Source organism: Durio zibethinus, chromosome 25 (genome assembly GCF_047325235.1).
Source record: "Durio zibethinus cultivar Kanyao isolate XHJ-2024 chromosome 25, ASM4732523v1, whole genome shotgun sequence".
NCBI classification, from domain to species: Eukaryota; Viridiplantae; Streptophyta; class Magnoliopsida; order Malvales; family Malvaceae; genus Durio; species Durio zibethinus.
Genome location: NC_143186.1, coordinates 2,712,971 through 2,785,059, shown reverse-complemented (window position 1 = coordinate 2,785,059; position 72,089 = coordinate 2,712,971).

Genomic DNA, 72,089 nt, shown 5'->3' with positions numbered 1-72,089 from the left:
ATATTAATTTAGCTAATATAAATTAATTTAAATATATAAATTATTAATTATTAAATATTTAATTTATTAATATTAATAAATACATAATTAATTTAACTAATAAATTAGATATTATTATACTATATTTATAAATGAAGATTAAATATTATTAAATATTATTATTATTATATATTATTATTATTGATAATTAATTTTAATATCAAATAATGAATTATTATTAATAATAATTATATATTACTAATATAATAAGATTATATGTTTATAATTATAATTAATATCATAAATTAAAAAAATTTAAAATTGATAATAAATAAAATTGCTTATAAGCGTTTATTATATCTATTTCTAAATTTTTAACACTAAATAATATTGATATTATTTTATTATTTGTAATTAAAAATTTATTTCATAATTTTTGTTATTTTATTTTTGTATATAAATATCTGAATTGTATATAATTAATTAATTAATTTAAAATTAATAAATATATTTATTCATTACAAATAAAAATATTTGTTAATTTATATTAATTATAAATTTAATATTAATAATTTTATTAATTATAATATATTAATATTAATATAAATATATTATAATATTTCTATAATGTTATATTAATACTAACAATTTTTTAATATTAAATTAAATTATTTGATATAATATTTGGCTATTTTATTTCAAATTAATAAATTTTTTTATAGACAATTTTTCAATTTTAATAATTAATATATACATATTAATACTAATTTATTAACATTCAAAAAATTAATAAGAAAGAGATTTAAAAAAATAAATATGTTTATTGAACAAATTCAAATAGTTATTACAATTGGAACAATTATCTATTTAAAATTATTATAACCTTTTGATTTGTCATAAGATAATTGTTTCAGTTGATACAAGCTTAAATGGAATAAATTTAATACGAAATTAAGAATTATAATATTATTCTACAGGCATAATTAGTTAATATATTAATTTATAAAATTAATTATTCTACAGTATATTACTATTATATTTTGCTATTATAAGTATATAATCATATAATATTAATTATTATTTAAATTATTAATATAAATTTTAATTATATATATATTTATTATAAATTATAAATAATTAATTTAATACGCATGTAATCTTATATGCTTGTTATAATATATTAAATTATAAATTAAATTTTTAAGTACTTAAATCAATTATTTATTAACAATTATTATATTAAAAATAAGTATAATTTAATAATTAGATTTAATCATTATTATCTATTAATTAATTATAGTATTTTACTTAATATTAAATAAGTAAGTGATTTAAAAAGTGAATCTGTTTACCAAATCAGTTCAAATAGTTATGGCCATTTCAACAATTATCTATTTCAAATTATTATTACCTTTTGTTTGGTCATATAACAATTGATTTTTTATTATACAAGCTTATTCGAAACCAAATAATACTAATTTATTAATCTTTCAAAAATTAATAAGTAAGAGATTTAAAAAATAAATCTGTTTACCAAACTAGTTTATTTAATTGTTGATATATAAGTTTATTAATATAATTAATTATATTAAATGATACAATTGATATAAATAATTATTAATTATGATAAATAATTAAATATTAAATTATTAATATATTATTTGAATACATATAATTTATATTATTAATTAATTTGTATACAATTATAAATATTATTGCAATATAATATTATTATAAATTAACTATAAATATAATAACTATTATGTAATTATACATAGCACTTAAATGTTATAATAGTATAATTTATTATACTATTATAATATTTAACTTTCAAATAATATGCATGATTATTAAAAGAATAATATTATATTATTTAATTAATATAATATATATTAATATACATAACAATTAATAATTTAACTTATTATAAATTATATTAATACAATTATTATATATTTTATTATTGCTTATTTTAATTAGGATTTTTATGAATTCTATTATAAAATATAATATATTTTAATATTTATATAGTATCGATATATTATTATTAATAAAATAAATAATATAATTATATATATAAATAAATAATTATAATATATTTCGATAAATAACAATATATTATATTTAAGTATAACAGTTTATCTTATAAAAATTAAGATAATTTTTTTATCTAATTTAAAGTTATATAAATTATATAATAAACTAATTACATTACTAATTAATTTAACAAATATTATAATAAAATTAATCAATTATTAATTAACTATATAATTAATATATATTATTATAATATAATCATAAATAAGAAATTTCTATTTTATAATATTTATAAAATTATAATAATAAATTAGATTAAATAATAAAAATGAAAATAAAAGATTTGGAATAAAAAACAGAAAAATAAAAATTTTTAAAACAACGAAAAAATAAAAAACAAGTAAAAATGAAAGCATATAAAAAAAAAAGCAAACAAAAGGAAAATTGGGAAGGGAAAAAGTTATTAAAAAATTACAAAGTAGAAAAAATAGCAAAAAAAATAAGAAAATAAAAATAAAAATTTTTTTAAAATAAACATAAAAATAATTGAAAAATAAATTAAGAGAAAAAATTAAATAAAATACGAAAAAAGGAAAAAATAAATATAAACAAAAACAAAAAGTAACAAAGTAAGAAAATAAAAAATTAACGAATCAAAAAAATATAAAAAGACAAAATGAATAAAAATTTCAAATATAAAAAGGAAAAAACTTTTAGTTTTGAATGCACAAAGAAAAAAAATAAGAAATAGAGGAAAAAGATATAAAATATGAAAGATGAAAAATAAAATAAAAGTTAATAAAAATATAAAATAGAAAGAAGAAATAAAAAAAAGTGTGAACAAAAAAATTTAAGAAAAAGTAAGAAAAAAAATAAAAAATGAAAATACAAAATATATAAAATAAAAATTGAGAAAAAAATTAAAAAGAAGAAAAAAATCAAAAATGAAGAGACAAAAATATGAAAGAAAACAGAAAGAAAAAAATTTATAGAAAATTTTAAAACAAAGAAAAAAGTGAACAAAAAAATGAAAAATTATAAAAATGCAATAGAAAATAACCAAGAACGATAAAAGAAAAAAAGATAGAAAAATAAAAAATTCCAAAACTTTATAAAAATTTATAAAACTATAAATAAAGAAATAAAATAAAAAAAGAAAAAAATTAGAGCAAAAGAAAAACGATAAATAAAGCACAAAAAAAGAAAAAAGTAAGAAAATAAAAAAGGACAAAAATTGAATAAAAAATTCAAAAATGAAATGGAATGACAAAATGAAAAAAAATTAGTTTAAAAAATACAAAAAATTGAAAAACATATAAGACCTAACAATATAAAAAGTCAGACAACAAATTAAAAAAGAGAAAAGTTAATGCAAAACAAAAAAAGTGTGAGAATTTAAAAACGCTAATAAGAAATGAAAGGAAATTTGTGAAAAAAAAAAAAAAGAAAAGCAAGAAAAGACAAAAGATTTGGAATAAAAAACAGAAAAATAAAAATTTTTAAAACAACGAAAAAATAAAAACAAGTAAAAATGAAAGCATATGAAAAAAAAAAAGCAAAAAGAAGGAAAATTGTGAAGGGAAAAAGTTATTAAAAAATTACAAAGTAGAAAAAATAGCAAAAAAATAAGAAAATAAAAATAAAAAATTTTGATTTTATAAAAATTTTTTAAAATAAAAATAAAAATAAATGAAAAATAAATTAAGAGAAAAAATTAAATAAAATACCAAAACAGGAAAAAATAAACATAAACAAAAACAAAAAGTAAAAGGTAAGAAAATAAAAAATTAGCGAATCAAAAAAATATAAAAAGACAAAATGAATAAAAATTTCAAATATAAAATGGAAAAAACTTTTAGTTTAGAATGTACAAAGAAAAAAAATAACAAATAGAGGAAAAAGATATAAAATATGAAAGATGAAAAATAAAATAAAAGTTAATAAAAAATATAAAATTATAAAGAAGAAATAAAAAAAAGTGTGAACAAAAAGATTTAAGAAAAAGCAGGAAAAAAATAAAAAATGAAAATACAAAATATATAAAATAAAATTTGAGAAAAAAATGAAAAAGAAAAAAAAATAAAAAATGAAGAGGCAAAAATATGAAAGAAAACAAAAAGAAAAAAATTATAGAAAATTTTAAAACAAAGAAAAAAGTGAACAAAAAAAAATGAAAGCACATAAAAAAAGGAAGAAAATTTTGAAAGGAGAAAAAGTTAATGAAAAATTATAAAAATGCAATAGAAAATAACCAAGAATGATAAAGGAAAAAAAGATAGAAAAATAAAAAATTCCAAAACTTTATAAAAATTTATGAAACTATAAATAAAGAAAGAAAATAAAAAAAGAAAAAAGATAAATAAAGCACAAAAAAAGAAAAAAGCAAGAAAATAAAAAAGGTCAAAAATTGAATAAAAAATTCAAAAATGAAATGGAATGACAAAATGAAAAAAAAATTAGTTTAAAAAATACAAAAAATTGAAAAACATATAAGACCTAACAATATAAAAAGTCAGCCAAAAAATTAAAAAAGAGAAACGTTAATGCAAAATAAAAAAAAAATTATGAGAATTTAAAAACGCAAATAACAAATGAAAGGAAATTTGTGAAAAAAAAAAAAGGAAGAAAAGAATAAAAATAAAAAGACAAAAGATTTGGAAAAAAAAATAGAAAAATAAAAATTTTTAAAACAACGAAATAATAAAAACAAGTAAAAATGAAAGCATATGAAAAAAAAAAAAAAGCAAAAAGAAAGAAAATTGTGAAGGGAAAAAGTTATTAAAAAATTACAAAGTAGAAAAAATAGCAAAAAAAATAAGAAAATAAAAATAAAAAATTTTGAACTTTATAAAAAATTTTTAAAATAAAAATAAAAATAAATTAAGAGAAAAAATTAAATAAAATACCAGAAAAGGAAAAAATGAAAATAAACAAAAACAAAAAGTAACAAAGTAAGAAAATAAAAAATTAGCGAATCAAAAAAATATAAAAAGGCAAAATGAATAAAAATTTCAAATATAAAATGGAAAAAACTTTTAGTTTAGAATGTACAAAGAAAAAAAAATAAGAAATAGAGGAAAAAGATATAAAATATGAAAGATGATAAATAAAACAAAAGTTAATAAAAATATAAAATATAAAGAAGAAATAAAAAAAAAGTGTGAACAAAAAAATTTAAGAAAAAGCAAGAAAAAAATAAAAAATGAAAATACAAAATATATAAAATAAAATTTGAGAAAAAAAATGAAAAAGAAGAAAAAAATAAAAAATGAAGAGGCAAAAATATGAAAGAAAACAAAAAGAAAAAAATTTATAGAAAATTTTAAAACAAAGAAAAAAGTGAACAAAAAAAATGAAAGCACATAAAAAAAAAGGAGAAAAAGTTAATGAAAAATTATAAAAATGCAATAGAAAATAACCAAGAATGATAAAAGAAAAAAAGATAGAAAAATAAAAAATTCCAAAACTTTATAAAAATTTATGAAACTATAAATAAAGAAAGAAAATAAAAAAAGAAAAAAATTAGAGCAAAAGAAAAAAGATAAATAAAGCACAAAAAAAGAAAAAGGTAAGAAAATAAAAAAGGACAAAAATTGAATAAAAAATTCAAAAATGAAATGGAATGACAAAATGAAAAAAAATTAGTTTAAAAAATAAAAAAAAATTGAAAAACATATAAGACCTAACAATATAAAAAGTCAAACAAAAAATTAAAAAAGAGAAAAGTGAATGCAAAATAAAAAAAGTATAAGAATTTAAAAACGCAAACAACAAACGAAAGGAAATTTGTGAAAAAAAAAAGAAAAGCAAGAAAAGAATAAAAATGAAAAGACAAAAGATTTGGAATAAAAAAAAGAAAAATAAAAATTTTTAAAACAACGAAAAACTAAAAAACAAGTAAAAATGAAAGCATATGAAAAAAAAAAAAGCGAAAAGAAGGAAAATTGTGAAGGGAAAAAGTTATTAAAAAATTACAAAGTAGAAAAAATAGCAAAAAAAATAAGAAAATAAAAATAAAAAATTTTGAACTTTATAAAAAATTTTTAAAATAAAAATAAAAATAAATGAAAAATAAATTATGAGAAAAAATTAAATAAAATACCAAAAAAGGAAAAAATAAAAATAAACGAAAACAAAAAGTAACAAAGTAAGAAAATAAAAAATTAGCGAATCAAAAAAATATAAAAAGACAAAATGAATAAAATTTTCAAATATAAAATGGAAAAAACTTTTAGTTTAGAATGCACAAAGAAAAAAAATAAGAAATAGAGGAAAAAGATATAAAATATGGAAGATGAAAAATAAAATAAAAGTTAATAAAAATATAAAATATAAAGAAGAAATAAAAAAAAGTGTGAACAAAACAATTTAAGAAAAAGCAAGAAAAAAATAAAAAACGAAAATACAAAATATATAAAATAAAATTTGAGAAAAAAAAATAAAAAATGAAGAGGCAAAAATATGAAAGAAAACAAAAAGAAAAAAATTTATAGAAAATTTTAAAACAAAGAAAAAAGTGAACAAAAAAAATGAAAGCACATAAAAAAAAAGAAAATTTTGAAAGGAGAAAAAGTTAATGAAAAATTATAAAATGCAATAGAAAATAACCAAGAATGATAAAAGAAAAAAAGATAGAAAAATAAAAAATTCCAAAACTTTATAAAAATTTATGAAACTATAAATAAAGAAAGAAAATAAAAAAAGAAAAAAGGACAAAAATTGAATAAAAAATTCAAAAATGAAATGGAACGACAAAATGAAAAAAAAAATAGTTTAAAAAATACAAAAAATTGAAAAACATGTAAGACCTAACAATATAAAAAGTCAGCCAAAATATTAAAAAAGAGAAAAGTGAATGCAAAATAAAAAAAGTATGAGAATTTAAAAACGCAAATAAGAAACGAAAGGAAATTTGTGAAAAAAAAAAAAGAAAAGGAAGAAAAGAATAAAAATGAAAAGACAAAAGATTTGGAATAAAAAACAGAAAAATAAAAATTTTTAAAACAACGAAAAAATAAAAAAGCAAAAGGAAGGAAAATTGTGAAGGAAAAAAGTTATTAAAAAATTACAAAGTAGAAAAAATAGCAAAAAAAATAAGAAAATAAAAATAAAAAATTTTAAACTTTATAAACTTTTTTAAAATAAAAATAAAAATAAATGAAAAATAAATTAAGAGAAAAAATTAAATAAAATACCAAAAAAGGAAAAACTAAAAATAAAAAAAAAACAAAAAGTAACAAAGTAAGAAAATAAAAAATTAGCGAATCAAAAAAATATAAAAAGAAAAATGAATAAAAATTTCAAATATAAAATGGAAAAAACTTTTAGTTTAGAATGTACAAAGAAAAAAAAATAACAAATAGAGGAAAAAGATATAAAATAAAATTAAAGTTAATAAAAAATATAAAATATAAAGAAGAAATAAAAAAAAGTGTGAACAAAAAAATTTAAGAAAAAGCAAGAAAAAAATAAAAAATGAAAATACAAAATATATAAAATAAAATTTGAGAAAAAAAATGAAAAAGAAGAAAAAAATAAAAAATGAAGAGGCAAAAATATGAAAGAAAACAAAAAGAAAAAAATTTATAGAAAATTTTAAAACAAAGAAAAAAGTGAACAAAAAAAAATGAAAAATTTGAAAGGAGAAAAAGTTAATGAAAAATTATAAAAATGCAATAGAAAATAACCAAGAATGATAAAGAAAAAAAGATAGAAAAATAAAAAATTCCAAAACTTTATAAAAATTTATGAAACTATAAATAAAGAAAGAAAATAAAAAATAAAATAAGAAAAAAATTAGAGCAAAAGAAAAAAGATAAATAAAGCACAAAAAAAGAAAAAAGTAAGAAAACAAAAAAGGACAAAAATTGAATAAAAAATTCAGAAATGAAATGGAATGACAAAATGAAAAAAAATTAGTTTAAAAAATACAAAAAATTGAAAAACATATAAGACCTAACAATATAAAAAGTCAGCCAAAAAATTAAAAAAAAAAGTTAATGCAAAATAAAAAAAAAAGTATGAGAATTTAAAAACGCTAATAAGAAATGAAAGGAAATTTGTGAAAAAAAAAAAAGAAAAGCAAGAAAAGAATAAAAATGAAAAGACAAAAGATTTGGAATAAAAAACAGAAAAATAAAAATTTTTAAAACAACGAAAAAATAAAAACAAGTAAAAATGAAAGCATATGAAAAAAAAAAGCAAAAAGAAGGAAAATTGTGAAGGGAAAAAGTTATTAAAAAATTACAAAGTAGAAAAAATAGCAAAAAAAATAAGAAAATAAAAATAAAAAATTTTGAACTTTATAAAAATTTTTTAAAATAAAAATAAAAATAAATTAAGAGAAAAAATTAAATAAAATACCAAAAAAGGAAAAAATAAAAATAAACAAAAGCAAAAAGTAACAAAGTAAGAAAATAAAAAATTAACGAATCAAAAAAATATAAAAAGACAAAATGAATAAAAATTTCAAATATAAAATGGAAAAAACTTTTAGTTTAGAATGTACAAAGAAAAAAAAATAAGAAATAGAGGAAAAAGATATAAAATATGAAAGATGAAAAATAAAATTAAAGTTAATAAAAAATATAAAATATAAAGAAGAAATAAAAAAAGTGTGAACAAAAAAATTTAAGAAAAAGCAAGAAAAAAATAAAAAATAAAAAAACAAAATATATAAAATAAAATTTGAGAAAAAAAATGAAAATGAAGAAAAAAAATAAAAAATGAAGAGGCAAAAATATGAAAGAAAACAAAAAGAAAAAAATTTATAGAAAATTTTAAAACAAAGAAAAAAGTGAACAAAAAAAAATGAAAATTTTGAAAGGAGAAAAAGTTAATGAAAAATTATAAAAATGCAATAGAAAATAACCAAGAATGATAAAAGAAAAAAAGATAGAAAAATAAAAAATTCCAAAACTTTATAAAAATTTATGAAACTATAAATAAAGAAAGAAAATAAAAAATAAAATAAGAAAAAAATTAGAGCAAAAGAAAAAAGTAAGAAAATAAAAAAGGACAAAAATTGAATAAAAAATTCAAAAATGAAATGGAATGACAAAATGAAAAAAAATTAGTTTAAAAAATACAAAAAATTGAAAAACATATAAAACCTAACAATATAAAAAGTCAGCCAAAAAATTAAAAAAGAGAAAAGTTAATGCAGAATAAAAAAAAAAGTATGAGAATTTAAAAACGCAAATAAGAAATGAAAGGAAATTTGTGAAAAAAAAAAAAGCAAGAAAAGAATAAAAATGAAAAGACAAAAGATTTGGAATAAAAAACCGAAAAATAAAAATTTTTAAAACAACGAAAAAATAAAAACAAGTAAAAATGAAAGCATATGAAAAAAAAAAGCAAAAAGAAGGAAAATTGTGAAGGGAAAAAGTTATTAAAAAATTACAAAGTAGAAAAAATAGCAAAAAAAAAGAAAATAAAAATAAAAAATTTTGAACTTTATAAAAAATTTTTAAAATAAAAATAAATGAAAAATAAATTAAGATAAAAAATTAAATAAAATACCAAAACAGGAAAAAATAAAAATAAACAAAAACAAAAAGTAACAAAGTAAGAAAATAAAAAATTAGCGAATCAAAAAAATATAAAAAGACAAAATGAATAAAAATTTCAAATATAAAATGGAAAAAACTTTTAGTTTAGAATGTACAAAGAAAAAAAATAACAAATAGAGGAAAAAGATATAAAATATGAAAGATGAAAAATAAAATTAAAGTTAATAAAAAATATAAAATTATAAAGAAGAAATTAAAAAAAGTGTGAACAAAAAGATTTAAGAAAAAGCAAGAAAAAAATAAAAAACGAAAATACAAAATATATAAAATAAAATTTGAGAAAAAAAATGAAAAAGAAAAAAAATAAAAAATAAAGAGGCAAAAATATGAAAGAAAACAAAAAGAAAAAAATTTATAGAAAATTTTAAAACAAAGAAAAAGTGAACAAAAAAAATGAAAGCACATAAAAAAAAGAAGAAAAATTTGAAAAGAGAAAAAGTTAATGAAAAATTATAAAAATGCAATAGAAAATAACCAAGAATGATAAAAGAAAAAAAGATAGAAAAAAAAATTCCAAAACTTTATAAAAATTTATGAAACTATAAATAAAGAAAGAAAATAAAAAAAGAAAAAAGATAAATAAAGCACAAAAAAAGAAAAAATATTTTTTAAATGGTAATTTATTATTACCCATTACTACAAATATAATAATATTAATTATTATAAATTATTTAATAAATAATTATACACTTAAATATATATAATAATATAAATATAACTATTAATCGATTATACATATTATTAAATATAATAATAAAATTATAGTAATTATACAAACCAGAATAAGGTTTAAGAGTTCAAATACAATTTTATTAATTAATAAATTGATTAATTTATTATAAGCTTGTAATTTACTATTCAAAATACACTAATTTATTAACACTAATTGAAATAATCTATTTTATATTTATTGATAATAAATATAATTTGTTATCATGGTTATTATTATTATTATTAATAACTAATATTATTAAATATTAATGTACTAATTGATAGTATATTATAAGCTATGAATTAAACAAATTTAATCTATATCATATAATTAATTATTATAATGTATTATAATTGATTAATTGTATTAGTTTAATAACATATTATACTAATTTTATTTGTTATAAGCAATAGAAAGGATCTTGTATTCTTTATTAAACCAACATTTAAATATTAATTAATAAGTAAATGTATTCAAATATTATTATACTAATTAATAATAATATTAATATTAAAAATAATTAAATGGTAGAGATCAATCATTAATTAATTTTAAAATATTGAAATAACATAATATTAATAAAATTTAATTAAATAATATAATATTATAATTTTAAATAATATATATTATTCAATAGATCAAGTTAAAATATTAATTTTAATAAATAAATAGTCAAAATAATTGACTATAAAAATCGTTAATGAATTAATATTCAAATATTTTAAAATATTTAACTAATATTATATATTGTATTAACTTATATAATAATTAATATTATTAGAAACAATTGTAAATATTTTAATTATTGTTATTAATTAATATTAGTTAATTTATTAATTAACATTTATTAATTAGTAAATGTAATTAATTAATTATATACTATTTGATAATAATTTTAATTAATATTTTATTATTAAAATATTTAAATAATTAATATTTATACTATAATATAAAATATTAATTATGTTAAATATTTATAATTAATAATTAATTGTTAATTAGGATATATATGTATTAGAATATATTAATGATTATTATTAAATGTATAAACCAGTTAAATTTAATTATTATTAAAAATTATTTTAATATTTAAATTATTAAATAAGTTCATAGAGATTATTAAACTAATATAATAAGTTAAATTATCAACTAATTGATAATTATATAAGATTATATAATATTTGAATTATGTTTTAAATAAATGTTTTTGTTCATAAAATTGATAGATAATATCAATTTAGTATGATTATAATATACTAATAAATCTTCATAATTTAATAATCATTTTTATCATTAATAATGATATTATTATTTATAAGTAATAAATTATAATATTAAATAATTCAAATTAATTATTTATAAGTTTGTATAAGTATTTGTTATTATTAAAATTAAATATATATAAATTTAATAATATTTATATATTGTTTGATTTAATTTTAAATCAATAATTATTTAATAATAATTAATTCAATATTCAATAATATATTAAGTTATATCAATAATATTAAATCAGAATAGAATAACATAATATATTAATTTAAATTAATTATTAGTACAATATTAATTTTTTATAATTCAATAAATTTATATAATTATGTAATATTAAATTTATTGCTTATATAATAATTTCTTTAAATATTAAATTATATTTATTTCAAATTAAAAATAATATTTATTTGATAATTCAAAAATTAAATTTGTTGATAAATAATTAAGACAAAAATTTAATGTTAAATAGTTTGAATTATAAATTACATATAATTTATTTTTGTTATTTGATAACATTATCAGATATTAATAAGTTCATACAAGTTAATATTGTAATGGATAATAGTATTAATTATAATTATTCTAAATATAAATTTTATTAATATAAATTTGGTTTAATAATTATTCTAATAGTATAAATAATTAGTTATAATTATATAACTATAAGTTTTATTATAATTGTATTAATTATAATAATATTATATAATAGATAAATTAATACTATTATAATATTTTAAATAACTTATAAATAGTTTTAAATAATTTATAAATTATTATAGATATTAATATTAGAAATTATTTATTTTGATTAATTATAATTAAGTATATTATTATATACTATAATTGTTTACTAATATTATAATTAAGTTACAATTATATTTATTATAATTATTAATAGTTATTTAATTATATTAAGTCTATAATTATAAATATAACTTGATTAATAATATAATCATATTTTATAATAAGTATTATAATTATATTTTAGATATTAAATATAAATATATTTAAAATATATCTAATTATAAAATATTTAACAAATATTTTAATAATAATTATCAAATATATTTTTACTAGTTATATTTAATATTATAATATATATTAATTTTAAATATTAAGTCTCATTTATTTATATAATTAAAATTTTTACTTATTAATTTAAAATTAAAATAATTGTTATAATTAAATAATAATATAATTTAATTATAATAAATAAACAATTAAAATATAATATTAATATTTAAATTTTAAATATTAAAACTAATATATATTGTTTTAATATATTAATTTGTTTAAATTAAAAATAAATATTAAAATTTATTTTAAGTAATAAATATTGGAAAAGCTTAATAATTAATACAAACAAATCAAATTATTTATCTAATTATTAAATAAATTAACAATTAAAATATAGATATTAATTGTAATTATTTAAATTACTACTTTATTATGTTATAATTAATTATATCTATTAAATATTGCAATAGTTTAAATATTAATATATAGATTAATAATTAATATTTAGAGTTTATCCAAAATAAAAATAATTATTTAATAATAATTATTAAATATAATAAAAAATTATTTAAAATTATTTTACGTAAAATAAAATGTCATAACAATTTAAAATAAAGAAATGTTCTTATAGCCTTAACTATTTGAACTGGTTTAGCAAACAAATTTATTTTTTAAATCTATTAGTTATTAATTTTCAGAATATTATTACATTAGTATTATTTTATTTTGAATAAACTTGTATGAATAAAAATAATTATTTTATGAAAGAACAAAAGGTTATAAGAAATTGAAATACAAATAGTCATAACTATTTGAATTGGTTCGATAAAAAGATTTATTTTTGAAATCTTTTACTTATTAATTTTTGAAATATTAATAAATTAATATTATTTTATTATGAATAAGGTAATATGATGAAAAAAAATTGTTTTATGTCAAAACAAAAGTTCATAATGATTTGAAATAGATAAATGTTCAAATAGCCATAATTATTTTAACTGATTTATGTTTTAAATCTTTAACTTATCAATTTTTAAAATATTAATAAAGTAATATTATTTTATTTGGGACAAGCTTTTATGATAAAAATAAAAGGTCATAATGATTTTAGATAAATAATTATTCAAATAGTCATAACCATTTGAACTTGTTCGGTAAACAAATTTATTTTTTTAAATTTCTTGCTTATTAAATTTCTGAATGTTAATAAATTAGTATTATTTTTTTTGAATAAGCATGTATGAACTGAAACAATTATTTTATGACTAAACAAAAGGAGACTATAGAAAGCATAAGTTTACTAAAAGAAAAATAATTTTGAAAGCAATTATATTTGGCATCTCTGGAGACCTGTACCTAATATAATTTCTATTTGTAATAGAATATAAATAGACTATTAGAATTAATTACTATTAGAATCTTATTAAAAATATTATTAGATTAGATAATATTAGACTATTAGTTAGGATTATAAATATTTATTATATAGTATAATATTTAATAGTGAATATTAGATATGAAGTTAATTATATATTTAAATTTATTATAATAAATTAGTAAAAATAATAATTATACTTATTAGTTTACTAATAATATATTAATTAAAATTAATAATATATAATATCAAAACGATTTAAAATAGATTTATAATATGTTATAATAATTAGTATAACTATTTGAACTTGTTTTATAAACAGATTTATTTTTTAAAATTTCTTGCTTATTAATTTTTTGAATGTTAATAAAATTATATTATATTATTTCATCAAAATTATTATATAATTAAATATATATCAAAATTATATTAAGTTTATAATATATTGATGTTAAAGTTAATATATTAATTAATTATAATATGTATAAAAATAAATTTATTTTTTAAATTTCTTACTTATTAACTTTTGAAAGATTAATAATTAAATTAATTATTATATATATTATTAATAAATTGATAAATTCTTAAATCAATTACCGAACTAGTTCGTATTTGTTATAATTATAATAATTAGTTTTATCTAATTAATATATGTATATATTAATTTAATATTTAAACATAATATTACCTTTTGTTTGGTCATATAACAATTGTTTTTATCATACAAGCTTCATAATAAAAGTTAATAAGTAAGAAATTTAAAAAATAAATTTATTTATTGAACCCGTTTAAATAGTTACGACTATTTGAACAAATATATAGTTTAAATCAGTTATTTAAAAAATAAACATTTTTTGTTCTGTCATAAAACAATTATTCTGTCATAAAACAAATATATACTTATTAGTTTACTAATAATATATTTTTTAATGTTATTAATTATATTAATATTTTAAATAAATATGTATAATATTAATAATATTATAATTAATTAAAATTAATAATATATAATATCAAAATGATTTGAAATAGATAATTATTCTAATAGTAATTAAAATTATTTTGAAATGTAATTATTTCAATTCATAAAAACTATAATTGTATACAATTATTAAATAATATAATATTATTTTACTATTTCATTAATTATGAATTTAATTATAAGTAATTAATAATTAAATTTACAAAAGTTTATTTCAATTAAAATAATACAAATTAATTTATTTTAAAAATTAATAACTACAGTCATTATGATTTGTTTAATTATAATTAATTAAATTTTTATTTGTTAGTCCTAACTAATAGTCTAATATAATTATGATAAAACTGATTTATTTTTTAAATCTCCAACTTCCCAATTTTTGAAATAGTAATAAAGTAATATTATTTTATTTTGGATAAGTTTTATTGAATTAAAACAATTGTTTTATGATAAAACAAAAGGTCATAATGATTTTAAATAGATAATTATTCAAATAGTTATAACTATTTGAACTGGTTCAATAAACAGATTTATTTTTTAAAATTTCTTGCTTATTAATTTTTTGAATGTTAATAAAATTATATTATATTATTTCATCAAAATTATTATATAATTAAATATATATCAAAATTATATTAATTTTATAATATATTGATGCTAAAGTTAATATATTAATTAATTATAATATGTATAAAAATAAATTTATTTTTTAAATTTCTTACTTATTAACTTTTGAAAGATTAATAATTAAATTAATTATTATATATATTATTAATAAATTGATAAGTTCTTAAATCAATTACCGAACCAGTTCATATTTGTTATAATTATAATAATTAGTTTTATCTAATTAATATATATTAATTTAATATTTAAACATAATATTACCTTTTGTTTGGTCGTATAACAATTGTTGTTTATCATACAAGCTTCAAAATAACATAATACTAATTTATTAATCTTTCGAAAGTTAATAAATAAGAAATTAAAAAAATAAATTTATTTATCGAACCCGTTTAAATAGTTATGATTATTTGAACAAATATATAGTTTAAATCAGTTATTTAAAAAAAAATCTTTTTTGTTTTGTCATAAAATAATTATTCATATCATACAAGCTTATTTGAAATAAAATAATACTAATCTAATAATACTCTGAAAATTAATAACAAAGAGATTTAAAAAATAAATTTGTATGTTGAACCAGTTTAAATAGTTAAGACTATATGAACAATTATATATTTTAAATCGTTATGACCTTTTGTTTTGTCATAAAACAATTTTTTCAATTCATACTAGCTTATTTAGAATAAAATAAAATGAATTTATTAATATTTCAAAAATTAATAAGAGATTTAACAAATAATTCTGCTTACCTAACTAGTTCAAATAATTATGACCTTTTGTTTTGTCATAAAACAAATGTTTTTGTCCATATAAGTTTGTTCGGATTAAATTAATAATAGATCTAAAAAATAAATCTTTTTATATATCTATTAATTAAAAAAAATAAAATATTTAAATTAAAATCAATATTAAGATAATTAATAATAAATTATAAGTATTTATAATAATAATTATAACTAAGAAATAATTTAATTTATTAAAATTAACTAAATTAAGTTAATTAAATATTTATAAATAATAAATAAATAAACTATAGAAATAGCTATAGTGTTTATTAATTATAAATTAATTGATAATTAAATTTAATTAATTAATTAATTATAACTGTATAGATTATAACTAAGAATTTAATATTCTTATTTAATTATTATTATATATATTTTATTAGATAATTCAATTTGAATTAAATTTATTTATAATAAATTAGCTAATAGTAGTTATAAGATCTCATGACAAATTTAAAGCTTTTATTCAGAATATAATTACTAATCGGTAAATCGATTTAAATATTAATTTTTATGATTTATTTTAATTTATAATTATTTATTAATTATGAATAAATTTATTAGATTGCCTATAAATTTATATAATTATGTAATATAATTATATTACATAACAAATAGTTTATTTTTTATTATAATTTATTTTTAATTAATAATTAATATTTGTGTTAATTGTAACTGTTTTGTTAAATATATATTATTTGATTTATTAAGTAGCTAATTAAAAATTATTTATAACAATAAATATAGTTATTTCAATACATTCAAATATTCATAACTATTTGAATATTCTTCTAATTTAAGTTTAAATTTGTTTAATTTTAAATAATAAGATACTAATATTTGAAATTTTCTAAAAATTTCATCATTGGATAATTATTATTTATTCTCAAAAAATAACTATATTATTATCTTAATTAATTAAAATAATTAACTATCCTAATAATTATCTAAAATTATTATCAAAACTATTTAATTTTAATCTTTATTAAATTATTATTTAATTAAATATAAAGTTAAGTATTATAATAATTGACTATTTCAATTAATAAATATTAAATTGTGTCATGAGAAAACAAAAAGTCATAACAATTTGAAATAAATAATTGTTCAAATAGTTATAATTATTTAAACTTATTCAATAAATAGATTTATTTTTTAAATCTTTTACTTATTAGTTGTCTAAATATTAATAAATTTGTATAATTTTATTTGAAATAAGCTTGTATGAATAGAAAATTTTGTTTTAGGGCAAAACAAAACATATAAGACCTAACAATACAAAAAGTCAGCCAAAAAATTAAAAAAGAGAAAAGTTACTGCAAAAGAAAAAAAAGTATGAGAATTTAAAAACGCAAATAAGAAATGAAAGGAAATTTGTGAAAAAAAAAAAAGCAAGAAAAGAATAAAAATGAAAAGACAAAAGATTTGGAATATAAAACAGAAAAATAAAAATTTTTAAAACAACCAAAAAATAAAAACATGTAAAAATGAAAGCATATGAAAAAAAAAAAAAAGCAAAAAGAAGGAAAATTGTGAAGGGAAAAAGTTATTAAAAAATTACAAAGTAGAAAAAATAGCAAAAAAAAAATAAGAAAATAAAAATAAAAAATTTTGAACTTTATAAAAAAATTTTAAAATAAAAATAAAAATAAATGAAAAATAAATTAAGAGAAAAAATTAAATAAAATACCAAAAAAGGAAAAAATAAACAAAAACAAAAACAAAAAGTAACAAAGTAAGAAAATAAAAAATTAGCGAATCAAAAAAATATAAAAAGACAAAATGAATAAAAATTTCAAATATAAAATGCAAAAAACTTTTAGTTTAGAATGTACAAAGAAAAAAAATAACAAATAGAGGAAAAAGATATAAAATATGAAAGATGATAAATAAAATAAAAATTAATAAAAAATATAAAATTATAAAGAAGAAATAAAAAAAAGTGTGAACAAAAAGATTTAAAAAAAAGCAAGAAAAAAATAAAAAACGAAAATACAAAATATGTAAAATAAAATTTGAGAAAAAAAATGAAATAGAAGAAAAAAATAAAAAATGAAGAGGCAAAAATATGAAAGAAAACAAAAAGAAAAAAATTTATAGAAAATTTTAAAACAAAGAAAAAGGTGAACAAAAAAAATGAAAGCACATAAAAAAAAGAAGAAAAATTTGAAAGGAGAAAAAGTTAATGAAAAATAATAAAAATGCAATAGAAAATAACCAAGAATAATAAAAGAAAAAAAGATAGAAAAATAAAAAAATTCCAAAACTTTATAAAAATTTATGAAACTATAAATAAAGAAAGAAAATAAAAAATAAAAATAAAATAAGAAAAAAATTAGAGCAAAAGAAAAAAGATAAATAAAGCACAAAAAAAGAAAAAAGTAAGAAAATAAAAAAGGACAAAAATTGAATAAAAATGAAATGGAATGACAAAATGAAAAAAAATAGTTTAAAAATACAAAAAATTGAAAAACATATAAGACCTAACAATATAAAAAGTCAGCCAAAAAATTAAAAAAGAGAAAAGTGAATGCAAAATAAAAAGAAGTATGAGAATTTAAAAACGCAAATAAGAAATGAAAGGAAATTTGTGAAAAAAAAAAAAAGAAAAGCAAGAAAAGAATAAAAAAGAAAAGGCCAAAGATTTGGAATAAAAAACATAAAAATAAAAATTTTTAAAACAACGAAAAAATAAAAACAAGGAAAAATGAAAGCATATGAAAAAAAAAAGCAAAAACAAGGAAAATTGTGAAGGGAAAAAGTTATTAAAAAATTACAAAGTAGAAAAAATAGCAAAAAAAATAAGAAAATTGAAACAAAAGATTCAAAAAATAAAAATAAAAAATTTTAAAATAAAAATAAAAATTAGGAGAAAAAATTAAATAAAATACCAAAAAAGGAAAAAATAAAAATAAACAAATACAAAAAGTAACAAAGTAAGAAAATAAAAAATTAGCGAATCAAAAAAATATAAAAAGACAAAATGAATAAAAATTTCAAATATAAAATGGCAAAAACTTTTAGTTTAGAATGTACAAAGAAAAAAAAATAACAAATAGAGGAAAAAGATATAAAATATGAAAGATGAAAAATAAAATAAAAGTTAATAAAAAATATAAATTATAAAGAAATAAAAAAAAGTGCGAACAAAAAGATTTAAGAAAAAGCAAGAAAAAAATAAAAAACGAAAATACAAAATATATAAAATAAAATTTGAGAATAAAAATGAAATAGAAGAAAAAAATAAAAAATGAAGAGGCAAAAATATGAAAGAAAACAAAAAGAAAAAAATTTATAGAAAATTTTAAAATAAAGAAAAAAGTGAACAAAAAAAATGAAAGCACATAAAAAAAGGAAGAAAAATTTGAAAGGAGAAAAAGTTAATGAAAAATTATAAAAATGCAATAGAAAATAACCAAGAATGATAAAAGAAAAAAAGATAGAAAAATAAAAAATTCCAAAACTTTATAAAAATTTATGAAACTATAAATAAAGAAAGAAAATAAAAAATAAAAATAAAACAAGAAAAAAATTAGAGGAAAAGAAAAAAGATAAATAAAGCACAAAAAAAGAAAAAAGTAAGAAAATAAAAAAGGAGAAAAATTGAATAAAAAATTCAAAAATGAAATGGAATGACAAAATGAAAAAAAAAATTTGTTTAAAAAATACAAGAAATTGAAAAACATATAAGACCTAACAATATAAAAAGTCAGCCAAAAAATTAAAAAAGAGAAAAGTTAATGCAAAATAAAAAAAAGTATGAGAATTTAAAAATGCAAATAAGAAATGAAAGGAAATTTGTGAAAAAAAAAAAGCAAGAAAAGAATAAAAATGAAAAGATAAAAGATTTGGAATAAAAATAGAAAAATAAAAATTTTTAAAACAACGAAAAAATAAAAACAAGTAAAAATGAAAGCATATGAAAAAAAAAAAGCAAAAAGAAGGAAAATTGTGAAGGGAAAAAGTTATTAAAAAATTACAAAGTAGAAAAAATAGCAAAAAAAAATAAGAAAATAAAAAAAAAAATTTTGAACTTTATAAAAATTTTTTAAAATAAAAATAAATGAAAAATAAATTAAGAGAAAAAATTAAATAAAATACCAAAAAAGGAAAAAATAAAAATAAACAAAAACAAAAAGTAACAGGTAAGAAAATAAAAAATTAGCGAATCAAAAAAATATAAAAAGACAAAATGAATAAAAAATTCAAATATAAAATGGAAAAAACTTTTAGTTTAGAATGTACAAAGAAAAAAAAATAACAAATAGAGGAAAAAGATATAAAATATGAAAGATGAAAAATAAAATAAAAGTTAATAAAAAATATAAAATTATAAAGAAGAATTAAAAAAAGTGTGAACAAAAAGATTTAAGAAAAAGCAAGAAAAAAATACAAAAGGAAAATACAAAATATATAAAATAAAATTTGAGAAAAAAATGACATAGAAGAAAAAAATAAAAAATGAAGAGGCAAAAATATGAAAGAAAACAAAAAGAAAAAAATTTATAGAAAATTTTAAAACAAATAAAAAAGTGAACAAAAAAAATGAAAGCACATAAAAAAAAGAAGAAATATTTGAAAGGAGAAAAAGTTAATGAAAAATTATAAAAATGCAATAGAAAATAACCAAGAATGATAAAAGAAAAAAAGATAGAAAAATAAAAAAATTCCAAAACTTTATAAAAATTTATAAAACTATAAATAAAGAAAGAAAATAAAAAATAAAAATAAAATAAGAAAAAAATTAGAGCAAAAGAAAAAAGTAAGTAAATAAAAAAGGATAAAAATTGAATAAAAAATTAAAAAATGAAATGGAATGACAAAATGAAAAACAAATTAGTTTAAAAAATACAAAAAATTGAAAAACATATAAGACCTAACAATATAAAAAGTCAGACAAAAAATTAAAAAAGAGAAAAGTGAATGCAAAATAAAAAAAGTATGAGAATTTAAAAACGCAAATAAGAAATGAAAGGAAATTTGTGAAAAAAAAAAAGAAAATCAAGAAAAGAATAAAAAAGAAAAGACAAAAGATTTGGAATAAAAAACAAAAAAATAAAAATTTTTAAAACAACGAAAAAATAAAAACAAGTAAAAATGAAAGCATATGAAAAACAAAAAAAGGCGAAAAGAAGGAAAATTGTGAAGGGAAAAAGTTATTAAAAAATTACAAAGCAAAAAAAATAGCAAAAAAAATAAGAAAATAAAAAAAAAGATTCAAAAAATAAAAATAAAAAATTTTGAACTTTATAGAAATTTTTTAAAATAAAAATAAAAATAAATGAAAAATAAATTAAGAGAAAAAATTAAATAAAATACCAAAAAAGGAAAAAATAAAAATAAACAAACACAAAAAGTAACAAAGTAAGAAAATAAAAAATTAGCAAATCAAAAAAATATAAAAAGACAAAATGAATAAAAATTTCAAATATAAAATGGAAAAATCTTTTAGTTTAGAATGTACAAAGAAAAAAAAATAACAAATAGTGGAAAAAGATATAAAATATGAAAGATGAAAAATAAAATAAAAGTTAATAAAAAATATAAAATTATAAAGAAGAAATAAAAAAAAGTGTGAACAAAAAGATTTAAGAAAAAGCAACAAAAAAATAAAAAAACGAAAATACAAAATATATAAAATAAAATTTGAGAAAAAAATGAAGAGGCAAAAATATGAAAGAAAACAAAAAAAAATTTATAGAAAATTTTAAAATAAAAGAAAAAAGTGAACAAAAAAAATGGAAGCACATAAAAAAAAGAAGATAAATTTGAAAGGAGAAAAAGTTAATGAAAAATTATAAAAATGCAATAGAAAATAACCAAGAATGATAAAAGAAAAAAAGATAGAAAAATAAAAAATTCCAAAACTTTATAAAAATTTATGAAACTATAAATAAAGAAAGAAAATAAAAATAAAAATAAAATAAGAAAAAAATTAGAGCAAAAGAAAAAAGATAAATAAAGCACAAAAAAAGAAAAAAGTAAGAAAATAAAAAAGGACAAAAATTGAATAAAAAATTCAAAAATGAAATGCAATGACAAAATGAAAAAAAAAAATTAGTTTAGAAAAATACAAAAAATTGAAAAACATATAAGACCTAACAATATAAAAAGTCAGACAAAAAATTAAAAAAGAGAAAAGTGAATGCAAAATAAAAAAAAGTATGAGAATTTAAAAATGCAAATAAGAAATGAAAGGAAATTTGTGAAAAAAAAAAAGAAAAGCAAGAAAAGAATAAAAATGAAAAGACAAAAGATTTGGAAAAAAAAAACATAAAAATAAAAATTTTTAAAACAACGAAAAAATAAAAACAAGTAAAAATGAAAGCATATGAAAAAAAAAGCAAAAACAAGGAAAATTGCGAGGGGAAAAAGTTATTAAAAAATTACAAAGTAGAAAAAATAGCAAAAAAATAAGAAAATAAAAATAAAAAATTTTGAACTTTATAAAAAATTTTTAAAATAAAAATAAAAATAAATGAAAAATAAATTAAGAGAAAAAATTAAATAAAATACCAAAAAAGGAAAAAATAAACAAAAACAAAAACAAAAAGTAACAAAGTAAGAAAATAAAAAACTAGCGAATCAAAAAAATATAAAAAGACAAAATGAATAAAAATTTCAAATATAAAATGGAAAAAACTTTTAGTTTAGAATGTACAAAGAAAAAAAATAACAAATAGTGGAAAAAGATATAAAATATGAAAGATGAAAAATAAAATAAAAGTTAATAAAAAATATAAAATTATAAAGAAGAAATAAAAAAAAGTGTGAACAAAAAGATTTAAGAAAAAGCAAGAAAAAAATAAAAAATGAAAATACAAAATATATAAAATAAAATTTGAGAAAAAAAGTGAAAAAGAAGAAAAAAATAAAAAATGAAGAGGCAAAAATATGAAAGAAAACAAAAAGAAAAAAATTTATAGAAAATTTTAAAATAAAGAAAAAAGTGAACAAAAAAAATGAAAGCACATAAAAAAAAGAAGAAAAATTTGAAAGGAGAAAAAGTTAATAAAAAATTATAAAAATGCAATAGAAAATAACCAAGAATGATAAAAGAAAAAAAGATAGTAAAATAAAAAATTCCAAAACTTTATAAAAATTTATGAAACTATAAATAAAGAAAGAAAATAAAAAATAAAAATAAAATAAGAAAAAAATTAGAGCAAAAGAAAAAAGATAAATAAAGCACAAAAAAGAAAAAAAGTAAGGAAATAAAAAAGGACAAAAATTGAATAAAAAATTCAAAAATGAAATGGAATGACAAAATGAAAAAAAAAATTGGTTATATTCATTCAAGCTTATTTCAAATAAAATAATATACAATTATTAATGTTCCAAAAATTAATAAGTAAAAATTTTAAAAATAAATTTATTTAAAAGTTAATGTTCCAAAACCAATTGTTTCTATTCATACAAAATTATTTAGAATAAAATAATACTATTTTTATTACTATTTTGAAAATTAATAAGAGATTTAAAAACTAAATCTCTTTACCAAACCAGTTTAAATAGTTATGACTATTTGAACAATTATCTATCTCCAATTGTTATGATTTTTGTTTTGTCCTAAAACATTTAATTTCTATTCAACAAGCTTATTCAGAGTAAAATATAGCTAAATTAATAATATTCTAAACACATTTATTTTTTAAATCCTTACTTATTAATGTTTAGGATATTATTAATTAGCAATAATTTACTCTAAATAAGCTTGTTGAACAAAAATTAAATGTTTTAGGACAAAACAAAAATCATAACAATTGGAGATAGATAATTGTTCAAATAGTCATAACTATTTGAACTGGTTTGGTAAAGAGATTTAGTTTTTAAATCTCTTATTAATTTTCAAAATAGTAATAAAATAGTATTATTTTATACTGAATAATTTTGTATGAATAGAAACAATTGGTTTTGGAACATTAATTTTTAAAATTTTTTCTTATTAATTTTTGGAACATTAATAAATTTATATTATTTTATTTGAAATAAGCTTGAATGAATAGAACCAATTGTTTTATGACAAAACAAAATTAATAAATTAGTATTATTTTATTTCGAATAAGCTTGTATGATAAAAGACAATTGCTTTATGACAAAACAAAAGGTTATTTATTAAATCACTTAGATTTTTACTTATGACTAAGTAATAATTATTTAATTATATATAATTAAATAAACTATTTTTAAATTTATATATTAATAATAGTTTATTTAATATTTAAATATTATATTAATTTATAAATATTATTAACTAAATTAATTTAATTATTAAATTAAATATTTTATATAATATTAAATAAAAAATATAGTTATATAATTACAATTAAAATAGATAATTAAATATTTTAATTCAAATAGTAATTAAATTAAAAATATTTATTTATCTGAATAAATAAATATTATTAATATTTTGCAAATTAATATTAAAGATAATTAAAGAAATTAATATAATTATTAAAATATTAAAATAAATTGTTTTAAATAAATTATAATATTGTTAATTATTAATTATATAGATTAACTTTTATTAATCTATTTGATTTAATTATATAAATAAATTAGATTTAATATTTAAAATTAATATATATTATAGTATTAAATATAACTCGTAATTTTAATAATTATTTATAAATTAATTAAATATTTAATTATTATTTAATTAATTTAATAATTGTATAGATTATAATTTAGTATAATCTATACAGTTGTAATATGTATTTAAATTTATTATTTGATTTTAATAATATCAAATAACCATAATTATTAACTATATTATTTAATTTTATATTAATTTAGCTAACATAAATTAATTTAAAATATATAAATTATTAATTATTAAATATTTAATTTATTAATGATTATATTAATTTATTAATCTTAATAAATACATAATTAATTTAACTAATAAATTAGATATTATTATACTATATTTATAAATGAAGATTAAATATTATTAAATATTATTATTATTATATATTATTAAAATTATTGTATTATTGATATATTATTATTATCAATAACTAATTTTAATATTCATTAATTTTATAGTATATTAATGAATTATTATTAATAATAATTATATATTACTAATATAATAAGATTATATGTTTATAATTATAATTAATATCACAAATTAAAATAATTTAAAATTGATAATAAATAAAATTGCTTATAAGCGTTTATTATATCTATTTCTAAATTTTTAACACTAAATAATATTGATATTATTTTATTATTTGTAATTAAAAATTTATTTCATAATTTTTGTTATTTTATTTTTGTATATAAATATCTGAATTGTATATAATTAATTAATTAATTTAAAATTAATAAATATATTTATTCATTACAAATAAAAATATTTGTTTATTTATATTAATTATAAATTTAATATTAATAATTTTCTTAATTATAATATATTAATATTAATATAAATATATTATAATATTTCTATAATGTTATATTAATACTAACAATTTTTTAATATTAAATTAAATTATTTGATATAATATTTGGCTATTTTATTTCAAATTAATAAATTTTTTTATAGACAATTTTTCAATTTTAATAATTAATATATACATATTAATACTAATTTATTAACATTCAAAAAATTAATAAGAAAGAGATTTAAAAAAATAAATATGTTTATTGAACAAATTCAAATAGTTATTACAATTTGAACAATTATCTATTTAAAATTATTATAACCTTTTGATTTGTCATAAGATAATTGTTTCAGTTGATACAAGCTTAAATGGAATAAATTTAGTACGAAATTAAGAATTATAATATAATTCTACAGGCATAATTAGTTAATATATTAATTTATGAAATTAATTATTCTACAGTATATTACTATTATATTTTGCTATTATAAGTATATAATCATATAATATTAATTATTATTTAAATATTAATATAAATTTTAATTATATATATTTATTATAAATTATAAATAATTAATTTAATACTCATGTAATCTTATATACTTGTTATAATATATTAAATTATAAATTAAATTTTTAATTACTTAAATCAATTATTTATTAACAATTATTATATTAAAAATAAGTATAATTTAATAATTAGATTTAATCATTATTATCTATTAATTAATTATAGTATTTTACTTAATATTAAATAAGTAAGTGATTTAAAAAGTGAATCTGTTTACCAAATCAGTTCAAATAGTTATGGCCATTTCAACAATTATCTATTTCAAATTATTATTACCTTTTGTTTGGTCATATAACAATTGATTTTTTATTAGACAAGCTTATTCGAAACCAAATAATACTAATTTATTAATCTTTCAAAAATTAATAAGTAAGAGATTTAAAAAATAAATATGTTTAAATGATACAATTGATATAAATAATTAAATATTAAATTATTAATATATTATTTGAATACATATAATTTATATTATTAATTAATTTGTATACAATTATAAATATTATTGCAATATAATATTATTATAAATTAACTATAAATATAATAACTATTATGTAATTATACATAGCACTTAAATGTTATAATAGTATAATTTATTATACTATTATAATATTTAACTTTCAAATAATATGCATGATTATTAAAAGAATAATATTATATTATTTAATTAATATAATATATATTAATATACATAACAATTAATAATTTAACTTATTATAAATTATATTAATACAATTATTATATATTTTATTATTGCTTATTTTAATTAGGATTTTTATGAATTCTATTATAAAATATAATATATTTTAATATTTATATAGTATCGATATATTATTATTAATAAAATAAATAATATAATTATATATATAAATAAATAATTATAATATATTTAGATAAATAACAATATATTATATTTAAGTATAATAGTTTATCTTATAAAAATTAAGATAACTATTTTATCTAATTTAAAGTTATATAAATTATATAATAAATTAATTACATTACTAATTAATTTAACAAATATTATAATAAAATTAATCAATTATTAATTAACTATATAATTAACATATATTATTATAATATAATCATAAATAAGAAATTTCTATTTTATAATATTTATAAAATTATAATAATAAATTAGATTAAATAATTATATTTATTTAAATATATTAAAATAGATAATATACTAATTCAAATAGTTATGACTATTTAATGTTATAATTAAATATATATTATATTAATTAAGTAATATATTATTACTATTTTTATTAATAATATTTAATACTATAATTATATAAAATATTTGAATAGATTCATATAAATATAATTTATTATTTGTAATTGTAATTTATGTATATTAATTAATTAATAAGTTCGATTAATATTAACAATTGCAATAATTTAATATTAAATATTTTATTAGAACTATATAATCATTAAATAGATTATATAAATTTTACTTATTAAGAATAAGCTCTTATGGATAGAAACAATTGTTTTATGACAAAACAAAAAAGTCATAAGAATTTGAAATAAATAATTATTCAAATAGTCATAACGATTTGAATTTGTTTAATAAATAGATTACTTTTAAATCTTTTACTTATTAATTGTCTTAATATTAATAAATTTGTATTATTTTATTCAAAGTAAGCTTATATGAATAAATAAAATCATTATATGACAAACCAAAAGGTTATAGTGATTCCAAATCAATAATTGTTCAAATGGCCATAATTATTTAAACTTGTTCAGTAAATACTACTAATTTATAATTAAATAATATTTAATTACATATAACTTAAAAAATTATTCAAATATTATAATTATTATACTATTGTAGTATATTATTTTAACTATTTATTCAAATATTTGATTACTAATATTTCATAAAATACATATAAATAGTTTATATAATTGTTATTATAGTCTATAATAAATAGATAATAATCTATAACTAAATCTTTGATTAAACTAATGATATAAAATCTAGTTATTATTATAATTTATATTTAATTAATAATTAAATTATATAAATATCAATTATTAATAATATTTTATTTTTATTTTTTTGATAATATATAGATTGTGTTTATTAATTTAAATTTAAAAAAGTAATTGAATTTTAAAATTAATATAAAATGCTATCGTAACGGTTTTGTGTTTGTTTGATGAATTTGGAAACAAAATTAAAAAATAAAAAAATAACGGAGTCGCCACCAATATTTTTTGTCTAAGTGTGATTGGCCACCTATTAAAGTATATCATTTTAATAAAATCTTAAAATTAATTAAGACATTTATATAATAATATTAACTTATTTATAATTTATAAATAATATAATTGTAATCCTTTACTAATCAAATAATTTATAATATATTTTGCAATTAGTATAAAATTATACTTATATTAATAAATAATTGTTCATATAGACAAAAATTAACTATTTTTAATTTATTTAAATTAATAATTAATAATTATTTTGTTATTTAATTATATTACTATTAATAACTATAATTATTATATTAATCAAAATAAGTTATTTATTATTAATATTAATTTCAATTTTATTAACAAAAACAATTGTCTTAAATAATAATAATATTATTATATATAATAAATAATAACTATATAATTTGAAACTATCTATTTATAATTATTAATATGAATAATAAGGGGTTAAATTAAACATTGTTATAGTTACATTAATTTAATTAATATTTATTAATTAAAGATAATGAATATAATTAATTTGATTAAAATTAATTAAATTAAATGTATTGAATACTAAATATTAATAATTAATATAATTAATATTAATTTAATTGTATTATAATTAAATTAAAGTTAAGCTAATCATGTTAATATTATTATAATTTAATATACGTTTATAATAATTAACTATATTTATTAAATCTTATAATATATTAAATTATATATTCATTAATTATAATGTATTTATATTATTAATTTTCATTAAATACTAATTATTAATAAATAGTATATATTTAGTATATAATATAATTATTATTTATAAGTAAAATATTTACTTTAATTTATAATAGTTATAACAATTAATGAATTTGTTATATATATAATAATTAAATAAATTATTTAACTATAATTATCCATTTGGTATTATAAAAGCTTATAATATTTATAACAATATTATATATATAATTTATAACTATATTAATAATCATATTAGTAATAATTTATAATTTATTATTCATAAATTAGTTGAATATTAATTAATTTAAATAATTTTAATATTATTTAAAATTATTGATAATAATAATTAATTAAAAATATTTTTAATTATTAATTGTTTAAAAAAATTAAATCTAATTATCTTTAATTATAATTAAAAATTATGAATAATTAAATCATTATTAAACAATTCAGTAAATAAGATTATTCAAAATAGATTATAATTATATGTTTCCATTATTACATAAGTAAAATATATTACTACTAATCATATATTATTTAATATATATAAATATATATTAATTACACATTCTATTTAATTATATATTAATAATTTAAAAAAATTAATGTTTATTAAACAATTTATAATAATTAATATTATTATATTTGTAGTAATGGGTAATAATAAATTACCATTTAAAAATAATTTAATATATTATCCCTAATTTTTTGCCAAAATTATAAATTTAATATTATAATTTATTTACCATTACTACAAATATAATAATATTAATTATTATAAATTATTTAATAAATAATTATACAATTAAATATATATAATAATATAAATATAACTATTAATCGATTATACATATTATTAAATATAATAATAAAATTATAGTAATTATAGTAATTATACAAACTAGAACAAGGTTTAGGAGTTCGATTACATGTGGGAAAGGTTATAGCACCCCCACATGCCCATCCAAAGAATGGTACCATTTTATTTTAAACTTATCATAGGGTCTTGAGTCTAATGGTTTTAAAATTTTATGTTAAATATTGGAAATAATTCTTAAGATTCTTCATCAATCTGGCAGAATTCGTAAAAATATTTCCTTACATCATGAGTACTCAAGGATCTCATTTGTTTCCTTGAAGAGACTTTGTCGTCGAAAAAAGGTTTAATTATTATTTTTTATTAAAAATATATCTAATTATTCTACCATTTGAGCCAAATTAGAAATATTTTCTCTTTTGAATTTCTAAATTTTCCACCATTTAGGTCAATTTAGAAATATTTTCTCTTTTTGGAATTTCTAAATTTTCCACCATTTGGGCCTATTCAAAAATTCTTTTATTTATTTATTTATTTATTTATTCTCTTTTTTTGTTTGAAAAAAATATTAATTATTGTTATTGAAACTTTATCTAAATTATTCCACTTTTTGGGACAAATTTGGATAAAATTTCTCACCAAAGAATTTTATAAAAATTTACCATTTGAAATTTTTATAAATTTCATCATTGGATAATTAATATTTATTCCCCAAATTTTTTTTTTTTATTTTTTTTAAAATTTAATCATGCAAAATAATAAGAAAAAACATATAAATAAAAAAATGGCTCAGTTGGAATGGCTAAAATTCGGCTCAGCTTGAGATAGAAACAACAGCTTGAGAGATCGGTTGATGCGTGGGTCAAAAGTGGGTTGCACTCGGGTCGGGTTGGTCTGAATAGAAACGCGTGGATCCTAGGGGTCTCCTAACGCCAAAACTACGTCGTTTTGCAATAGTATAAAAGGCTAATTTTGGTATTTTTTCACCAGATTTTCCTTCTCCCTCTCTCTAATAAATCAAAGAACTCCAATTGAATCTTCACTGAATTCTGAAAAAAGTCATCGAAATTTGGGTAGCTTCACTGGACGTTCATTAAAAAATTCAAGCTAGCTGAAATCTTCAACTGGATTCTGGGATGCTTGTGGAAAATCGACACCGAAAAAGTCACCAAAAAATTCAACAGGGGCAAAAAATTTTCCAAAAAAATCCTTTTTTTTTAAACCCAAAAAACTCCTAAAAATGTTATTTTTCTTTTTGCTTTTCTCTTCTTTTTTTTTTGAATTCTATTCCTGTGTTCTTTGTTTTTTCTCTTTCTACCCTTGATCTGTGTCAGTGTATATGTATTTATAGGGTCTTGAGCCTAAGAACCCTAAGCAAGAAAAGAGTTTCAATTTCTTCCAATCTTCAATTCTGAGTTTATACCAACTTTAATAACCTCACCTCAAGAGTATTCAAGGATCCCATTGTTTCCTTGAAGAGGCTCCATCATCGAAAAAAAGGTTTAATTAATTTTTTTAATTATTTTTTTATTAAAAATATATCTAATTAGTCCACCATTTGGGCCTATTTAGAAATTCTCTTTATTTATTATTATTTATTTTATTTGAATTTCTAAATTTTCCACCATTTGGGTCAATTTAGAAATATTTTCTTTTTTGAAATTTCTAAATTTTCCACCATTTAGGCTTATTTAGAAATTCTTTTTATTTTTTATTTTTTTGGAAGGGGAATAATATGACAATTACTTTTCTTGAAATTTCATTTAAATTCTTCCACCATTTGGGACAAATTTAAAGAAATTTCTCACCTAGAGATTTCTTAGAAAATTTACCATTTGAAATTTCTAAGATTCTCATCCTTCAATAATGATTAAATATTTTCAACCAATTTTTTATTTTTTTGTTTGAAAATAAATATCAAATATTGTTTTTGAAACCTTATCTAAATTATTCCACAATTTGGGATAAATTTAGACAAAATTTCTCACCTAGGAATTTTATAGAAATTTACCATTTGAAATTTCTATAAATTCCATCATTGGATAATTAATATTTATTCCCAAAATTTATTTTTTAAATTTTTTATTCTTTTAAAATAATATTAATTAATTAATTAATTACAATTAATTTAAATATAATATTATAACTATTACTTCTTAGTTTATAAATTATATAATATTATTATAAAAGTTATTTTTTTAATAACTTATATTAAATAATATTAATATTATTTTAATTTGTTTTATTAATTATTTTATTTAATATATTAAACTATAAATAATGAGATAATATCTTATATTAAATATTATAATAGTAATTATAATATATAATGATTAATTTACAATATAATTATTTTATAATTATATATTTATTATATATAATCAAAATTATTTGAAATTAATTATTTAATTTATAATGTTTAGTTATAATTAATAATATTATTAATTTAAATAATAATAATTTATAATACATGTAATAACCTAAAGTTATAATTATTATAATTATTTATAATATTTATATATAATTTAATATCTAACTCAATTGTATGAAAATTATATGTTTTATTTGTTATAATATTTAATTTGTAATAATTAATAACTATTATTATAAATATTAAAGTATATCCTTTTAATAATTATATGATTAATATATTAAAGCATATAATATAAATATAATTAAATATATAAATAATAGATAAAATACTATAATATAGTATTTATTGTTACACTTAATTAATATTTATTTTAATTATAATTAACTATATTCGAAAATAAATATATTTTAAATATCTTAACAATTATATTAAGATAATTATATTATAATTAATATATTATTAATTATAGTAAAAATTAATATTTAAATTATAAATGTTTAATTTGAAATAATATTAATAATTTATTTTATAATTAATACAATTAATTTAACTACTAATAATTTATTTAATATAATAATTATAATATACTATTTAAATTTATATAATATAATTATATGAATATATTAACAATTATTGAATTAATTAATCTATAATAATTTATAGATCTTATTAAGATATTAAATTAATTAATAATATATAAAATTTTAAGTATATTAATAAAGTTTTAATTATATATACATAACGTAATATTTAAATAATAATATTATTATAATATTATATTATATTATCTTAAAACAAAAAATAATTCAATTAATTAATAAAATTAATTTAGAATTATAATTATGTATATTAATAAATATTTAAATAATATACTTAATAATAGTTAATATTATCTATATAATTAAATAAACATAATTATTTAGATTTATTCAATAAATAGATTCATTTTTTAAATCTCTTTATTATTAATTTTTGGATTATTAATAAATTAGTACTATTTTATTTTGAATTAGCTTATATGAACTGAAACAATTCTTTTATGATAAAATAAAATGTTATAACGATTTGAAATAAATAACTATTCAAATAGTCATGATTATTTGATCTAGTTTGGTAAGCATATTTATTTTTAAAATTTTTTACTTATTAATTGTTGAAATATTAATAAAATTAATATTATTTTAATTTGAATAAGCTTGTATGAATAGAAACTATTGTTTTATAATAGAACAGAATTTAATAAATTAATATAACCTATACCTTTTAATTGTTAATACTATTATTATATTATTATAATAATTAATACCATTTATTCAAATTTAATAAATTTATAATAATATTAATAAATATTTAATTTTTTATTAAATTATAATCTATAATAAAAAAATATAATAGTTTTTATCAATTATAGTATATCTTAATAATAAGCTTATTATAAATTTCTAATAAATATACGTATAATTTATATTAATTATTAATATTAAACATGACCTTAATCAGAACCTGCTCTGATGCCAACTATCATGTGCCTGAGACTTATGCCAACACTCTGTGGAGCATTAGGTTAGAATATTAAATAAGTTAACAAATTATAATGATATTATTTTGATTTATTATTTTGAAAATATATTTTTTATGCTTTTAACTATTAGTCATTAAATCATTAAATTAGTTATGAAAAGTAAATTTTACATATATAATTATTTTATTATAATTAAGTTAATAATTACTTGTTATTAATAGTAAAAAATTTAACGTTATTTTATTAAAAATAAATTATTAATTAAAATATTAATTATTAATATTTCAAATATTAATAAGCAAGAGATTTAATAATTGAAATTATAAATTGTCACAAAAGGGTAGATTTGATCAATTTTATAATAAATTTATATTATTTTATTCAAAAAAAGTTTTTATCAATAGAAAAAATTATTTTACGACAAAGCAAAAGGTTATAGCAATTTCAAATAGATAAATATTCAAATAGTCATAATTATTTAAACTTGATCGATAAAAATATTCATTTTTTAATATTTGTTAATTTAGTTTAATTAATAACTATATTAATAATAGTAATCTACTAAATAGTCATAACTAATTTTGGATAACAAAATTACTAATATTATAAAAATAATATAATAATTATATTATAATAATATTAATTATTAGTAATATTATAAATATTAATATAATAAATTAAATAATGACAATATTAATTAGTAGTTTAATAATAATATAATAATACTAATTACAATTGATTATTAAACTATTAATAACAAATAATCATAATAATAAAAATTAATCAGTAAATAATTAAATGTTATTATTAAAATCAATAATAATTAAATAATTAATAAACAAATAAAATTAATGTTATACTTTAATTATAAAACTTGTATAATGAACATTTAAATGACAAACAATATTAAATTATTATAATGTATGCTCTAGACAATTTTTAATTTAATAATTATATAAAATTTTTAATATTAATATAACATTTAACTATTTAAATCCCGATTTATATAATAATTAGAACTCTATTTTATTATATAAGCAATTATTTTTATATTAGTAATAATCGATATTAACAAGCAATTTTATAATATATCAATTTATATATTAATAATTTAGATAATTATTCTATTTTTAAAATTAGTATTGTTTGAAATAAAATAATATTACCTTTTTAAATTTGTTCCATAAACAAATTTATTTTTTAAAACTTTTTCTTATTAATTTTGGAAATATTAAGAAATTAGTATTATTTTATTCTAGATAAGTTTTTATAAATTGAAACAATTCTTTTATGTCAAAACAAAAGGTCATAACGATTTTAAATAAATAATTATTCAAATAGTCATAACTATTTGAACTTGTTCTATATTATTAATATAAAATTACTTTAATGTAATATATGTATAATTTGAACAAATATTTTAAAAGTAATAATGTTAAATTAATATATTTAATTTGTAAATCAATAGTTTTACGAGCATATTTACTTAATTAATAATGTTATAATAATAGAATTTAATTATAGTAAATAAATTAATGATTAATATCAATTCAATATCAATTATACCAATTTATTAATATTTTGAAAAATTGAAATATTAATAATTTTAAATGAAAAATAAGTTATCAATTTATTAGTATTAGTTATTATTTAATTATATTTTAATATTAAACTATTAATACAATTGGTTATAAATGTTTTTGTTCATATAAGTTTGTTTGAAATAAAAAATATTAATTTATTAATATTTCAAAAATTAATAAGAGATTTAATAAATAAATCTATTTACCATACTAGTTCAATTAGTTATAACAATTTGAACATTTATTTATTTCAAAACGTACTAAATTAATAATTTGTTAATAAATTTGAATCGTACCTTTTGTAATTTAAACTTATTAAAAGTTTTTTAATTGAGTTGTCACAAAACAACAGCTAAATAGTTAGAAAAATATTACCTTTTAAATCTCTTAATTATTAATTTTTTATATTTGAAATCTTATAATTCAAATATTCATAACTATTTGAATATTATTCTAATTTAAGTTTAAATATGTTTAATTTAAAAATTAAATATTTAATTTCAAATCTATTTCAAAGTAAAAATATTTAAAGATTTGTTTTGTCATAAAATAATTATTTTTGTTAATATAAGTTTGTTTGAAATAAAATAATATTATTTTATTAATATTTAGAAAATAAATCTGTAAGAGATTTAAAAAGAAAATCTGCTTACCAAACCATTTCAAATAGTTTTGACTATTTCAATAATTATTTATTTCAAATCATTATAACCTTTTTATTTTATCATCAAACAATTGGTTCTGTTCATACTATTTTATTTAGAATAAAATAATACTAATTTAATAATATTTTGAAACTTAATAACTAAGAAAATTAAAAAATAAATTTAATTGCCAAACCAGTTCAAATAGTTAAGACTCGATGAATGATTATCTATTTCAAATCGTTATGACATTTTCTTTTAACGTAAAACAATTGTTTTGTTCGTACAAGCTTATTTGGATTAAAATAATACTAATTTAATAATATTTTAAAAATTAATAAGTAAGAGATTTAAAAATAAATTTGTTTACTGAATCAGTTCAAATGGTTAAAATTATTAGAATAATTATCTATTTCATATCATTTATATTTATTTTGAATAATAGTATTATTATAATACTAAGTAGTTATTAATTTTCATAATATTATTTAAATTGTATTATTAATAATATAATATAATAAATCTATTAATACTTAATATTAAATTATTTATTTATAATATAAATAGTCATTACTATTTGAACTTGTTCGGTAAATAGATTCATTTTTTAAATCTCTTACTCATTATTTCGAATAAGCCTATATGAATTGATATAATTGTTTTATGGCGAAACAAAAGGTCATAATGATTTGAAATAGATAATTATTCAGATAGTTATTACTATTTGAACTTATTCGATAAACATATTTATTTTTTAAATCTTTTACTTATTAATTGTTGAAATATTAATAAATTAATATTATTTTAATCTGAATAAGCTAATATGAACAAAAATAATTGTTTTATGACAAAACAAAAGGTCATAATGATTTGAAATAAATAATTGTTCCAATAATCATAACTATTCAAAATTATTCGGTAAACAAATTTGAAATAAGCTTGTACGAATAGAAAAAATTAATTTATGACAATACAAAAGGTTATAGAAATTTGAACTAGATAATTGTTCAAATAGCCATAATTATTTGAACTTGTTCGGTAAACAAATTCATTTTTTAAATCTCTCACTTATTAATTTTTGGAATATTAATAAATTAGAATTATGTTAATCTGAATAAGCTTGTACGAACAAAAACAATTGTTTTATAAGAAAACAAAGGTCATAATGATTTGAAATAAATAATTGTTCAAATAGCCATAATTATTTGAACTTGTTCGGTAAACAAATTCATTTTTTAAATCTCTCACTTATTAATTTTTGGAATATTAATAAATTAGAATTATGTTAATTTGAATAAGCTTGTATGAACAAAAACAATTGTTTTATAAGAAAACAAAGGTCATAATGATTTGAAATAGATAATTGTTCAAATAGTCATAATTGTTTGCACTAGTTAAGCCAAAAGATACATTTTCTAAATCCATTACTTATTAATTTTTAAAATATTAATAAATTAGCATTACTTTATTTCGAATAAGATTATATGAAAAAAACAATTGTTTTATGATAAAAGAAATGATCATAATGATTTGAAATAAATATTTGGTCAAATAGTTATAACTAATTGAACTGGTATGGCAAACAAATTTATTTTTTAAATCTCTTACGTATTAATTTTTGAAATATTAATAAATTAATATTATTTTATTCCAAACAAACTTATATGAACAAAAACATTTGTTTTATGACAAAATTGATATTATTAAAATAACTAATAACAATTATAAATATTATTAATTAAAATTTAAAATTATTTAAAATTATATTTATAAATTAACCTTAATATTTATAATTAAGTTTTATGTTTTTTATATTATTATAAAACTACAATTATTTTAAATTTAATTTTAAAATATAATATCAAATATTATCATAATATTTATAATAAATTATATCTTATATATAAGAAAATATTAAACTTTAAATATTTAATATAACATTAATATATCTATTTTTATTGCTAATAAAATATAACAATTATAGTATATAATATAATAATTAATAATATTATTATAAAATAATGATAAGTTATTATCTATTTATTTAATTATGTATTATCTATTATAATTAATATAAATTATTAATAATTTGATATATAACTAAACTATTTTATATATAGTTTTTTTCAATTCATTACTATATTATTAATTATAGATAATACCAATAATTATCTTAATATTATACTTTTTGGTTAATACTTAATATTAAATTATTTATTTAAACTATTATATAATTTATAAATTATAATTTGTTATAGATTAACAAAACAAATATTATTAAATCTATTTAAATTAAATAACTAATTAATATTTAAATATTATCAAATAATAGTAATTATGTTTTATAATTATCGATTAGTTTCCTCGTACTAATCTGTATATAATAGAATTATTATATATAATTCAATTAATTATGAATAATAACAATAATACTTATTTAAATACTTAATAAGTAATCATTAATCCAAACATTTTAATTATAATATTTAATTAAATAAATACTTAATTTATTTAATATATTAAATAAATTCTTATTAATTATTTAATATAATAGAATATTAATTAATTAATATTATTAATTATCTAAATATTAGTTTGATAAATTATACATAACTTTTGTTCAATTGTTTAATAAAATTAATAATATAATTATATAATATTTATTATATTATAATAAATATTTAATTTAAATATTTAATATATAAAATATTATATAATTATCCTAATAATATTAATCATTATGTTAATAATATTAAGTAATTATTAATATTAATTAAATTATAAATTAAGTACTTTAAATTATTTTAATTAAATAGTAATTATTATAAGCTAATTGAACAGTTAAATATTAGTTATTTAATAATTATCAATTATATGAATAAATTATCCAAATATTATAATAATTATAATAATATTAGTTATAAAACATTCAAATAGTTTTTAATAATCTCTTTAATAATAATTAATTTAAAAATTATTCTAATTTATTAAGCTAATAGTTAATTTATTTATATTACTTAAATAAATATTAATAATTACTATTAATATTTAATTCAATTAATATATTATAAGTTTAAATTATTAAACAAAAAATAATTAATATTTTTATAATATTAATAACTTTATTAATAATTTCTATTATAATTATTAATAAAGTTTATCCAAAAAAAAATAACTATTTTATTATAATATTATAATTATCTTAATTATTATTAATATTTATTTTTAATATTAAATATAAATTAATTTATATTATTTAATAATATAATTAATTATTATATATTAATCTATTTATTATATAATAATTATTATATTTATTTATCTATCAATATTAATTATTTTAATTAATACTATAAATTAATAATTATTTAATTTAATGTTAAACTAACCTATTATTTATAATATAATAAATTTATATTTATATATTTATATTATTATTAAGAATAATTAATTATTATATCAATTATTTTAATAATTAATATAATAATTAAATTAAATTATTATATATTTTATTACTTATAATTATAAAATAATAAAATTAATATATCAATTATATATTATAAGATTATAATATTTATTTAAATAATAAATAATTATAAATAAGGTATATTAATTTATAAAATAATAACTATAATGTAATTATAAGTTACTTAATTAATAATTATATTATATTTCTATTTTTAATTGTTAATATCATAATAATTAATATTAATTATTATAATTACAATTTAATTATAAATATAAACAAATTATTAATCAAAAGGTGAGAGCAAAGGTATTTCAAGGAGCTTTTTGCAAAGCTTCATTAAAGAACATTCAAATGATGAGTAAGACATGGTTGTTATGGCTTTAGCCATATATAGACTACAGTTTTTCACTATTAATTTAATCATATAATTTACAATTAGTTAATAAGTAACAAATTATATATTTTAATTAATAACTATTTGAATTGGTTTGGTAAACAAATTTATTTTTTAAATCTATCAGTTATTAAATTTCATAATATTACTAGAATAGTATTAGTTTATTTCAAATAAGCTTGTTTGAAGATAAATAATTGTTTTATGACAAAACAAAAGGTTATACCAATTGGAAATATATAATTGTTCAAATAGTCATAATTATTTTGAACGTGTTCAAAAAAAAATTATTTTATATATTTTTACTTATTAATCTTTGGAATATTAGTAAATTTATATTATTTTATTTGAAATAAGCTTGTATGAACAGAAAAAATTGTTTTATAGCAAAACAAAAGGTCATAACAATTTGAAATATATAATTGTTCAAATCTCCTACTTATTAATAAAAAATTAATGAAATATCAATAAATTTATTATTAATATTATTGTTTATATTAATTATAGTTTATTAATTTTATTAATAATTCAATTAATATTACTTATATAAAATTAGTTATGACTATTTAATAACAATATGTAATATTAAATATTAATAGATATAATAATAGTTAATAAATTAAATATAATAGTTAAATTATAATAATTAATAAGTAAATGTTTATCATTATAATATATTTAATTTATTTAATTATATAATATTATTATATATTAAATATTTAAATTAAATATTTATTATAATATAATAAATATTATATTATTATATTATTAATTTAATTATATAATAATATTAATTTTATTAAACAATTGAATAATAGTTATGTATAATTTATCAAACTAATATTTAGATAATTACCAAACAAATTCAAATAGTTAATAATATTTATATTATTTATTATTAATAGCCAAATAATGCATATGTTAATTAATATTTATAATGTATTTAATAATAAATAAATTTGTATATTTATAATAAACAAATTTATTAAATTAATTTATAAAATAATTGATATAAATTAATATTATTGACAATATTATAATATTTAACCTATTAAAGTATTTTTATTATTAGTATAATAACTATTTTTAATTAATAGTTAATATTATATATATAAAACAATTGTAATAATATTTATTTAATATTTTTAATAGAATACTATATAATAATTAAAATGTTTATTATGGTACCACAGATGATTCCCAAGTACATAATTAATTATTTATATTATAAATAATTTAGTAATATTATTATATAATAAATATTAAATTATACAATATTTATAATAATTATATATAAGGATTTAAAATAATTATATAAGTTTAAGATTAATTAATATTGTTTTATATAATATATAAAGTAACAGTAAATATCAATAATTAATATTTAATATTATTAAGTAAAGTATTATTAATTCATATAAATTTATTAATCATATTATTGGAATTAGTATTGAATTTATATTTTAAAAATATTAACTTAACAATTAATATATAATTGTTATATATTACATAACAATTTAAGTATTATAATTTATTAATATCAATATTAATTATACCATATCAAATAATTAGGTTTTGAAAAAATTTATATATTTTTATAAATATATAAAGCTTCTTATTATTTATGATCAAATATAATTTAATTTGATATTTTAAATAATAATTTTTTTATGATACTTAATTACGATTCTAAATAGTAATAATTATTTGAATCAATGACTCAATGTATTTGAAATATTTATTTTAGTATTAATAACAATAAATATTAATAAATTAGTATAAAAATTATTACTATTTAGAATCATTATAACCTTTTGATTTGTCATAAAATAATTGTTTCAGTTAATACAAGCTTAGACGGATAAAATAATACTAATTTATTAATATTTTCTAAATTAATAAGTAGAAAATTAAAAAATAAATATGTTCATTGAATCAATAATCTGATTATATTATATAAATAATATTTGTTTATAAATCTAATAAGTAATTTATAATTACTATAAATAAAATAATAATTATATTTACAAATAATTAAAATTAAATATAATTAAATTATATTTTATCCATAGGTCAATTACTAAATATAGTTTATAATATATATAATTTAATACATAGTATATAATATATAAATACTATAATAATATAATAATATTATATTATTATAAATTAGATTATTATTTAATTATAACAATTATTTTAATTTTAATTATATAAATAAATTAGATTTAATATTTAAAATTAATATATATTATAATATTAAATATAACTAGTAAAAATATATTTAATAATAATTATTAAAATATTGTTAAATATTTTGAAAATTAATAAATATAATTATTTATTTATTAGTTATATTAAATTAAAATCAATAATTCATATTAATATTTTTATTTTATTATCATACAAGCTTAATCATAATATAATTTATCTAATAATTATGGTTTAATTAATCAAATATATAATTATTATCCAATAATTGGGTCTAATAAATAAAAATATTGAACAAATAATTTTCTTAATAAATTAGTTTTAATAATTTAATTAATTTAAATATTAATTAGAACAATTAATTATTACTATATATAATAACTATATTATATAAGAATAATGATTTTAATAAAAATATTATAATTATTAAAATTATCGATAATAATTTATTAATTATTTTAAAATTATCATTTTAAATTAATTTAACAAAATAGCTTTATTTTCTAAAATTTTACTTATTAATTTTTGGAATATTAATAAATTTATATTATTTTATTCAAAATATGCTTGCATGAACAGAATGAATTGTTTTATGGCAAAACAAAATGTCATAATGTTTTGAAATAGATAATTGTTTAGATAGTCATAACTATTTCAACTTGATCGATAAGAAACAATTGTTTTACAACAAAATAAAAATGTCATAATAATTTGAAATGGATAATAGTTCAAATGGACATGACTATTTGAACTGGTTCGGTAAACTAAATAATTTTAAGAATGTTAATATATTAGTATTATTTTATTCCAAATAAACTTGTTTGAATAGAAACAATTGTTTTATAACAAAACAAAATATCATAACGACTTGAAATATTTATAATATACATTGTTATTTTATATATCAATAGATGAGGCTTGCACTGAATATTATATTATAATATAATGAATTAATAATTAAGTAATAACTTAATATTAAATTGGATAATTTATAATAAGCTTTTGTTATTTATAATAAATAGTTTACTTATACTTAAAGAATTATTTATTTAAAAGTAATTATAATCTTAATAAATAATTAAGACTAATTAATTATAATAAATAGTTATAATAGATATTTATAAGTAATATTATAACATATAAATATTAGTTATTTAGATTTATAATTATTATCAAATATATTTAAATAATTATATGAATAAATTATAAATTATAAACTATAATATATTATAAATATATTTTTTCTATAAATAAGTTTATCTAATATTTAATTATATAATTATAATATTACTATAATATATTATTATACTAATAAATTAGGTAATTATTCAATTTTATAATGATACTAATAATTATGTATTATAATTAATAGTAATATTAAAAATTAAGAATTATTATAATAATTTATTAATTAATAAATGTTAATATTAATTAATTGAATATTATTTTAGTATAATTATTTTATTAGTATAAATATTAATAATAGTCAAATTTTGAATTAACTCTTCAATTTAATAATCATTAATTATTCAGATTTATTTTTGTTATTTAATATATATATATATATTGTTAATTAAATATTACTAAATCTTATAAAATTATGAATAATAATTATCTACATTATTAAAACTAATAAATATTTAACTATTTTATAATATATAATTAAATATATTGTAATAATTATAATATAATAATTATCTTAATTATTAATATTTATTATATCAAGTTATATAATATAATTTATATTATATATTTATAATTCATATTTTTTAATATTAAATAGTTTTATTATTTGTTTAAAATAATATATATTTATTAATAATAAGTATTGTTATGTTAAATTAGCATTATTAATATAATAATAAATTTATTAATTTATATTATAGTATTAAATATAACTAGTAAAATTAATATTTAATTTTAATAATCCTAATTATTATATAATAACAATTTAGTATTATTATATTCTAATTGATTATTTTACAGTGAAAATAATTTAGTGGAGTATATTTAATTTATTTAATTAAATAAAGATATTTATATTAGAGTAAATTTATTTAATTATCTATTAAATTTATTTATCTTTATAAATTATATTATAACTAGTATAAATTAATAGTTAATTTATAATTAATATTTCTTATGATTTAATTATATAATTTAGTATATTAATTATTATATATAATTCCATTTAAGCTTGTATTATGTTATAATTATGTATGAATCATAATAAATATTTATTTTAAATATTATTTTATTTAAATTAATAAATAATAGATAATTATAAATAAATAAAATATTATTGATTAAATCATAACTACTTAATTTGAATAATTATTTGGAATTATAATAATTAAATTAAATAAGTATAATTTTAATATTAAATTATTAAAATTATTTATCTATTTATTAATTATTAATTTATTTAATAATTAATAACTATATGTCGTAATAAAAATTAATAATTAATACATATGGGAGCTTTTTATTGTTTGATAGATATAATAAAAATTATTATTATGCTGCTGGATAATATAATTGATAAGAATAATTATCAATATTGTCCATTTGTTTTAGTTCATAAAAGTTTAATTATTAATGATCAAAAACATTGACTTAAATTTTATTAATTATATTTTACATAGAAATATTATAAACTATTATTAATTTATAATAATATAATAGTAAATATTATAAGTTTATTTATATTATTAAATTAACTATAATATTTGAAAATTAACACGTAATTTATAAATTATTAAAGATTAATATAATAATTTATATTTATAATTATAATTAAGTTATTATAAATCTAATAAGTTTAGATAATTATAAATTATAATATATTTATTGAATTCCATTGTTATAATGATTAATATATATAATTAGATTATATATATTAAATTAATAATAACAATAATATAATTTAATTAAAATTTTAATACTAAAAATATTTTAATACTAAATCTTGTTTAGTATTAATTATATAATTAAATTAAATTATTAATAGTCATAGGAAAATTTGATAATTATACAAAATAATTATTTGTATTAATATTATAATTTAAATATTATTACTGAAATGAGCAATTTCAAATAATTGTACTAATTTAGTATTAATTATTTAAAGAAAATAATATATCTTTAACAATATATTAAATAAATGCTTATTAATTAATTAATATTATTAATTATCTAAATATTAGTTTGATAAATTATACATGACTATTATTCAATTGTTTAATAAAATTAATATTATTATATAATATTTATTATATTATAATAAATATTTAATAGTATATAATTAAATAAATTAAATATGTTATAATGATAAACATTTACTTATTAATTATTATAATTTAACTATTATATTTAATTTATTAACATTATTATATCTATTAATATTCAATATTACAGATTGTTATTAAATAGTCATAACTAATTTTATATATGTAATATTAATTGAATTATAACTAATTAAATCTCTTGCTTATTAACTTTTGAAATATTAATAAAGTAGTATTATTTTATTTTAGATAAGTTTTTATGAACTTAAATATTATACTGATAATGTATGTTAGTTATAATTAATATTATCAATCATACTAATAATTTAATCTATTTACATAATAATTGCAAATAAACTAATAGTTTATAATAAATTAATTAAATATTGTAATTATTTGTTATTTAAACTTATAATGAACAATCTATATTAATTATAATTATATATATAAATTTAGTATTACTATAAGTTTAAATACTTGTTTCATATCTTACAAGTTTGTTTCAAATAATTATTATTTATTTAACTAAATTATTATAAGGATTTTAATTTTAATATTATTTTAATTATTAATTTATTTTTAATATGGTTTATACTAAATTATTTATTAATCTAATAAATCTAATTAATATATTATCTCTTACTTAAAATTATAGATAATTATATAGTTAGAATATAATTGAATATTAAAGATAATATAAAGTATTATATATTTTATTAATTAGATAATAAAAAAACTATTCAAATGTTATTTATTATTTTTTAAAACAAAAAGTTAATACTATATTCAATTATTATTTTTTTATTAATATTATGGTAATAATTAAATTATTAAAACTATAATAGATAATATTTATTAAATAAATAGATAATTGTTCACATAAGTTTATTATTTAATTTATTAAATAGATAATATTGTTGTAATTTATTAATTATTTTAATATAAGTTAAGTTTTATAATTGTTTTATAAAACTTATTTAAATTATCAAATAAGTTAAATAAGTTTAAAATTAATAAGTTGAACAAACAACTATTTGAATATTATTCTAATTTAGCTTTAAATAGTTGAGACTATAAGGAATATAATTATCTTTTAAATGAATAATCATTTAAATAACAAGATTTAATAATTTAAACTATTTAATATTATATTATTATTTTACTAATTACTAAATCTATACAATTATTAATTAATATTATATTTATTATATAATAAATATATAAAGTTAATTCAAATAGATCTATTATTAGTATATTATTTTGAATAATATTTCCTTATAATAATCTTATTCAAAATAAAATAAATTAATATAAAGTGGTAATAATTATATTTATTAATTATAAAATAGATCAAATATAATTTAATTTGATATTTTAATTAATAATTTTTTTATGATACTTAATTACGATTCTAAATAGTAATAATTATTTGAATCAATGACTCAATGTATTTGAAATATTTATTTTAGTAATAATAATAATAAATATTAATAAATTAGTATAAAAATTATTACTATTTAGAATCATTATAACCTTTTGATTTGTCATAAAATAATTGTTTCAGTTAATACAAGCTTAGACGGATAAAATAATACTAATTTATTAATATTTTCTAAATTAATAAGTAGAAAATTAAAAAATAAATATGTTCATTGAATCAATAATCTGATTATATTATATAAATAATATTTGTTTATAAATCTAATAAGTAATTTATAATTACTATAAATAAAATAATAATTATATTTACAAATAATTAAAATTAAATACAATTAAATTATATTTTATCCATAGGTCAATTACTAAATATAGTTTATAATATATATAATTTAATAAATATTATATAATATATAAATACTATAATAATATAATAATATTATATTATTATAAATTAGATTATTATTTAATTATAACAATTATTTTAATTAATTTTAATTATATAAATAAATTAGATTTAATATTTAAAATTAATATATATTATAATATTAAATATAACTAGTAAAAATATATTTAATAATAATTATTAAAATATTTGTTAAATATTTTGAAAATTAATAAATATAATTATTTATTTATTAGTTATATTAAATTAAAATCAATAATTCATATTAATATCTTTATTTTATTATCATACAAGCTTAATCATAATATAATTTATCTAATAATTATGGTTTAATTAATCAAATATATAATTATTATCCAATAATTGGGTCTAATAAATAAGCATATTGAACAAATAATTTTCTTAATAAATTAGTTTTAATAATTTAATTAACTTAAATATTAATTAGAACAATTAATTATTACTATATATAATAACTATATTATATAAGAATAATGATTTTAATAAAAATATTATAATTATTAAAATTATCGATAATAATTTATTAATTATTTTAAAATTATCATTTTAAATTAATTTAACAAAATAGCTTTATTTTCTAAAATTTACTTATTAATTTTTGGAATATTAATAAATTTATATTATTTTATTCAAAATATGCTTGCATGAACAGAATGAATTGTTTTATGGCAAAACAAAATGTCATAATGTTTTGAAATAGATAATTGTTTAGATAGTCATAACTATTTCAACTTGATCGATAAGAAACAATTGTTTTACAACAAAATAAAAATGTCATAATAATTCGAAATGGATAATAGTTCAAATGGACATGACTATTTGAACTGGTTCGGCAAACTAATTAATTTTAAGAATGTTAATATATTAGTATTATTTTATTCCAAATAAACTTGTTTGAATAGAAACAATTGTTTTATAACAAAACAAAAGATCATAACGACTTGACATATTTATAATATATATTGTTATTTTATATATCAATAGATGAGGCTTGCACTGAATATTATATTATAATATAATGAATTAATAATTAAGTAATAACTTAATATTAAATTGGATAATTTATAATAAGCTTTTGTTATTTATAATAAATATTTTACTTATACTTAAAGAATTATTTATTTAAAAGTAATTATAATCTTAATAAATAATTAAGACTACTTAATTATAATAAATAGTTATAATAGATATTTATAAGTAATATTATAACATATAAATATTAGTTATTTAGATTTATAATTATTATCAAATATATTTAAATAATTATATGAATAAATTATAAATTATAAACTATAATATATTATAAATATATTTTTTCTATAAATAAGTTTATCTAATATTTAATTATATAATTATAATATTACTATAATAAATTATTATATTAATAAATTAGGTAATTATTCAATTTTATAATGATACTAATAATTATGTATTATAATTAATAGTAATATTAAAAATTAAGAATTATTATAATAATTTATTAATTAATAAATGTTAATATTAATTAATTGAATATTATTTTAATATAATTATTTTATTAGTATAAATATTAATAATAGTCAAATTTTGAATTAACTCTTCAATTTAATAATCATTAATTATTCAGATTTATTTTTGTTATTTAATATATATATATTGTTAATTAAATATTACTAAATCTTATAAAATTATGAATAATAATTATCTACATTATTAAAACTAATAAATATTTAACTATTTTATAATATATAATTAAATATATTGTAATAATTATAATATAATAATTATCTTAATTATTAATATTTATTATATCAAGTTATATAATATAATTTATATTATATATTTATAATTCATATTTTTTAATATTAAATAGTTTTATTATTTGTTTAAAATAATATATATTTATTAATAATAAGTATTATTATGTTATATTAGCATTATTAATATAATAATAAATTTATTAATTTATATTATAGTATTAAATATAACTAGTAAAATTAATATTTAATTTTAATAATCCTAATTATTATATAATAACAATTTAGTATTATTATATTCTAATTGATTATTTTACAATGTAAAATAATTTAGTGGAGTATATTTAATTTATTTAATTAAATAAAGATATTTATATTAGAGTAAATTTATTTAATTATCTATTAAATTTATTTATCTTTATAAATTATATTATAACTAGTATAAATTAATAGTTAATTTATAATTAATATTTCTTATGATTTAATTATATAATTTAGTATATTAATTATTATATATAATTCCATTTAAGCTTGTATTATATTATAATTATGTATGAATCATAATAAATATTTATTTTAAGATAATTTATAATAAGCTTTTGTTATTTATAATAAATAGTTTACTTATACTTAAAGAATTATTTATTTAAAAGTAATTATAATCTTAATAAATAATTAAGACTACTTAATTATAATAAATAGTTATAATAGATATTTATAAGTAATATTATAACATATAAATATTAGTTATTTATATTTATAATTATTATCAAATATATTTAAATAATTATATGAATAATTAGTTATATTATATTAATTAGATTAATTTATTATAAATTTAAAAATTTATAATTTTTATATACAAATAATTATATATTTGAACAATTATCTATTTCAAATCGTTATGTCCCTTTGTCATAAAACAAATGTTTTTGTTCATATAAGTTTGTTTGGAATAAAATAACACTAATCTATTGATATTTCAAAAATTAATAAAAGATTTAAAAAATAAATCTATTCATCAAACTAGTTAAATAGTTATGATTACTTGAGCAATTATTTATTTCAAATTGTTACGACTTTTTAATAATTATTAATAAATAATTTATATAAACAAAAATAATTAATATAACTATAACAATATATATGTTAATTATAATTATAAATTAAAAGATTATGTTTAATTATATCTATTATATTTATCAAATATAAATAAATAATTAATTAATTGATTTTATAATTGGTAAAATCAAATAGTCATAATTATTTGAACTAGTTATATAATTTAACTATTTTATTAATTAGTAATAAATATAAGTTATTTCTATTTAAATAATTCATATAATTATAATATAATTACTTAATAATTAATTAATTATTATAACATTAAATTAATATATTATTAATATTAACAATAATTTTTATGACTATTTATTGATATTAATTAATAGTAATAAAAAATTGTCATAATTTTTATAATTTTGTTACAAATTTATAATATAATTTAATTATATTTAAAATTGTCGTAATAAATTACTATTAATAAATAATTTATTAATATAAATTAAAATAATTTTAATTTTAATATTATAATTTAATTATATTATTTAAATAAAATAATTTAAACAATTCTTTTATGACAAAACAAAAATTCATAATGATTTGAAATAGATAATTGTTTAAATGGCCATAACTATTTGAATTGATTCGATAAACTGATTTATGTTTTAAATCTCTAACTTATTAATTTTTATAATATTAATAAAGTAATATTATTTTATTTCAGATAAACTTTTATGAACTGAAACAATTATTTTATGATAAAATATAAGGTCATAATGATTTTAAATAGATAATTGTTTAAATAGTAAAAAATATTTGAACTTGTTCAGTAAATAGATTTTTTTTCTAATTTCTTACTTAACAATTTTTTGAATGTTAATAAATTAGTGTTATTTTATTTTGAATAAGCATGTATGAGTTGAAGCAATTATTTTATGATTAAACAAAAGGTCAAAACGATTTGAAATGGATAATTGTTCTAATAGTCTTAACTATTTGAACTGATTTAGCAAACAATAATTATAATTATTAAATTATTATATAAATTTATTATATAATAACATAATTTATTGTTATGTTATACTATAATTAAATTATAATATGTATTTAAAAGAATATTTATTAGCTAGATTTTATTAGTATATTTAATAATTAATTTTTATTATTATAATAAACTTATAATTATATTATAATAAATTAATAATGAAATTAATATAAATTAATTATTATAATTAATAATAATATAATATTATTATATCTTAGTTATACATAATATACTTAAAAATTATTAATCATTACTTAATTAATAAAATATTCCTAACTATTGCAATGATTATATAATTTATTATAATAAATAATTAATAAAATTTATATTATTAATTTGTTATACATAAAATACATTAGTAGTATCAAAATATATTATTGTTAGGACCCAAGATTTAATATAATGATAGATTATAAAAATTCCTTACAAAATCAATTAAGTTGGTTAAATAATAAAATTAATAGAACATTATTATAAGTTTAATTAAAACAATTATCAATGCCATAAAACAATTGTTTATAATAATAAATAGTAAATAAGCGACATGTTATATAATATTATAAATATTATTAATTTAATATAATAGATTTGTTATAATATTTAGTATAATTATCGTTATAATTAATATTATATAATTATAATTAACTGTATAATTAATAAATTTAATTATTAATTTAAATTAATTATAATTATAATTATTAATTTAACTAATTTTAAATTGTTTATATTCAAAATAAATAATGTTTAGTTATTTATTATTGAAATAAATTATATTATTAATCCAATACTAACAATTATTGGAGATAATTAATAATATTATTACTATAGTCAATTAAGTATTGGATTAATAATAATTAAGTTAACTTAAATATATGAATTTATAAGTAAATAATATTAGAATTTATATTTAAAATAATTGATATTATTTTATAATTAAATTATAATTATTTAACCAATAAGTATTTGAATAATAATTTTATATTATTAATTATTATTAAATTAATAAATCATAATTAATTATACTCATGACTTAATTGATTTTGAATTATAGATAATAAAATTATTTAAGAAAATTGTTCTATCTCAAATAGGCTTATATGAACTAAAGCAATTATTTTATTACAAAACAAAAGCTCACGATGATTTGAAATAGATTATTATTCAAATAGTCATGACTATTTGAACTTGTTCGGTAAACATATTTATTTTTAAAATTTTTTACTTATAAATTGTTGAAATATTAATAAATTAATATTATTTTATTCCGAATTAACTACTATGAACAAAAACAATTATTTTATGACAAAACAAAAAGTCATAATGATTTGAACTTGTAACTTAAATTAATATCTATATTTTAATATTTGTAACTATCATTTAAATATTAATGAGACTATTAATATTTACTAATTAATAGTTTAAATGAACATTTAAAAAATATTATTATAGTTTATCATTTATTATTGTTAGTTATTTAAATAAAAATTATATAAGCATATAATCTTAATAATATATAAGATAAATAAAATATTTAAGATATTATAATTATTTATTTTTAACATATTATAAATAAAATTAATATATTAATCAAATATAATTATAACATTTATTAAACATTAATAAATTATTTATTAATCAATAACAACAAACTATTTAATAATTTAAATAATAATTAAATTAAATTTATTAATTATAACAATATTAACCATTAATATATTAATCAAATATAATTAGTTAATATAATAATTGATATTATTATTATTATCAATAATAATTAATTAAAATTACTATATACTATTATTTGAAATAGTTATTAATATTAATATTATTAATAGTTAAATTATATATTATAATAAAATTACAAATAGTAATTAACTTTATAATTTTATTTATTGAAATATAAATACTTATAATGAATATAGTAATTAATTAATTACTATTATTAAAATTGAATACTAATTAATATAATAGGTCACTTGTTAATTTATCATTAATTTTATAATATTAATTAATTATAAAATTATTTATAATAATTATATTTAATTTATATTATTATAAGATATTAGTAAAATTTATTATCACTATTTAAATTTATTATTATAATAGTTATAATACTATAATAATTATTTAAGTATATATTAATAGTTAAGGTCATAACTTTTATTGTAAAATTATTATTCAAATACTTATAATATTAACTAATATTAATTATTAGTTAATAATATATAATAACCATTTATTAATATAATCTAATTTAATAGTATAATCAAATTAATAATCTGATATAATTATTGATGTCATATATTTTATTATATATAACAATTATTAATAATATATAGTATTATATATAAATTAATAATATTAATAATATAATTAATATTTGATTGATATTTATTTATTAAAATAATATTTGTAAACAATTATAATTATAATAATATAAATAGATAATAATTAATACTACTAAAATTCAAATAAGTAATAATTAAATATTACTTACTTATATAAACTAATATATTAATAATAATATATATTAATTTTATAATAAAAATTATAAATAGTATATAATTTATAGCTTAGTAATTATATTATATATATTTATTAATAATAATTCATATATATTTTTTTTATATATATTTGATTACTAAATCATACTTATTATAATAATATATAATAAATTAATATTATTACACTATAATTTATTAACAAAATTATTACAAGTAATTATTAATTATTAATAAGACAATTAGATTATAAATAGTTACTAAGCTCAATAATTAAGAAGATAGTGTACGAGCTTATTAGTAATTAATATAATATATTACCAAATGACTATATTTAATATAATTACTAAATTATTAAATCATTCAAATGGTCATATTATAATCGTAATATTTAATTATAATTGTATATATTAATAAATAAAATAACTATATAATTTTTATAATAAATTAATTCTCAAAGTGATGTTATATTTTTTAAATATAAATATACTACAATATAAATATTATATAATTATTATATTTTGTCTACTATTAGACACGATATTAAATTACAATAAATATGGTTAATATTATTATATAAAAATAAATATTATTAGTATAAATTTAACATAATAACACTTTATTAACAATATATAAATAATTAATATTATTATTAATATAATTGTTATATAAATAAATTATTATGATTAATATTGTTCATTATAAACGTATTTTTTTATAACTAAAAATATAATACATATTTGACATGTATATTATATTATATTTAAATATAAAATATTTTAATTATAATTAAAATAATATAAATTATTACTATAATTGTTATTCTATAATACTATATTTAATATATTAATTACTTAATTAATTAGTTTTTAATTTGTAACTAAAGGCCATTAGTTCTAATCCAATAATTGTTAGTAATTTAATTATTAATATAACAAAATAGATAATTATTAATATATATATATTAATAACTTAATATCAAAATTTAAGTTACAAATAAATATAATATAATTATATAACAATTATATGACAATTGTTATCTAATGTAATTATAATATTTAATTATAGTAATAAATTATATTCTATAATTTAAATATTATAATTTATAATAAATTATAAATATATAAATTTTAATAATTATTATTTAATAAACCAACACAAGTTATCTATTCATATACCTAATTAATTAATTAGGTAAATTAATGGTTATAATTTGTAATTAGCACAAACTAGTTAATTAATTAGTATATAAATATTAATTAATTATAGTATTAATAATAATTTATTAATTCAAATTACTTATCATTTATAATAATTATAAATAAATATAATTTTATTAGCAAATAGTAGGCATTATTTTAATCTGAAAGCTAACATATATTCATATTATAATATCTATTTTATTAATTAAATAATAGTTATAATATGAAATATTTTAGTATAATTAATATTAAAATAGATAATCGTTCAAACACTATAGATATTTTATTTCATAATATTTTTGTAATAAATTAGTATATAAGTTATTTGTATTATATAATAAAATACAATTTTATTAATTAATAAATTGATTAATTTATTATAAGCTTGTAATTTACTATTCAAAATACACTAATTTATTAACACTAATTGAAATAATCTATTTTATATTTATTGATAATAAATATAATTTGTTATCATGGTTATTATTATTATTAATAACTAATATTATTAAATATTAATGTACTAATTGATAGTATATTATAAGCTATGAATTAAACAAATTTAATCTATATCATATAATTAATTATTATAATGTATTATAATTGATTAATTGTATTAGTTTAATAACATATTATACTAATTTTATTTGTTATAAGCAATAGAAAGGATCTTGTATTCTTTATTAAACCAACATTTAAATATTAATTAATAAGTAAATGTATTCAAATATTATTATACTAATTAATAATAATATTAATATTAAAAATAATTAAATGGTAGAGATCAATCATTAATTAATTTTAAAATATTGAAATAACATAATATTAATAAAATTTAATTAAATAATATAATATTATAATTTTAAATAATATATATTATTCAATAGATCAAGTTAAAATATTAATTTTAATAAATAAATAGTCAAAATAATTGACAATAAAAATCGTTAATGAATTAATATTCAAATATTTTAAAATATTTAACTAATATTATATATTGTATTAACTTATATAATAATTAATATTATTAGAAACAATTGTAAATATTTTAATTATTGTTATTAATTAACATTTATTAATTAGTAAATGTAATTAATTAATTATATACTATTTGATAATAATTTTAATTAATATTTTATTATTAAAATATTTAAATAATTAATATTTATTCTATAATATAAAATATTAATTATGTTAAATATTTATAATTAATAATTAATTGTTAATTAGGATATATATGTATTAGAATATATTAATGATTATTATTAAATGTATAAACCATTTAAATTTAATTATTATTAAAAATTATTTTAATAGTTAAAATATTAAATAAGTTCATAGAGATTATTAAAACTAATATAATAAGTTAAATTATCAACTAATTGATAATTATATAAGATTATATAATATTTGAATTATGTTTTAAATAAATGTTTTTGTTCATAAAATTGATAGATAATATCAATTTAGTATGATTATAATATACTAATAAATCTTCAGAATTTAATAATCATTTTTATCATTAATAATGATATTATTATTAAATATTATAATTTATTAATTAAATTTATTATTATTTATAAGCAATAAATTATAATATTAAATCATTCAAATTAATTATTTATAAGTTTGTATAAGTATTTGTTATTATTAAAATTAAATATCTATAAATTTAATAATATTTATATATTGTTTGATTTAATTTTAAATCAATAATTATTTAATAATAATTAATTCAATAATTCAATAATATATTAAGTTATATCAATAATATTAAATCAGAATAGAATAACATAATATATTAATTTAAATTAATTATTAGTACAATATTAATTTTTTATAATTCAATAAATTTATATAATTATGTAATATTAAATTTATTGCTTATATAATAATTTCTTTAAATATTAAATTATATTTATTTCAAATTAAAAATAATATTTATTTGATAATTCAAAAATTAAATTTGTTGATAAATAATTAAGACAAAAATTTAATGTTAAATAGTTTGAATTATAAATTACATATAATTTATTTTTGTTATTTGATAACATTATCAGATATTAATAAGTTCATACAAGTTAATATTGTAATAGATAATAGTATTAATTATAATTATTCTAACTATAAATTTTATTAATATAAATTTGGTTTAATAATTATTCTAATAGTATAAATAATTAGTTATAATTATATAACTATTAGTTTTATTATAATTGTATTAATTATAATAATATTATATAATAGATAAATTAATACTATTATAATATTTTAAATAACTTATAAATAGTTTTAAATAATTTATAAATTATTATAAATATTAATATTAGAAATTATTTATTTTGATTAATTAAATTAAGTATATTATTATATACTATAATTGTTTACTAATATTATAATTAAGTTACAATTATATTTATTATAATTATTAATAGTTATTTAATTATATTAAGTCTATAATTATAAATATAACTTGATTAATAATATAATCATATTTTATAATAAGTATTATAATTATATTTTAGATATTAAATATAAAAATATTTAAAATATATCTAATTATAAAATATTTAACAAATATTTTAATAATAATTATCAAATATATTTTTACTAGTTATATTTAATATCATAATATATATTAATTTTAAATATTAAGTCTCATTTATTTATATAATTAAAATTTTTACTTATTAATTTAAAATTAAAATAATTGTTATAATTAAATAATAATATAATATAATTATAATAAATAAATAATTAAAATATAATATTAATATTTAAATTTTAAATATTAAAACTAATATATATTGTTTTAATATATTAATTTGTTTAAATTAAAAATAAATATTAAAATTTATTTTAAGTAATAAATATTGGAAAAGCTTAATAATTAATACAAACAAATCAAATTATTTATCTAATTATTAATTAAATTAACAATTAAAATATAGATATTAATTGTAATTATTTAAATTACTACTTTATTATGTTATAATTAATTATATCTATTAAATATTGCAATAGTTTAAATATTAATATATAGATTAATAATTAATATTTAAAGTTTATCCAAAATAAAAATAATTATTTAATAATAATTATTAAATATAATAAACAATTATTTAAAATTATTTTACGTAAAACAAAATGTCATAACAATTTAAAATAAAGAAATGTTCTTATAGCCTTAACTATTTGAACTGGTTTAGCAAACAAATTTATTTTTTAAATCTATTAGTTATTAATTTTCAGAATATTATTACATTAGTATTATTTTATTTTGAATAAACTTGTATGAATAAAAATAATTATTTTATGAAAGAACAAAAGGTTATAAGAAATTGAAATACAAATAGTCATAACTATTTGAATTGGTTCGATAAAAAGATTTATTTTTGAAATCTTTTACTTATTAATTTTTGAAATATTAATAAATTAATATTATTTTATTATGAATAAGGTAATATGATGAAAAACAATTGTTTTATGTCAAAACAAAAGTTCATAATGATTTGAAATAGATAAATGTTCAAATAGCCATAATTATTTTAACTGATTTATGTTTTAAATCTTTAACTTATCAATTTTTAAAATATTAATAAAGTAATATTATTTTATTTGGGACAAGCTTTTATGATAAAATAAAAGGCCATAATGATTTTAGATAAATAATTATTCAAATAGTCATAACCATTTGAACTTGTTCGGTAAACAAATTTATTTTTTTAAATTTCTTGCTTATTAATTTTCTGAATGTTAATAAATTAGTATTATTTTATTTTGAATAAGCATGTATGAATTGAAACAATTATTTTATGACTAAACAAAAGGAGACTATAGAAAGCATAAGTTTACAAAAAGAAAAATAATTTTGAAAGCAATTATATTTGGCATCTCTGGAGACCTGTACCTAATATAATTTCTATTTGTAATAGAATATAAATAGACTATTAGAATTAATTACTATTAGAATCTTATTAAAAATATTATTAGATTAGATAATATTAGACTATTAGTTAGGATTATAAATATTTATTATATAGTATAATATTTAATAGTGAATATTAGATATGAAGTTAATTATATATTTAAATTTATTATAATAAATTAGTAAAAATAATAATTATACTTATTAGTTTACTAATAATATATTAATTAAAATTAATAATATATAATATCAAAACGATTTGAAATAGATTTATAATATGTTATAATAATTAGTTATAACTATTTGAACTTGTTTTATAAACAGATTTATTTTTTAAAATTTCTTGCTTATTAATTTTTTGAATGTTAATAAAATTATATTATATTATTTCATCAAAATTATTATATAATTAAATATATATCAAAATTATATTAAGTTTATAATATATTGATGTTAAAGTTAATATATTAATTAATTATAATATGTATAAAAATAAATTTATTTTTTAAATTTCTTACTTATTAACTTTTGAAAGATTAATAATTAAATTCATTATTATATATATTATTAATAAATTGATAAATTCTTAAATCAATTACCGAACTAGTTCATATTTGTTATAATTATAATAATTAGTTTTATCTAATTAATATATATATTAATTTAATATTTAAACATAATATTACCTTTTGTTTGGTCATATAACAATTGTTTTTATCATGCAAGCTTCATAATAAAATAATAGTAATTTATTAATCTTTCAAAAGTTAATAAGTAAGAAATTTAAAAAATAAATTTATTTATTGAACCCATTTAAATAGTTATGACTATTTGAACAAATATATAGTTTAAATCAGTTATTTAAAAAATAAACATTTTTTGTTCTGTTATAAAACAATTATTCTGTCATAAAACAAATATATACTTATTAGTTTACTAATAATATATTTTTTAATATTATTAATTATATTAATATTTTAAATAAATATGTATAATATTAATAATATTATAATTAATTAAAATTAATAATATATAATATCAAAATGATTTGAAATAGATAATTATTCTAATAGTAATTAAAATTATTTTTTAATAATTATAAATAATTTTGAAATGTAATTATTTCAATTCATAAAAACTATAATTGTATACAATTATTAAATAATATAATATTATTTTACTATTTCATTAATTATGAATTTAATTATAAGTAATTAATAATTAAATTTACAAAAGTTTATTTCAATTAAAATAATACAAATTAATTTATTTTAAAAATTAATAACTACAGTCATTATGATTTGTTTAATTATAATTAATTAAATTTTTATTTGTTAGTCCTAACTAATAGTCTAATATAGTTATGATAAAACTGATTTATTTTTTAAATCTCCAACTTCTCAATTTTTGAAATAGTAATAAAGTAATATTATTTTATTTTGGATAAGTTTTATTGAATTGAAACAATTGTTTTATGATAAAACAAAAGGTCATAATGATTTTAAATAGATAATTATTCAAATAGTTATAACTATTTGAACTGGTTCGATAAACAGATTTATTTTTTAAAATTTCTTGCTTATTAATTTTTTGAATGTTAATAAAATTATATTATATTATTTCATCAAAATTATTATATAATTAAATATATATCAAAATTATATTAATTTTATAATATATTGATGCTAAAGTTAATATATTAATTAATTATAATATGTATAAAAATAAATTTATTTTTTAAATTTCTTACTTATTAACTTTTGAAAGATTAATAATTAAATTAATTATTATATATATTATTAATAAATTGATAAATTCTTAAATCAATTATCGAACCAGTTCATATTTGTTATAATTATAATAATTAGTTTTATCTAATTAATATTTATATTAATTTAATATTTAAACATAATATTACCTTTTGTTTGGTCGTATAACAATTGTTGTTTATCATACAAGCTTCAAAATAACATAATACTAATTTATTAATCTTTCGAAAGTTAATAAATAAGAAATTTAAAAAATAAATATATTTATCGAACCCGTTTAAATAGTTATGATTATTTGAACAAATATATAGTTTAAATCAGTTATTTAAAAAAAAACCTTTTTTGTTTTGTCATAAAATAATTATTCATGTCATACAAGCTTATTCGAAATAAAATAATACTAATCTAATAATACTATGAAAATTAATAACAAAGAGATTTTAAAAATAAATTTGTTTGTTGAACCAGTTTAAATAGTTAAGACTATATGAACAATTATCTATTTTAAATCGTTATGACCTTTTGTTTTGTCATAAAACAATTTTTTCAATTCATACTAGCTTATTTAGAATAAAATAAAATGAATTTATTAATATTTCAAAAATTAATAAGAGATTTAACAAATAATTCTGCTTACCCAACCAGTTCAAATAATTATGACCTTTTGTTTTGTCATAAAACAAATGTTTTTGTCCATATAAGTTTGTTCGGATTAAATTAATAATAGATCTAAAAAATAAATATTTAAAATATTTAAATTAAAATCAATATTAAGATAATTAATAATAAATTATAAGTATTTATAATAATAATAATTATAACTAAGAAATAATTTAATTTATTAAAATTAACTAAATTAAGTTAATTAAATATTTATAAATAATAAATAAATAAACTATAGAAATAGCTATAGTGTTTATTAATTATAAATTAATTGATAATTAAATTTATTTAATTAATTAATTATAACTGTATAGATTATAACTAAGAATTTAATATTCTTATTTAATTATTATTATATATATTTTATTAGATAATTCAATTTGAATTAAATTTATTTATAATAAATTAGCTAATAGTAGTTATAAGATCTCATGACAAATTTAAAGCTTTTATTCAGAATATAATTACTAATCGGTAAATCGATTTAAATATTAATTTTTATGATTTATTTTAATTTATAATTATTTATTAATTATGAATAAATTTATTAGATTGCCTATAAATTTATATAATTATGTAATATAATTATATTACATAACAAATAGTTTATTTTTTATTATAATTTATTTTTAATTAATAATTAATATTTGTGTTAATTGTAATTGTTTTGTTAAATATATATTATTTGATTTATTAAGTAGCTAATTAAAAATTATTTATAACAATAAATATGGTTATGTCAATGCATTCAAATATTCATAACTATTTGAATATTCTTCTAATTTAAGTTTAAATTTGTTTAATTTTAAATAATAAGATACTAATATTTGAAATTTCTAAAAATTTCATCATTGGATAATTATTATTTATTCATATTATTATCTTAATTAATTAAAATAATTAACTATCCTAATAATTATCTAAAATTATTATCAAAACTATTTAATTTTAATCTTTATTAAATTATTATTTAATTAAATATAAAGTTAAGTATTATAATAATTGACTATTTCAATTAATAAATATTAAATTGTGTCATGAGAAAACAAAAAGTCATAACAATTTGAAATAAATAATTGTTCAAATAGTCATAATTATTTAAACTTATTCAATAAATAGATTTAAAATAATCTAATTGCAATCCTTTACTAATCAAATAATTTATAATATATTTTGCAATTAGTATAAAATTATACTTATATTAATAAATAATTGTCCATATAGACAAAAATTAACTATTTTTAATTTATTTAAATTAATAATTATTTTGTTATTTAATTATATTACTATTAATAACTATAATTATTATATTAATAAAAAAAGTTATTTATTATTAATAATTATTAATATTAATTTCAATTTTATTAACAAAAACAATTGTCTTAAATAATAATATTATTATATATAATAAATAATAACTATATAATTTGAAACTATCTATTTATAACTATTAATATGAATAATAAGGGGTTGAATTAAACATTGTTATAGTTACATTAATTTAATTAATATTTATTAATTAAAGATAATGAATAGAATTAATTTAATTAAAATTAATTAAATTAAATGTATTGAATACTAAATATTAATAATTAATATAATTAATATTAATTTAATTGTATTATAATTAAATTAAAGTTAAGCTAATCATGTTAATATTATTATAATTTAATATATGTTTATAATAATTAGCTATATTTATTAAATCTTATAATATATTAAATTATATATTCATTAATTATAATATATTTATATTATTAATTTTTTATTAAATACTAATTATTAATAAATAGTATATTTTTAGTATATAATATAATGATTATTTATAAGTAAAATATTTACTTTAATTTATAATAGTTATAACAATTAATGAATTTGTTTTATATATAATAATTAAATAAATTATTTAACTATAATTATACATTTAGTATTATAAAAGCTTATAATATTTATAACAATATTATATATAATTTATATCTATATTAATAATCATATTAGTAATAATTTATAATTTATTATTCATAAATTAGTTGAGTATTAATTAATTTAAATAATTTTAATATTATTTAAAATTATTAATAATACTAATTTAAGTAAAAATATTTTTAATTATTAATTGTTTAAAAAAATTAAATCTAATTATCTTTAATTATAATTAAAAATTAAGAATAATTAAATCATTATGAAACAATTCAGTAAATAAGATTATTTAAATAGATTATAATTATATGCTTCCATTATTACATAAGTAAAATATATTACTACTAATCATATATTATTTAATATATATAATATATATTAATAATTTAACAAAAATTAATGTTTATTAAATAATTTATAATAATTAATATTATTATATTTGTAGTAATGGGTAATAATAAATTACCATTTAAAAAATAATTTAATATATTATCCCTATTTTTTCCCAAAATTGTAAATTTAATATTATAATTTATTATTACCCATTACTACAAATATAATACTATTAATTATTATAAATTATTTAATAAATAATTATACAATTAAATATATATAATAATATAAATAGAACTATTAATCGATTATACATATTATTAAATATAATAATAAAATTATAGTAATTATACAAACCAGAACAAGGTTTAAAAGTTCGATTACATATAGGGAAGGTTGTAGCACCCCACATGCCCATCCAAAGGATGGTACCATTTTATTTTAAACTTATCCTAGGGTCTTGAGTCTAATGGTTTTAAAATTTTATGTTAAATATTGGAAATAATTCTTAAGATTCTTCATCAATCTGGCAGAATTCGTAAAAATATTTTTTCATCTCAGGAGTATTCAAGGATCTCATTTGTTTCTTTAAAGAGACTCTATCGTCAAAAAAAGGTTTAATTATTATTTTTTATTGAAAATATATCTAAATTTTCCACCATTTGGGCTTATTTAGAAATTATTTTTCTTTTATTTTATTTTATTGTTGGATTTCTAAATTTTTCACCATTTGGGTCAATTTAGAAATATTTTCTCTTTTTGGAATTTCTAAATTTTCCACCATTTGGGCCTATTCAGAAATTCTTCTTTTTATTATTTATTTATTCTCTTTTTTTGTTTGAAAATAAATATTAATTATTGTTATTGAAACTTTATCTAAATTATTCCACCTTTTGGGACAAATTTAGATAAAATTTCTCACCAATTGTTATATGACCAAACAAAAGGTGATAACGATTTGAAATAATATCTTATTAATACAATGCATATTATATATATTTTAAATATATAAAATATATATTATATTAATATTTTAATCCAAAAGCTAACATATATTCATATTATAATTGTTATAAATTCAATATGTTTAATTAATAATCTAATTATTAATTATAATATTATTAGTTATTTAAAAAACAATTGTCTTTATTTGGTAATAATTTAAATTACTTATTAATAATTATTATATATTAATAATTTTTAATTAATTGTTTTAATATTAATTATATATAATAAGATTTATTAATAATTCTTATGAATATTAATAATTTCAAATTGTTATTTAAGATATTTTTCATACAATTTATAATATGAAAAATATAGTTGTAATAGTTAAACTATATTTTTCATATTGTATATAGTAAAAATATATTTTAATTAGACTATTTTACAATAAAATAATTTATTAATTAGATAAATTATAATTTTTTAGCCTAATTTATTAATAATATTAATTATGTATTGGATAATTTTTAGATTATTAGTTAAATTATTATATATTAATAATAACTATTAATGAATATAAATAGACTATTAATTATATTTATATTATAATTTCTTATAACAATGAGACAATTAATAGTATAATGAACTATAAATGATAATAATATACATATTATAAAATATTTAAAATGAATTTAATAATGATAATTATAATTTACCTTATAATTAATAATCGTTATACATTATATTGTATAATATTATAAATATCAATTATATTAATAGTCATAACTAATTTTATATATTCCATAATAATATAATAATATTAAGTTATAGTATAATTTATACTATAAATATAATATCAATATATTATTATATAATTTTTAATAAATTCTTGTTTTTATTAATTTTTGTTGGCTATTATTAATATTCATATTATAATATTTAAATAATAATTATTTAATTTATTAACTATTATAATAATATATTATAATGATCCAAATCTCGATTTTAATATTTTAAAGCATTACAATAATAACTTTGTTAACTAATTATTAATTTATAATTAAATTAGTAATTAAATATTACATTTAATTATTACTTAGTTTCTAACAAAACTATTTATATTATTAATTATTAATAATTAAATGTTTATTAATAACATTTTTTTAATGTTAGATTAGTTTAAATAACAGGTATTTAATAATATAAATACTATTAATAAAGAATGCTTATATATTTATAATTTTAAATATAAAAGAGGTACTAATTTAATTTAACAAAGGATTAGATTAAATCTTTTAATCATAACAATTAAATAAATTGATTATTAAAATTAATAAAAAGTTTAATATTATTTATATATAATATTAAAAATTATCCAAAATAATTAATAAAATTCAGTTAATTTTAATTATATAAATAATTTTAATTATTTTAAAATAAAATTAAATATACTCTAACTGTAAGGTTTTGTACTGTTTACTAACCAATTCAAATAGTTAATTTAAATAGATTAACTGTATAGATTATGTCAAATAGAATATTTTACTAAATTGATTTATTTTTTAAATCTCTTAATTTTCAAAATATTAAGAAAAGTAGTATTATTTTATTTTGGATAAACTTTTGTGAACTAAAACAATTATTTTATGACAAAACAAAAATTCACAACAATTTTAGATAGATAATTGTTCAAATAGTCATAACTATTTGAACTTGTTTGGTAAACAAATTTAGTTTTTCAAATATCCTGCTTATTAATCTTTCAAAAGTTAATAAATTAGTATTATTTTCTATTGAATAAGCTTGTATGAACTGAAACAATTATTTTATGATTAAACAAAAGGTCAGAACGATTTGAAATAAATAATTATTCTAATAATCTTAACTATTTGAACTGATCAGCAAACACATTTATTTTTTAAATCTCTTACTTATTAATTTTCAAAATATTATTAAATTAGTATTATTTTTATCTGAATCAGCTTATATGATAAAAAATAATTGTTTTATGACAAAACAAAGATCATAACGACTTGAGATTAATATTTGTTTAAATACTTATAACTATTAGAATTGCTTTGAAAAATAGCTTTAGTTTTTAAATCTCTTGCTTAATAATTTTTGAAATATTAATAAAGTAGTATTATTTTATTTTAGATAAGTTTTAATTAACTAAAACAATTATTTTATGACAAAACAAAATCTCAAAATAATTTTAAATAGATAATTATTTAAATAGTCATATCTATTTGAAATTGTTCAGTAAACATATTTATTTTTTTAAATCTCTTGTTTTAATTTTTCGAATGTTAATAAATTAGTATTATTTTATTCCAAATAAGCTTGTATGAACTGAAATAATTGTTTTATGACTAAACAAAAGGATAGAATGATTTGAAATAGATAATTATTATGATAGTCTTAACTATTTGAACTAGTTCGGCTACCATATTTATTTTTTAAATCTCTTATTAATTTTTGAAATACTATTAAATTAATATCATTTTAATCTGAATAAGCTTGTATGAAAGGAAACAATTGTTGTATGAAAAAAAAAAGATCATTATGATTTGATTATAATTATAATAAAAATATTAATTTATTTATTATTAAATAAATATTATAATTTAATCTTATAAAATACTATTATTTATTATAAGTTATAACTATTAACAATTAGTATTGTATTTATTAATATAATTTATTAATAGTTATATATAAATTTTATGATAATTTAATTAACATACAACATTATTTATTATAATGTTATATTTATTATTAATAATAACTAATTTATTAAATTTATACTAGTATTATAAACTATATTATAATTAATTAAAAATAAATGTGTTTGCCGATCAGTTCAAATAGTTAAGATTATTAGAATAATTATCTATTTCAAATCGTTCTGACCTTTTGCTTAATCATAAAATAATTGAATTGTTTTAATATAATAATTTTATATATTATAACAACATATATTAATAATTAATGATCTTACATTTAATATAGTTTAATTAATATTATAATTATTTAATTAAATAAATAACTTATTTTTTGTTTAAGTATATATAAATTAAAATAGATTTAATTATAAATTAAATCTTACTCATTAATTTTATTAAATATTATTTGGATAATTATTTAATTATAATTAATATTTTAAATTAAATGATTAAACCATTCAAGGAATTTAATTAAATATTAACTAGATTTTTATAAAAATTAATTTAAGATATAAAAATTTAATTATAGTTAAATTAATTAAATTTTTTAATTTAAATTTGACATATTTAAATTAAATGAATAATATTTTTATTCATTTAATGACTTAACATTGAAATAGTATTAATTTAAAATTATATATTTAAATAATGGAATAATTTATTAAATATAATAATATTTTAAAACTAATTTATATTAGTTTAATAATAAGAGACTAATAATATCAATTTTTATATATAATAACTATCATAATTAGTATTATTAAATTAATAATTATTATTTTTAAATAATAATCAAATAAAATATTCAATTATTATTACATTATATTTATTAATCAAATATATTCAATAATTGAAAATATTAATATTAATATTTAAAATACTATAAATAGATAATTTTTTGTTTTGTCATCTATTTTATAATTAATTCTGAATAATTTGTTTAACAAGGTAGCACTAATAATAGTTATTACTTTTTCAAGTATCCTGCTTATTAATTAAGTTTATTATAATTAATTAAAAGCTAATTAAGTAAGATAAATTTAATCTAATGATATTTATAAATTATAATTTAAATAATATACTTATAATATCAGTTTTAATATTAATAATTATTAATATAATTAATATATTTGAATAATATTCAAATAGTTGGTTGTTCAACTTATAATTAAAACAAATTGGCCTTAATATAAAAATATTAATTATTTTTTAAAATTATAATAAGTATAAAATTTTTACTCAATTATTAATCTTCTTAATTATTTAAATCTCTTATTATATAATTTATAATAATAATAATTTACTTGTTAATTATATAATATAATAATTTTAATAAGTATTATATCAGATTATCTAATAAATATTATATTATTCGTATATCTTAATTCGTATATATTATTATAATGTTAATATTATATTAATAACAATTATTAAATAAATATGGTTTTGTAATATTAATTAATAATAAAACTATTAATTATTTTATCAAAAAAATTTAAATTATTTATAGTAAGAACAAATATATAACTTATATAGAATGTAAGTTAATATAATTTAAATAAGATTAATATTAATAAGGATTATAATGAATTCGTTGATGATTTAATTAATAATTTTATAAATTTAATAATTATATTTATATATTAATATTATAATATGAATAACTATTTTAGATATTAAATAGTCATAACTAATAAATAGTCAAATAATTATTCATTATTTAAACTATTATTAAAAATAATTAAAAATAATTATATTTAAGAATATTATAATTAATATAATCATTATATTTTAGTTATAAGCTTTTGTTTTGTCATAAAACAATTGTTTCAATTCGTAAAAACTTATTTGAAATAAAATAATACTACTTTATTAATATTTCAAAAATTATTAAGCAAGAGATTTAATTATTAAGTATAGTTAAATAATTATAACTATAATTAATAGTTATTTATAGTATTAGTTATATGATATTTATATATATGCTTGATTATATTAATTAATTACTACAAATATTTATTAATTAAGAAGATAGTATATAATAAATATTATTAATTAATTTATATAATTAATATATAATATATTAATAGTAATAGTTATTAAATATAAATAACTATTATTTATTAGTTAATTAATATAATATTATCTAAATATTAATTTATAATTTTAATATTTATTTTAATTATTTATTATAAATAATTATACCAATATAATTATATTATATAAATTTAATAATTATTATAATTGTTATGACAATTGTTTATATATTTATAGTATTATATTTTTTAATTTTCTTGGTTATTAAGTTTTAAAATATTATTAAATTAGTATTATTTTATTCTAAATAAAATAGTACGAACATAACCAATTATTTGATGATAAAATAAAAGATTATAACGATTTGAAATAAATAATTATTCAAATAGTCAAAACTATTTAAAATGATTTGGTAACCAAATTTTCTTTTTAAATCTCTTACAGATTTATTTTCTAAATATTAATAAAACTTATATTAACAAAAACAATTGTTTTGTGACAAACAAATCTTTAAATATTTTTACTTTAAAATAGATTTGAAATTAAATATTTAATTTTTAAATTAAACAAATTTAAACTTATATAAATAGATTATATAAATTTTACTTATTAAGAATAAGCTTGTATGGATGGAAACAATTATTTTATGACAAAATAAAAAAGTCATAAGAATTTGAAATAAATAATTATTCAAATAGTCATAACGATTTGAATTTCTTCGATAAATAAATTTATTTTTAAATTTTTTACTTACTAATTGTCTTAATATTAATAAATTTGTATTATTTTATTCAAAGTAAGCTCATATGAACAAGTAAAATCATCATATGACAAACCAAAAGGTTACAGCGATTCCAAATCAATAATTGTTCAAATGATCATAATTATTTAAACTTGTTCAGTAAATAATACTGATTTATAATTATATAATATTTAATTAGATATAACTTAAAAAATTATTCGAATATTATAATTACTATACTATTGTAGTATATTATTTTAACTATTTATTCAAATATTTGATTACTAATATTTCATAAAATACATATAAATAGTTCATATGATTGTTATTATAGTCTATAATAAATAGATAATAATCTATAACTAAATCTTTGATAAAACTAATAATATAAAATCTAGTTATTATTATAATTTATATTTAATTAATAATTAAATAATTATAAATATCAATTATTAATAATATTTTATTTTTATTTTTTTGACAATGTATAGATTATTAATTTAAATTTTAAAAAGTATTTGAATTTTAAAATTAATATAAAATATTTTCGTAACGGTTTTGTGTCTGCCCGATAAATTTGGAAACAAAATTAAAAAATGAAAAAATAATGGAGTTGCCACTAATCTTTTTTAGCTAGGGGCAATTGGCCACCTATTAAAGTATATCCTTTTAATAAAATCTTAAAATTAATTAAGACATTTATATAATAATATTAACTTATTTATAATTTATAATATATTTTGCAATTAGTATAAAATTATACTTATATTAATAAATAATTGTCCATATAGATAAAAATTAACTATTTTTAATTTATTTAAATTAATAATTATTTTGTTATTTAATTATATTACTATTAATAACTATAATTATTATATTAATCAAAAGAAGTTATTTAATATTAATTTCAATTTTATTAACAAAAACAATTGTCTTAAATAATAATATTATTATATATAATAAATAATAACTATATAATTTGAAACTATCTATTTATAAGTATTAATATAAATAATAAGGGGTTGAATTAAACATTGTTATAGTTACATTAATTTAATTAATATTTATTAATTAAAGATAATGAATAGAATTAATTAAATTAAATTAAATGTATTGAATACTAAATATTAATAATTAATATAATTAATATTAATTTAATTGTATTATAATTAAATTAAAGTTAAGCTAATCATGTTAATATTATTATAATTTAATATATGTTTATAATAATTAGCTACATTTATTAAATCTTATAATATATTAAATTATATATTCATTAATTATAATATATTTATATTATTAATTTTTTATTAAATACTAATTATTAATAAATAGTATATATTTAGTATATAATATAATTATTATTTATAAGTAAAATATTTACTTTAATTTATAATAGTTATAACAATTAATGAATTTGTTATATATATAATAATTAAATAAATTATTTAACTATAATCATCCATTTAGTATTATAAAAGCTTATAATATTTATAACAATATTATATATATAATTTATATCTATATTAATAATCATATTAGTAATAATTTATAATTTATTATTCATAAATTAGTTGAGCATTAATTAATTTAAATAATTTTAATATTATTTAAAATTATTAATAATAATGTTTAATTATTATAATTAATATTACTAATTTAATTAAAAATATTTTTAATTATTAATTGTTTAAAAAAATAAATGTAATTATCTTTAATTATAATTAAAAATTAAGAATAACTAAATCATTATGAAACAATTCAATAAATAAGATTATTTAAATATATTATAATTATATGTTTCCATTATTACATAAGTAAAATATATTACTACTAATCATATATTATTTAATATATATAAATAAATATATATTAATTACACATTATCTTTAATTATATATTAATAATTTAACAAAAATTAATGTTTATTAAATAATTCATAATAATTAATATTATTATATTTGTAGTAATGGGTAATAATAAATTACCATTTAAAAAATAATTTAATATATTATCCCTAATTTTTTTCCCAAAATTATAAATTTA